Source organism: Lontra canadensis, unplaced genomic scaffold, assembly GCF_010015895.1.
Source record: "Lontra canadensis isolate GAN:19392208 unplaced genomic scaffold, GSC_riverotter_1.0 scaffold12, whole genome shotgun sequence".
Lineage (NCBI taxonomy): Eukaryota > Metazoa > Chordata > Mammalia > Carnivora > Mustelidae > Lontra > Lontra canadensis.
This window is the reverse complement of record NW_022631006.1, coordinates 16,120,024-16,191,714: the sequence shown is the minus strand read 5'-3', so window position 1 is coordinate 16,191,714 and position 71,691 is coordinate 16,120,024. Positions and strand designations below refer to the sequence as shown.

The following is a 71,691-nucleotide window of genomic DNA, read 5'->3' as shown; positions in this document are numbered from 1 at the left end:
GGAAGCAAGCCAAGTACCTCTAGACCTGTGCTGTCTAATATGTAGCCACCATCTATACCAGATGGAGGTATAGAGCACTTAAAAATGCGGCTAGTCTGGGTGCGCCGGGGTGGTTCAGTTAAAGCATCTGACTCTTGATGTCAGCTCAGGCAGCTTAGGTCATGATCTCAGGGTTGTGGGATCCAGTTCCACGTTGGATTCTTTGCTCAGTGTGGAGTCTGCTTGGGATTCTCTCTCCTCTCTGCCCATACCCCCACCCCTACTCGTGTGCACATGCTCTCTCTCTTAAACAAATAAATAAAATCTTAAAAAAAAAATGCAGCCAGTCTGAACTGAGATGTACGCATGTGTAAAAAATGCACCAGATTGTGAAGATAGGACAAAAAAAAATTAGTTTTCACATTGCTTGCATGTTAAAAATAATATTCTGGATATACTGGGTTAAATAAACTATATTATTAAAATTAATTTCACCCATGTCTTTTCACTTTTGTTGCATGACTACTGCACAAGTTTAAATTAGATATAGGGTTTGCATTATACTTCCACTGGACACCACTGTTCTAAAGGCTGTTCCTCAGGTTCAGAGAGCCTGGAAAATTTGGAAAACACCTGAAGGAAATGGATTCCGATACTGAATCAGGACCCAGGCTCAGTGGTATTTACCGGCCCTGACCTATATTCAAACTCCCAAGGACTTCCGTCATCATCACTTGAGTCTGGGCTGGGCAGAGTAGCCCACAGATAGGAAACCTGGTTCTGTCCCATCTGCATTTCCTTATGACTCAGGCCACGGGGATATATGTGACAGGGAGTTGGTTTGTTTTCTGTGTTTCTTTCAAGCAGCTTCCTTGAGGACACAAACAGCTCTTAAATAGCAAATGTAAGGGACAGATTTGGTAGCATCTTCTAATAACAACTAGGTTTTTGATCATTAATCAAGTTAGTATAATTTTTGCCTGGGAGGATATATAACAAATTGTTGATGGATCTTTAAGATGTTAAAAAAGATATGTATTACTAAGACAAAACCCTCAGGTGTGAGACTAACAAAGCTTCGGAGAAGGAGCTCCAGCTACTGGTAATGCAGTTAAATTGCCCATGTTGGGCATCTAGGTTCCCAACTATCCTTCTCGGCCCTACTGCCCTTGCCCTTTGTGAGAGATCACACCCCCTGACTATTGCTCTGAGACTGTGCCCAGCCACTGATATCTTTATGTTCTCTCAGCTCCAAGCCTTGACTCTTGATATTTCCTTTGCCAGTAATATTCTTCTGCCTCCATTATGCCTCACTGTTTCAAGATCCATTTAAAAAAATGAGACAGAACTATCACTTGGATTCTTTTTGTTTTAATTAAACTCTTTTGTGTAAAATAAGGATCCATTGACAAACTCAAGTAATAGGACTTCATTTTAAGATAGCATGTGGCAATAAGGAAGATCAGCAAACTGTAAAATCCACGATTAGGAGCTCTTCTGAATCGAAGATGGCACAAGTCATCTCCATGGCAGAAGTTAATGGGTCTTCACTCTTCTGTTCTGCCATTTTTGTGACTTGGCTGAGACTTTGCTTATTGGGGGAGTTCCCCACTTCTGCCTATCTTAGCATCCATCCTATCACTTTTATCTTGACCTCCCTACATTTGCATACTCATAGTTTCTTTTTCCTCAGTAACTGAGCCCTACTCAAGAATTATGATAGCCTTAAAAATAAAACTGCCATTATTTTACCAGCAAAAATGTGTTTATTTGGGAAGAGCAGAGAACTGCAATCCCAGAAGCAGGCTATAGCAAACCATAGGCAAATCCAGACAACAAAGAACCCTTTTTCACAGAGGAAAGGGGGAATTGGGAAGGGCCATTATAAATAAAAAGTCCACTGAAGTAAACTGGGAGCTCAAAGTATAGTGGCTTTTCATTGGTTGAAGTTGTGACAGTCTCACCAGCTAGGATGTTGCCAGGGAGGAGGAAAAACTTTCTCCCTCCTGCTGGGATAGTGAAGAAATACACACCTGCAAGGCCTGTCCCTACTTTTAGGGTCTGCAATTCACAAGGAGTAGCTGGGAGTGAGAGCTCCCTCTGCTGGCCTCTCCACGCCTTTTTAAACAAAGGTTTCCTTTCATTAATTTTATCAATTACAACTTGCTTTTGGCCCCACCTCTTCCTTCTCAACATCTTTTTAGCTTCAGTTCTTATCCCTAATTGCCTGTTTCCCTCTTTACTTTCCATTTCAGGTTCCAGAGAGCAACCTGAGGTTATCTTACTGTTTAGACAGAACTTTCTCCACTGAACTGCATCATTAGTATCTGATCCGCCTGTGGATCTGGCTGACATTGGGGTATCAGGCACCCACACGTGGTCTGACCAACTGTGGATGGCTGTCCAAGTTCTCTCCCAGCAAGGGCTGTGAGCATGCCAGTCATAACAATTGCAATGTCCAGGACACTTTCACTTGTATCATTTAGTACTTTCTAACAATCCTGCAAATAGATATCATTCTATTTTCTATAGATGAAGAAACTGGGGAACAGAGAGGTTACTCAAGGCAAAGCCAGCATGCAACCCTAAATTTGCCATCAGAAATCACCATGCAGGGGAGGAGTCAAGATGGCGGAGAAGTAGCAGGCTGAGACTACTTCAGGTAGCAGGAGATCAGCTAGATAGCTTATCTAAAGATTGCAAACACCTACAAATCCAACGGGAGATCGAGGAGAAGAAGAACAGCAATTCTAGAAACAGAAAATCAACCACTTTCTGAAAGGTAGGACTGGTGGAGAAGTGAATCCAAAGCGACGGGAAGATAGACCGCGGGGGGAGGGGCCGGCTCCCGGCAAGCGGCGGAGCAATGGAGCACAAAATCAGGACTTTTAAAAGTCTGTTCCGCTAAGGGACATCGCTCCAGAGGCTTAACCGGGGTGAAGCCCACGCGGGGTCAGCGTGGCCTCAGGTCCCGCAGGGTCACAGAAGGATCGGGGGTGTCTGAATGCCGCAGAGCTTACAAGGTATTAGAACGGGGAAGCCGGCTACAGAGACAGAGCCGAGGAGTGAGCTCTCAGCTCAGGGTTACCTTGAACTGGTCGCAGGCTCGGTCAGCTCGGAGCGCGGTCAGAGGCCAGGCAGACGGGAGTAATTGGGCGCTGTTCTCTGAGGGCGCACTGAGGAGTGGGGCCCTGGGCTCTCGGCTCCTCCGGGCTGGAGACTGGGAGGCCGCCATTTTCATTCCCGTCCTCCGGAACTCTACGGAAAGCGCTCAGGGAACAAAAGCTCCCGAAAGCAAACCCGAGCGGATTACTCAGCCCGGCCCCTGGTAAGGGCGGTGCAATTCCGCCTGGGGCAAAGACACTTGAGAATCACTACAACAGGCCCCTCCCCCAGAAGATCAACAAGAAATCCAGCCAGGACCAAGTTCACCTACCAAGGAGTGCAGTTTCAATAGCAAGGAGAGCAGCGGAATTCCAGAGGAGGAGAAAGCAAACCACGGAACTCATGGCTTTCTCCCCATGATTCTTTAGCCTTGCAGTTAACTTAATTTTTTTTTCCTTTTCAATTTTTTTTCTCTTCTTCTGCCAAATTTTTTTTAACTTTTACCCTTTTCTTTTTTAACGTTTTTTAACTAGTTTATCTAATATATATATATATTTTCATATATATATATTTTCATATATATATATATTTTCATATATATATATATATATATATATATATATATAGTCTTTCTGAACCTTTTTTTATCCCCTTTCTCCCCCCTCACGATTTGGGATCTCTTCTGATTTGGTTAAAACATATTTTCCTGGGGTTGTTGCCACCCTTTTAGTATTTTACTTGCTCCTTCATATACTCTTATCTGGACAAAATGACAAGGCTGAAAAATTCACCACAAAAAAAAAGAACAAGAGGCAGTACCAAAGGCTAGGGACCTATCAATACAGACATTGGTAATATGTCAGATCTAGAGTTCCTAATGACAATTTTCAAGGTTCTAGCCGGGCTCGAAAAAGGCATGGAAGATATTAGAGAAACCCTCTTGGGAGATATAAAAGCCCTTTCTGGAAAAATAAAAGAACTAAAATCTACCAAGTTGAAATCAAAAAAGCTATTAATGAGGTGCAATAAAAAATGGAGGCTCTCACTGCTAGGATAAATGAGGCAGAAGAAAGAATTAGCAATAGAGAAGACCAAATGACAGAGAATAAAGAAGTTGAGCAAAAGAGGGACAAACAGCTACTGGACCACGAGGGGAGAATTTGAGAGATAAGTGGCACCATAAGACGAAACAACATTAGAATAATTGGGATTCCAGAAGAAGAAGAAAGAGAGAGGGGAGCAGAAGGTATATTGGAGAGAATTATTGGAGAGAATTTCCCCAATATGGCAAAGGGAACAAGCATCAAAATCCAGGAGGTTCAGAGAACCCCCCTCAAAATCAATAAGAATAGGTCCACACCCTGTCACCTAATAGTCAAATTTACAAGTCTTAGTGACAAAGAGAAAATCCTGAAAGCAGCCCAGGAAAAGAAGTCTGTAACATACAATGGTAAAAAATTAGATTGGCAGCAGACTTATCTACAGAGACCTGGCAGGCCAGAAAGAGCTGGCATGATATATTCAGAGCACTAAATGAGAAAAACATGCAGCCAAGAATACTATATCCAGCTAGGCTATCATTGAAAATAGAAGGGGAGATTAAAAGCTTCCAGGACAAACAAAAACTGAAAGAATTTGCAAACACCAAACCAGCTCTACAGGAAATATTGAAAGGGGTCCTCTAAGCAAAGAGAGACCCCAAAAGTAGTAGATCAGAAAGGAACAGAGACAATATACAATAACAGTCACCTTACAGGCAATACAATGGCACTAAATTCATATCTCTCAATAGTGACCCTGACTGTTAATGGGCTAAATGCCCCAATCAAAAGACACAGGGTATCAGAATGGATAAAAAAACAAAACCCATCTATATGTTGCCTACAAGAAACTCATTTTAAACCCGAAGACACCTCCAGATTTAAAGTGAAGGGGTGGAAAAGAATTTACCATGCTAATGGACATCAGAAGAAAGCAGGAGTGGCAATCCTTATATCAGATCAATTAGATTTTAAGCCAAAGACTAGAATAAGAGATGAGGAAGGACACTATATCATACTCAAAGGATCTGTCCAACAAGAAGATCTAACAATTTTAAATATCTATGCCCCCAACATGGGAGCAGCCAACTATATAAACCAATTAATAACAAAATCAAAGAAACACATCAACAATAATACAATAATAGTAGGGGACTTTAACACTCCCCTCACTGAAATGGACAGATCATCCAAGCAAAAGATCAACAAGGAAATAAAGGCCTTAAATGACACAATGGACCAGATGGACATCACAGATATATTCAGAACATTTCATCCCAAAGCAACAGAATACACATTCTTCTCTAGTGCACATGGAACATTCTCCAGAATAGATCACATCCTCGGTCCTAAATCAGGTCTCAACCGGTATCAAAAGATTGGAATCATTCCCTGCATATTTTCAGACCACAATGCTCTGAAGCTAGAACTCAATCACAAGAGGAAATTTGGAAAGAACCCAAATACATGGAGACTAAACAGCATCCTTCTAAAGAATGAATGGGTCAACCAGGAAATTAAAGAAGAATTGAAAAAATTCATGGAAACAAATGATAATGAAAACACAACGGTTCAAAATCTGTGGGACACAACAAAGGCAGTCCTGAGAGGAAAATATATAGCGGTACAAGCCTTCCTCAAGAAACAAGAAAGGTCTCAGGTACACAACCTAACCCTACACCTAAAGGAGCTGCAGAAAGAACAAGAAAGAAACCCTAAACCCAGCAGGAGAAGAGAAATCATAAAGATCAGAGCAGAAATCAATGAAATAGAAACAAACAAACAAAAAAAACAATAGAACAAATCAACGAAACTAGGAGCTGGTTCTTTGAAAGAATTAATAAGATTGATAAACCCCTGGCCAGACTTATCAAAAAGAAAAGAGAAAGGACCCAAATAAATAAAATCATGAATGAAAGAGGAGAGATCACAACTAATACCAAAGAAATACAGACAATTATAAGAACATACTATGAGCAACTCTACGCCAACAAATTTGACAATCTGGAAGAAATGGATGCATTCCTAGAGACATATAAACTACCACAACTGAACCAGAAAGAAATAGAAAGCCTGAACAGACCCATAACCAGTAAGGAGATTGAAACAGTCATCAAAAATCTCCAAACAGGGCACCTGGGTGGCTCAGTGGGTTAAAGCCTCTGCCTTCGGCTCAGGTCTATGATCTCAGGGTCCTGGGATCAAGTCCCACATCAGGCTCTCTGCTCAGCAGGGAGTCTGCTTCCTCCTCTCTCTGCCTGCCTCTCTGCCTACTTGTGATCTGTCTCTGTCAAAGAAATAAAAAAAAAAAAAATCTCCAAACAAACAAAAGCCCAGGGCCAGACGGCTTCCCGGGAGAATTCTACCAAACATTTAAAGATGAAATAATTCCTATTCTCCTGAAACTGTTCCAAAAAAATAGAAATGGAAGGAAAACTTCCAAACTCATTTTATGAGGCCAGCATCACCTTGATCCCAAAACCAGACAAGGATCCCATCAAAAAAGAGAACTATAGACCAATATCCTTGATGAACACAGATGCAAAAATTCTCACCAAAATACTGGCCAATAGGATTCAACAGTACATTAAAAGGATTATTCACCACGACCAAGTGGGATTTATTCCAGGGCTGCAAGGTTGGTTCAACATCTGCAAATCAATCAATGTGATACAACACATTAATAAAAGAAAGAACAAGAACCATATGGTACTCTCAATAGATGCTGAAAAAAGCATTTGACAAAGTACAGCATCCCTTCCTGATCAAAACTCTTCAAAGTGTAGGGATAGAGGGCACATACCTCAATATTATCAAAGCCATCTATGAAAAACCCACTGCAAATATCATTCTCAATGGAGAAAAACTGAAAGCTTTTCCTCTAAGGTCAGGAACACGGCAGGGATGTCCGTTATCACCACTGCTATTCAACATAGTACTAGAAGCCCTAGCCTCAGCAATCAGACAACAAAAGGAAATTAAAGGCATCCAAATCGGCAAAGAAGAAGTCAAACCATCACTCTTCGCAGATGATATGATACTATATGTGGAAAACCCAAAAGACTCCACTCCAAAACTGCTAGAACTTGTACAGGAATTCAGTAAAGTGTCAGGATATAAAATCAATGCACAGAAATCAGTTGCATTTCTCTACACCAACAACAAGACAGAAGAAAGAGAAATTAAGGAGTCCATCCCATTTACAATTGCACCCAAAACTATAAGATACCTAGGAATAAACCTAACCAAAGAGACTAAGAATCTATACACAGAAAACTATAAAGTACTCATGAAAGAAATTGAGGAAGACACAAAGAAATGGAAAAATGTTCCATGCTCCTGGATTGGAAGAATAAATATTGTGAAAATGTCTATGCTACCTAAAGCAATCTACACATTTAATGTAATTCCTATCAAAATACCATCCATTTTTTTCAAGGAAATGGAACAAATAATCCTAAAATTTATATGGAACCAGAAAAGACCTCGAATAGCCAAAGGAATATTGAAAAAGAAAGCCAAAGTCGGTGGCATCACAATTCCGGACTTCAAGCTCTATTACAAAGCTGTCATCATCAAGACAGCGTGGTACTGGCACAAAAACAGACACATAGATCAATGGAACAGAATAGAGAGCCCAGAAATAGACCCTCAACTCTATGGTCAACTAATCTTCAACAAGGCAGGAAAGAATGTCCAATGGAAAAAAGACAGCCTCTTCAATAAATGGTGTTGGGAAAATTGGACAGCCACATGCAGAAAAATGAAATTGGATCATTTCCTTACACCACACACGAAAATAGACTCAAAATGGATGAAGGACCTCAATGTGAGAAAGGAATCCATCAAAATCCTTGAGGAGAACACAGGCAGCAACCTCTTCAACCTCAGCTGCAGCAACATCTTCCTAGGAACATCACCAAAGGCAAGGGAAGCAAGGGCAAAAATGAACTATTGGGATTTTATCAAGATCAAAAGCTTTTGCACAGCAAAGGAAACAGTTAACAAAACCAAAAGACAACTGACAGAATGGGAGAAGATAATTGCAAATGACATATTGGATAAAGGGCTAGTGTCCAAAATCTATAAAGAACTTAGCAAACTCAACACCCAAAGAACAAATAATCCAATCAAGAAATGGGCAGAAGACATGAACAGACATTTCTGCAAAGAAGACATCCAGATGGCCAACAGACACATGAAATAGTGCTCCATATCACTCGGCATCAGGGAAATACAAATCAAAACCACAATGAGATATCACCTCACACCAGTCAGAATGGCTAAAATTAACAAGTCAGGAAATGACAGATGCTGGCGAGGATGCGGAGAAAGGGGAACCCTCCTACACTGTTGGTGGGAATGCAAGCTGGTGCAACCGCTCTGGAAAACAGCATGGAGGTTCCTCAAAATGTTGAAAATAGAACTACCCTATGATCCAGCAATTGCACTACTGGGTATTTACCCTAAAGATACAAACGTAGTGATCCAAAGGGGCACATGCACCCGAATGTTTATAGCAGCAATGTCTACAATAGCCAAACTATGGAAAGAACCTAGATGTCCATCAACAGACGAATGGATAAAGAAGATGTGGTATATATGCACAATGGAATACTATGCAGCCATCAAAAGAAATGAAATCTTGCCATTTGCGACAATGTGGATGAAACTAGAGGGTATCATGCTTAGCGAAATAAGTCAATCAGAGAAAGACAACTATCATATGATCTCCCTGATATGAGGGAGAGGAGATGCAACATGGGGGGTTAAGGGGGTAGGAGAAGAGTAAATGAAGCAAGATGGGATCGGGAGGGAGATAAACCATAAGTGACTCGTAATCTCACAAAACAAACTGAGGGTTGCTGGGGGGAGGGGGGTTGGGAGAGGCGGGGTGGGGTTATGGACATCGGGGCGGGTATGTGCTATGGTGAGTGCTGTGAAGTGTGTAAATCTGGTGATTCACAGACCTGTACCCCTGGGGATATAAATATATGTTTATAAAAAATAAAATAAAATAAAATACAAAAAAAAACCCACTAAAAAAAAAATCACCAATCAATCAATCAATCAATCAATCAATAAAAATAAAGAAAGAAAGAAATCACCAAGTAGCAGCCTCAATGGAACATGTTAAGTGAATTCTCTAGAAACAAAATTACAAGGCAGAGAGATGTCAGAAGTAGGACATCAGTACTGCTGCTCTCTGTTCTTCTCACAACTGCATAAAGGGCAGGTTTTCCTAGAAGAACTCACATATGGTTTATGAATGTGCGTTGTGTGTGTATATGAGAGAGAGACTGTCCTGTGGATTCAAACCAAGGATATTACTTAGAATAAAGCCTGATGGGGTGCCTGGGTGGCTCAGTGGGTTAAAGCCTCTGCCTTCAGCTCGGTCATGATCTCCGGTCCTGGGATCAAGCCCCACATAGGGCTCTCTGCTCAGCGGGGAGCCTACTTCCCCCTCTCTCTCTGCCTGCCTCTCTGCCTACTTGTGGTCTCTGTCAAATAAATAAATAAAATCTTTAAAAAAAAAAAAAGAATAAAGCCTGATGGATGAAATCTAAGATGGGGACAGGGTGTGTGGTGGGGCCAACTGAGGATGGGGCCAACTTACTAACACATCTCTCTATGATTAATGAGGAGATGGGAAAAGGTGAGAGTTGGATGAAATAATATATAGAAAGCCTTTAGAATAATGCCCAGCTGTATTCATTTACTATGGCTGCTGTAATAAATTACCACAAACTCGGCAGCTTAAAACAACATACATTTGGGAGTGACATTACCAGGATGGCGGAGTAGGAAATCCCTCCATCTCTCCATAAAGATCAACAATTAGATAGTTACCCACAAATAAAAACAGCGCTGGAGAGCTCTGGAGTCCACTTGATAAACTTCAGCAGTGCAGTTAAACAAAAAGTTTGAGAACAACCACACAAAAAGGGAAGGAAGAACAGCTTTGTTTTGCTACATCAACCCACGGCCTCTCCAGCACTGCTTAGCACCAACAGGGAACTCCCAAGCTAGAAAGAGTTCCCCTTACCAGGAAGGAAAGAGCCGGGTGAGCAACAGGCACTTGATAAGGAGCATGCAGTTGATGGGACAGCCCCCAATGGCCTGAGCTGACAAGTCACCATGGTCGCCAGACTTGGTGCCACCAAAGGGTGTTCAGCATCAGTAGATTTGCCTTACCAGAAATGCTGAAAGAGTTCCTCAAGCTGAAACAAAAGGATGCTTACTAGTAACATGCAAACATGTGAAAATAAACAACACAGAAGCACCTGGGTGGCTCAGTCAGTTTAGTGTCTGCCTTCAGCTCAGGTCATGATCTTGGGGTCCTGGGATAGAGCCCCGTATTGCAGGGAGCCTGCTTCTCCCTCTCCTCACCTCTCATGCTCTCTCTTGTTAGCTCTGTCACTATCTCTCAAATAAATAAATAAAAACTTCAAAAAGAAAAAAAAAAGAAAAGAAACAACATACTGGTAAAGACAAGGATACAGTCAGATTGAGAATACTCTAATATTGTAATACAGTGGTGTGTTTACCACTTAACTAATATAAAGCTTGAGGAGCAAAAGTATTAAAAATAGCTATAGCTATAATAACTTATTAATGGATACACAATATACAAATATGTAAAATATGAAACATAAAAATGTGGTAGGGATGGGTTAAAAGGGTAGATTTTTTTTGTATACAGTTGAAGATGTTAGCAGTTCAAAATAAATAGACTATAATATCTACAAGATGTTTCAAGTGAGCCTTAGGGTAACCATAAAACAAAAACCTATAGGTGATACATACAAGACAAAAAGAAGGGAACAAAAGTATACCACTATGGAAAATCATCAATTCATGAAGGAAGACAGTAAGAGAGAAAATAAGGAACAAAGAAACTACAAAACAGCCAGAAAACAATGAACAAAATGGCAATACTAATTCCTTTCTTATCAATAATTACTTTAAATGTAAATGGATTAAATGTTCTAATCAAAAGGCACAGAGTGGCCACATAGATTAAAAAACATGACTCAATTACATCCTGCCTACAAGAGATTCATTTCAGCTTTAGAAACACATACAGACTCAAAATGAAGGGTGAAAAAGGGTATTTCATGCAAGTAGAAATGAAAAGACAGCAGAGGTAGCTATACTTACATCAGAAAAAATAGACTTTAAGTCAAAAACTGTAACAAGAGACAAAGAACATCATCATATAATCTTAAAAGGGCCAATTCATCAAGAGTATATAACAGTTGTGAATATATATGCACCCAACATTGGAACACCTAAATATATTAAACAAATGCTCAGATCTGAAGGGAGTAATAGACAACAATATAATAATAATAGGGGACTTCAATACCCCACTTTCAACAATGGATAGATGATCCAGACAGAAAATCAATAAGGAAACATTAGACTTGGCTATTCTTTAGACCAAGTGGACCTATCAGACATACACAGAACAATCCATCCAACAGCAGCAGAATACATATTCACCTCAAGCACACCTGGAACATTCTCCAGGATAGATCATGATGACTCTCAGCAAACTCATAAATATTGAAAGTGTGCCAAGTATCTTTTTTTTTTTTTAAGATTTTATTTATTTGACAGAGAGAGAGAGAGATCACAAGTAGGCAGAGAGGCAGGTGGTGGTGTGGGGGGGGGGGAGCAGGCTCCCTGCTGGGCAGAGAGACTGATGAAGGACTTGATCCCAGGACCCTGAGATCATGACCTGAGCCGAAGGCAGAGGCTGAGTGGGTTAACACTGAGCCACCCAGGCGCCCCCAAGTATCTTTTCTGATCACAATAGTATGAAATCAGAAATTACTAACAGGAGGAAAACTGGAAAGTTCACTAATTCATGTGGTAGCATGACCAATGGGTCAAAGATGAAGTCAAAAGGGAAGTAAAAAAAAAAATATTGAAAGAAATTAAAATGGAAACATAATGCATCAAAACTTACAGGATGGGGGCACCTGGGTGGCTCAGTGGGTTAAGCCTCTGCCTTCAGCTTGGGTCATGATCTCAGGGTCCTGGGATCAAGCCCCACATCAGGCTCTCTGTTCAGAGGGGAGCCTGCTTCTCCCTCTCTCTCTACCTGATGCTCTGCCTGCTTGTGATCTCTCTGTTAAATAAATAAACAAAATCTTAAAAAACAAACAAAAAACTTACAGGATGCAGCAAAAGCAATTCTAAGAGGGAAGTTTATAGCCATAAATGCCTACATTAAGAAAAAGAAAAGCTCTTAAATAAATAGCCTAACTTCACGTGTCAAGGAACTAGAAAAAGACAAATTAAACCCAAAGTTATCAGAAGGAAGGAGATAACAAAAATCAGAGCAGAAATAAATGAAATAGAGAATGGAAAAACAGTAGAAAAGATGAGCTGGTTTTGAAAAGATAAATAAAACCAGCACATCTTTGAGTAGATTAACCATGAAAAAGAGAGAAGACTCAAATAAATAAAAAAATAAATGAAAAAGGAGATATTATAGCTGATACCACAGAAATACAAAGAATAATAAGAGATAGCTATAAAGAGTTATGCAGTAACTAATTGGACAACCTAGTAGAAATGGATAAATTCTTAGAAACATACAACCTACTAAGTCTGAATCATGAAGAAACAGAAAATTGGAGTAGACCAATAACAAGTAAGAAGACTGACTCAGTAATCAAAAACCTTCCCACAAAGAAAAGCCCTTTGGAATGGATAGTTTCACTGGTGAATTCTACACAACATTTAAAGAATTGATGCCAAAAATTTTTAGAGGAAACACTCCCAAACCCATTTTATGAGGCCTGTATTATGCCGATTCTAAAGCTGGATAAGAACACTACACAAAATGAGAACGCACTTCTGTCAATGAACGCTGAGGAATATATGGAATGTACACCTGAAACTAACATAACACTGTATGTCAACTACACTGGAATTAAAATTTTAAATTAAAAAAGTTTTAAAAATCCTAAAAAAAAAAGAACATTACATGAAATGAAAACTATAGGCCAATATCCCCGGTGAATATATAGACACAAAATTTCTCAACAAAATACTAACAAACTGAATTCAAGAGCACATTAAAAGGATCATATACCATGATCAAGTGGAATTTATCCCTGGATACAAGAATGGTTCAACGCATGTAAATCAATAAATAAGACACACTGCCTTAACAGAACGAAAGACAATAATCATATGATTGTGTCAATAGGTGCAGAAAAAGAATTTGGCAAAATTTAACATCTTTTCATGATAAAACACTCAACAAATTGGAAATAGAAGGAACATAAGTTACTCAGACATGAGAAAGAAGAAAATTCTGCCATTTGTGACATCATTCATGTCAGAATGCTTAAGGGCATTCTGCTGAGTGAAATAAGTAAGAGAAAGAAAGACAAATTTTGTAGGACCTCATTTATATGTGGAATCTAAAAAACTGAACTCACAGAAACCGAGTAGAATGGGGGTTGCCAGAGGCTGTGGGGTGGGAGTGATGGGGGGATAGTGGTCAAAGGGTGCAACTTACAGTTATAAAATGAATATGTTCTGGGGATCTAATTAACGTACAGCATGGTGACTACAATTAACAATACAATTTGTGTACTTGAAAGTTGCTAAGAGAATAGAGTTTTACTATTCTCCCCACAATAATAACAAACTGGTAATTATGTGAGCTGAAGGATGGTATAACCCTATTGCAGTAAATATCTCCCAATATATCCATGTATCATATCATCATATTGTTCACTTTAAACTTACACAATGTTATATGTCAATTATATCTCCACAAAAGTAAAAAACAAAACCAAAAACAACAAAAAACATTACCACACATTTATTATCTTATAGTTCTGGAGGTCAGAAGTCTGAAGTCTGTTTCAGTGGGCCAAAATCAAGGTATCTCCAAGGCCACACACCATCTCAAGGCACAGTAAAAAAAAACCTGTTTCCTTGTTTTTTCCAGCATCGAGAGCTGGGTTCTTTGGTGACACCTTCCTCTTGAAAGCCAGCAGTGTAGCGTCTTGCTTTAGGCATCACATTGCCTTCTTCTGTACTAACATATTCCTTTGATCCTCTCTTATAAGGACACTTTTGGTTACATTTAGGATCCACCAAGTCCATCTAGGATAATTTCCCCATCTCAAGATCCTTAACTTAATTACACCAGTGAAGTCCCTCTTGCCACATAAGGTAACACACATACATACAGGTTCCAGGAATTAACACCTGGATATCTTTGGGGGCCATTATTTAGTCTGCCACACTGGCATAAAGAAAATGCTTAAGAAACATTAACTATTATTATTACTGGGCTAAGTACATCATCTGTACCACCTCGTTTAGTCCTCATTACAACCCTGTGAGGTGGAGACTATATCCCTATCTTACAGAAAAGAGGTATGAAAGCTTTAATAGTTGCCTAAAATCAGATGGCAAGTGGAATTCCAACTCAAGAGACGAAAACCCAGAGCCCATGCCCTTGGCCACGATCACAGTCTGGCTTTGGGGAGCACACCTAATATTCTCCCCTTACAGTAATGGTGAAGGGCCATCCTGCTTTTCTATTTCAGTCATTTGAATGGATATGTCTTGTCTTGTCTTTTCTTTTCTTTTCTTTTTCTTTTTTTTTCTTTTCTTTTCTTTTCTTTCCTTTCCTTTCCTTTCCTTTCTTTTCTTTTCTTTTTTAAGATTTTATTTATTTATTTGACCGAGAGAGAGAGGGAGAAAGCAGGCACAAGCAGGAGGGGCAGAGGGAGAGGGAGAAGCAGACTCCCCGCTGAGCAAGGAGCCCAATGTGGGGTTCAATCCCAGGATCGAGACCTGAGCTGCAGGCAGACACTTAACCAACTAAGCCACCCAGGTGCCCTGGATGCATGTTTTCTTGGAGAAGGGATGTCCTTCCCCACTGACTTTCAGAATAGGGAGTCTGTCATGCACTTTCCCTTGTGCCTGGTGCTCTGTACATACTGAAAATGAAATCAATGTTGTTAATTTAACTGTCAAAGCTAGAGACCATAAAGACAATTAAATGCAAACAATACTCATCAAACAGAAGAAAACCCACAACCTTATTTTGCCAACCCTTAGAGGCTGACATAGTGAGAAGGGTGAACTGAAACAGAAAAGTTAATTTTACCTTCTAAAGGTCAGCAAATCTATTGGTCTGGGACATGCAGAGATTAGAACTACTTTTTGGGAAAACATCTCATTTTGTTCCATAAAGAATAAATACGGTTTTGTTAATGCAGTATGTTCTAGTCATCCTGGCACATTGGGACTGTGGTTAAACTCAGCATACTCTGGGATGGGTAGGAAATGGGCAACATTCAACAGGAGAAAGTCAAATCAGCAAATAAACTATGAAAAAAGAGGTATCTACAAGGTCAAAGTGTTAAGCATTCTGGGTGACGGTGGAGAAAAGCAGTATGAAGGAAAAGTGATAAAAGTATGTGATGAAGGTGGGGGACCTGATGGCTCCATCAGTTGAGGATTGAGTGTTTGACTCTCAGTGTGGTGATACTGAGCCCCAGCCTCTCCCCCACGTTCAGGCTCTGAGGCCAGTGCTGAGTCTGCTTTTCCCTCTCCCTCACCCCCTGCTCCCCCATAAATAAATAAATAAAATATTTTTTTAAAAGGTTCATGATGAAGGCACATATTTCTGAAAGATAATAAAACATGATGAAAGAGAAGAAGAAAAGAAAGGCTTAGAATTAGGCAAGGAGAAGGGGAGGCAGTTTAAGATTGTCTCTAAAATATGAGAGAAAGGGGGCGCCTGGGTGGCTCAGTGGGTTAAAGCCTCTGCTTTTGGCTCAAGTCATGATCCCATGGTCCTGGGATTGAGTCCCACATCGGACTCTCTGCTCAGCTGGGAGGCTGCTTCCCTTCCTCTCTCTCTGTCTGCCTCTCTGCCTACTTGTGATCTCTGTCTGTCAAATAAATAAATAAAATTAAAAAAAAAAAGGAAGAAAATAACAGATAGAGGAAAAGAAGGAGCAATAGTGAAATATTAGGAAGAAATGAAATGTGAGCCAGAAGACCTCAGTAAGGTGGAATAAAACAAAATCATCCCTCACCCCCCCAAAAAATGAAAGCAAAACTGGAAGTATCACAAAGGAGTAGGCACTGCTAAAAACAGTGAAAGACACAGAGGACAGAATTGAGAAAAGTAAACAAAATGAAATGGAAAGGGACAAATTTAAAAGGAATAAAGAGAAAGTGACAGATATGGAAGAGAGGCAAAAGAGATCCAATATTTGCATAATGGATTTCCTGATGAAGATAGCCAAAATAATGGAATAGAAAATAATTTCAATATGTGATTTGAGAGAATTTTCCAAAAATAAAATAATAATGTGGGGAAAAAATATGTGCTAGCAGAAGGTGTTTTTGGTTTCCAGAACCATCCTGGAGAGATGGTTCTCTGACCTAAGGTTGTGAGGAGCCAGTCCCCACTAACAGCTGTGGAGGCATCCGGCCAAGGAAGCAGGGTGGCATCAGCAATTGTGAACATCCAGCACACCCCCTCTCCCATCCCATGGTTTCATGCTCACTGTGCAATCTTCCTAGTGACATTTTGATTTCCACCCAGATTTGCTCACAGGAAAGGGAGATGAACCAATTGCATATCCACTCAATCCCCTTAGTGCCGTATGAGTGGAAATCTAAAACTCCTTAGACGTTGGCCACCTTAATTCCCTGAGTTAGGGCCTTGGAGATGCTAGTAAGGATACTCTGTTACTTATTGTAGTTTCTATTTTTTTATTAACATGACATTCCATGTTAATACCATTTCCCTGTAAAGATGCTTTTCTCATTCTACTCAGGCTCTACACCTATGTTGCCCTCCCCCCACTCCTATTTTGCACCCCCTCCATCCCACCCTACCTCCATTGTGGAGATTGGATGCCCTCTTCACTTTAATGGCAAGCTTCTCTATCACAACTTTCATTTGCTCCCCAGCAATATTTTTCTGGTGAATGTTCTTTATTTCTTTCCCTCTACCTTTCTTCCTTTTTTCCTGTTTTGTTTCCTTTATTGTGTTTGTACAGTTCCTATTCTGGAACTTCACTGATAACTAATGAATTACATGAATTACTCCTGGACCAGTTATTTGTAGACATGACATTGTAGACATGACATGAAGAGAAGAGGACAAAGCAGAGTTCTAGGCTAACAGGAATTTCCTTTATAACCCAGGTTGTTTATAAGAGCTCTTTTAGGGACCACTGGGTGGTTCAGTTGGTTAAGTGTCTGAACTCTTTGATTTCAGCTCAGGTCATGATCTCAGTAAGATCGAGCTCCCTGCTGGGCTCCACGCTCTCTCCCTCCCTCCCCACCGCCCCACCCTTGCTCTCCCTCTCTCTCTCTTAAAAAAAATAAAAATAAAAATAAAAAAGAGCTCTTTTTAGCTCCTACTTCTCCCAGCCATGGCACAGACAGGCTGTTTGCAACAGAGTCTGCCAGCTGCTCCCTATTACCTCTTCCTAGTAAGACTTGTTAATGGCATTCCCTTTCCAATCCTATCTTCTCTGATTCTTAGAATCATACCAGTTCTGGGAGGTTCTATGCTCCCTGTCCTTGCTATAAAAATGGACTTTTTGTACCTCAGAGGGAACTCCTGACCTTGGAGAAGTGTGATTTTCCAAATTTCCCCCTAGATCTTCAGGTATTCCTGCCACATTTCTTCTTGTACTCCTGTATTTCAGTAATGTGAAACACTGGAAAACCTATGTACGTCCCTGGATTGGGTTCCCTTGTTCACCACGGCCCTACCACATGGCTAACTAAAGATTTATTTTACTTATTTTTTATAAAGAGAGAGAGAGTGCAAAAGCACATGGGTTAGCAGGGGGAAGGCAGATGGAGAGGGAGAGGATCTCAAGCCGTTCCCTGCTGTGAGCAGAGCCCCACCCAGGTACAATCGCACTACCCTGGAGATCAGGACCTGAGCCAAAACCAAGAGCTGGCTGCTCAGTGGCTGGGCTGCTAGGCTCCGCAACACACTGCTAACTTTTTTTTTTTTTTAGATTTCATTTATTTATTTGACAGACAGAGCTCACAAGTAGGCAGAGAGAGAGAGAGAGGAGGAAGCAGGCTCTCTGCTGAGCAGACAGCCCAATGTGGGGCCTGATCCCAGGACATTGGGATCATGACCCGAGCGGAAGGCAGAGGCTTTAACCCACTGAGCCACCCAGGCACCCCACCACACTTCTAACTTTTAATGCTAGTCTCTTTTGCCTCTAGGACTCCATGCTTGTGTTGCTGGAATACATACTCTCTCTTCTTCACCTCCCTGGTGTGACTGCTTAAGCCTTTCGATTACAGCTTTTGTATCACTTCCTGGGGACAATCTTCCCTTGCTTTCAAGCCGGACTGGGTTTTCCTGTTACACACTTTCATGGTATCCTTTCCTTTTTCCTCATAGCCCTTACCTTAATTATGGTAGAGTTAGACTTCTGTAGTCCTCTATTCAATGGCTTCCTCTTCTTGAATGGGATTGTTTCTGTCTCGCTCATTGTACCTCCAACATTTTATACCTGGCATGTCATGGATTACCTACTATGTATTTGCTAAATGGATATATGAATGATTCCAAATGAATATGGCTCCTGTTCCTATCTTCATACCAAAATTCTTTGCCATGATCACCCAGGACCTCCTTTTGGCTAAGTTCACTAGACACTTTTTGTTTCTATCTTGATCTCTCGTCAGTATTCAACAGTTGGCTGCGTCCTTCTTAAAACACTGCCTTTTGCCAATATGATCTCCCTCATTTTCAGGATTCTTTGTTGGTTCCTCTTTCCTTTTCCTGGTCCCTCAATGTTGGATGCTGGAAGTTCAGACCTGAAGTGGGTCTTTTTTCATTCTATAGGTTGCAGGATTTCTTTTCCTTTATTGTCCACAGCTCTTGGTCATGCCACTTCAAAGAATAAAGAAGTAGACCTGAAGAAGAATGATAGACAAAGCAAAGTTTACTGAGTGATGGTAAAGCAAAGTTTATTGGGCAATAGTACAAAGCTCCTGAAAAGGGAGGGGACCTGAGAGAGTTGCCAATTTGGCGTTTAAATCTAGGTGTTTTTAGGGATTCTTGGGTGTGGGCTGCTTTTAATCTGATTAACCCTCCACGTGTCTGTCACCCCATCAGGTTTTTGTTCAGGTGCTCATCTACCTATCAGGTAGTTGTTCACGTGGGAAAGGGTAGAGGGTTCCTTCCAGGGTGGTGTTTCATAGCCCAGGGGCCAAGAGGGCAGTGGCTGCCACTATCCTAAGGCATGCCAGGCAGCTACCAGTCACCAGATCAAGCTCTTTGTTTAAATATCCCACTGGCTGTTAAGCTGGCCCATTGGCCTGGGTTAGGATGCCCAGGGCCATTCCCTTCCTTTCTGTAAGACCCCTCCCTTCCTCCCAGTAGCAGACTTAAAGCTGGGGCACTGAATAAATACAGTCTAGATTAATAGAATGGGGGCTTTTTCCTTTTAAGGGTAGTTTTCCTCCTAGGACGGGGGCACTTGTCCCTGCCTACCGTTTATTACTATATACTCTCCCTATATTACCTCCCCCTCTCTTATTGCTTTAAATACAGTTTATATACCAATGATATCCAAATTTAGTCTAGATTTTCCAAACCAAGACTTTCTCAGACCCTCATATCCCTGGTTTATTTCTCTTGGATGTCTCACAGGCATCTCAGATGTGGCCTATCCAAAATTACCAGCCTGATTTTTCCCAAAATCTGTCCCTCCTCCCTCAGTACTGCCCATTATCAGATAATAGGACTCATCTATCCAGTAATCATGTCAGAAATCTGAGAGCCAACCTTCCAACTACCTTCTCCTCAACTCCTATAAACCAAAATAAATCGCAGGTCTACCTGCTTCACTCCATCTCCACCTCCAGCATTTATCCAAATCACCATCCTCAGCTAGCACGTAACAGTAACCTTTAACAGGTCCCCTTGCTTCCACTCGATTGTGCCAGCAGCACTGCCACCACTAGCAGCAAGCACCTCTCTCCTCTGGATAGTTCTAGACTAAAACACTTGCTTTCCTTATTCTTTTCCTAAAGTTTTTTTTTTTTGTTTTGTTTTTGTTTTTGTTTTTAACAGAGATAGATTCCTTCTTTCCTTCCTCCCTTTCTTCCTTTCCTTTTCTTTCTTTCTTTCATTCTTTCTTTCAGATTTTTTATTTATTTGAGAGAGAGCATAAGCAGGGGGAGCAGCAGGCAAAGGGAGAGAGAGAAGCAGACTCCCCACTGGGGCAGGGAGCCCGATGTGGGCTCAATCCCGGAACCCCGAGATCATGGCCTGAGCCCAAGGCAGACACTTAACCAACTGAGCCACCCAGGCAGCCGGAATCTGAAATAGACTGCACTGAGCGTGAAGCCTGATGCTGGGCTCATTCTCACCATCCTGAGATCACGACCTGAGCCAAACCCAAGAGTGGGGTGCTTAACCAACTAAGCCACCCAGACTCCCTATTCTTTTCCTAACCTTCCTTGAACTTTGTTAATGGAGGTATGTTATTAGATCCTTAGGGAGGCCCATTAATCTCATTCACTGCATATGGAATATATTATTTTAATTTTCATTGGTAATCTTATTTCCAAGGTTTACAAGATACACCATAGTTTCTTTTTTTTTTTCTTTCTGTTTTCTTTCTTTTGTTTTGTTTTGTTTTTCCTTTTTTGTTGTAAATAACCAGGCTGGAGTAACATGAACAGTTGATGACCAAATGGCGAAATCAGGATTTTACAACTCTACTGACCTTTAGAAAACTAAGGCCCCATGGCACACTTTACTTGTTAGTACACAGTGTTATCTACACCTTAAGTAACCCAGTGTTTATGATAGGATACTGCCTGGACTAAAGTCTCCCTTTCTCTTGATATGTGACCCCAGGAGATATGCACCTGTGATTTAATTTTTAAATTCCAATAGGAAATTTATCACCAACTTGTAGTTGTAGTTGTAGTTGTATTTACTCACCAACTTGGAGAGTGCCTCAAAGTGCTGTGCTATATGGGAAAGTTAGGCAGAGACCCAGAGAAACTGGGCTGAGCAGGACACCCACAAAGGCAAAGCCAGCATTTTATCCTCTATTCAGTAAAATGCCTAAAAAAAAATCTGTTCCTCGCCATCATGAATGCTGGCCTCTGTTAGGAAATTCTGTAGAAATGCCACACCAAATTGTTTAAATACTCTAATAACAACTTGCTTTTCTACTTTAAAAAATGTCAGTTTCTTGGGGCACCTGGGTGGTTCAGTGGGTTAAAGCCTCTGTCTTCAGCTCAGGTCATGATCCCAGGGTCCTGGGATCAAGCCCCGCATCTGGCTGTCTGCTCAGCAGGGAGCCTGCTTCCTCCTCTCTTTCTGCCTGCCTCTTTGCCTACTTGTGATCTGTCTGTCAAATAGATAAATTAAAAAAAAAAAAAAGTCAGTTTCTTAAGAATCCTTATCAACTCACCCTTTTATTTTTTCTTAAAAGGGCCTCAGTCATAAAATATATTTCTAAATTAGTCTCCTGCTTTTCCAAATCTCTTTACCCTTAGGCAACAACCCTCAAGACAATTTCAAAGTGTTATTACTCATGAGAGAACACATACCTATCCAGAGTGTGGCCATTCTGTCATATTTTAGTGTCAAACCTCTGCTTTGGTTCTGGTGTTCTGTTTATTCAACTGAAAAGTCAGTGAGTGTCTACTTCAAGTGCCCCCCCCCCGCCAGCTCTTAAGCCATTCCTAGGCCTTTCTCCATCATCAGCTTCACCCACTGGAAAGCCATGCTTGGAAGACTGTGAAGAACTCAACAAGGCAAGGAGGGAAAGCTGAGTTTTAAGTTCAAGTGTATGAGTGAAGCCAGGTAACTCCGAGTTAGTCCATCTCTCCAACCAAAGCCTGCTCAGAAGCTGAGTGCAGGAGGTGCTGGTGGGACCTGCCAAGTATAGTCTAGCCTTGTGGGATAGATCTCAAAGCAATGAACATGACAGACTCTACAAGTCCCCTACAAAAATCTATCCCATTGCTTTGTCACACCTTACCCCTGCCCTGACACATACTTTCATTTTTGCCATGACTGAGGTTCCAGAGCTTGATTCATGTTTATCATCAAATCTTGTTTGTTTTTGTTTTTTTTTTTGAGCTCCTTCATTGTCCAAAACACTTTACCAAATTCTGTTTCTAAAAATGAGGCCTTGGGGGGCATCTGAGTGGCTCAGTGGGTTAAGCCTCTGCCTTTGGCTCAGGTCATGATCTCAGGGTTGAGATCGAGCCCCACGTTGGGCTCTCTGCTTGGCAGGGAGCCTGCTTCCTCCATTCTCTCTCTCTGCCTGCCTCTCTGACTACTTGTGCTCTTTCTCTCTCTCTCTGTCAAATAAATAAATAAAATCTTAAAAAAAAAAAAAAGAAAGAAAGAAATGAGGCCTTGGGGAACCTGGGTAGCTCAATGGGTTGAGTCTCTGCCTTTGGCTCAGGTCATGATCTCCGGGTCCTGGGAGTAAGCCCCGCATCAGGCTCTCTGCTCGGCAGGGAGTCTGTTTCCCCTCTCTCTCTGCCTGCTTCTCTGCATGCTCGTGATCTCTCTCTCTCTGTCAAATAAATAAAATAAAATCTTTTAAAAAAATAAATAAAAATAAAAACGAGGCCTTGGCGAGGGTTCTAGAGAAAAAGAAAATTGGTGAGGATGTAGAGAAAAAAAGAACCTTCATGCACAGTTGATGGGAATACAAGCTGGTGAGGCCACTGAGGTAAACAGTATGGAGGTTCTGCAAAAAATTAAAAAGAGAATTATCATATGATCTAGAAATTCCACCACTGGGTATTTATCCAAAGGGAAAAAACAACCCACTAATTTGGAAAGATATATGCATCCCTATGTTTACTGCAGCATTATTTACAATAACTGTGATATGGAGCCAGCTCAAGTGTCCATCCATACATGATTGAAGAAGTGGTATATATTCACAATGGAATATTACACAGCCATGAAAAAGAGTAATTTTTTTTGCCATTTACAACAACATGGATGGACCTAGAAGGTGTAATGCTAAGTGGAAGAGGTCAGATAAAGACAAATACCATGATATTACTCATATGTGGAATTCAAGAAACAAAACAATGAAAAAAGATACAATAACAACAAAACACTTTTTAAAAAAAGATTTTATTTATTTATTATTTATTTATTTGACAGAGACAGAGATCACAAGTAGGCAGAGAGGCAGGCAGAGAGAGGAGGAAGCAGGCTCCCTGCTGAGTGGGGCTCGATCCCAGGACCCTGGGATCATGACCTGAGCTGAAGGCATAGGCTTTAACCCACTAAGCCACCCAAGGGCTCCAACAAAACACTCTTGAAGTCAGACACTTTACCGACTAAGCCACCCAGTCGCCCCAAAATATCTAAAATCTTTTAGAAACGGACTATATCAACAGTTGGTGAGGAAATGGAAAAACTGGAACTCTCAGCTCCAGCCACACAGTTGCTGGGAATGTAATATGGTACAATCACTTTGGAAAACAGTTTAGAAGTTCCTCCAATGGCTCAATGTAGAGTAACAATGACCCAACAATCCAGAAAAAAGGAAAGCCTACGTCCATATCAAAGCTTGCTCATGAATGTTCATAGCAACCATATTCGTAATAGTAAAAAACTACAAAAAACCCAAGTCTCCATCAACACGTATATGAAAAACACATTATAGTACATCCACACCAAGAAATGATACTCAGCAGTAAAAAAGAATGAACATATTAATATACTTATAAAAAGGAATGAACATATTGCTCTATGTAACAACTTGGATGATATCTCAAAACAACTGTGGTAAGTGAAAAGAAGCCAGACTAAAATAAATACCCACATTTTATACCATTTATATAAAATTCTAGAAAATGCAAACTAATCTGTAGAGAAGAAAGAAAAGCAATGGGTGCTTTGGATAGGGAGATGATTTTTTTTTTAAGATTTTATTTATTTGACAGAGACAGAGAGAGATCACAAGTAGGCAGAGAGACAGGCGGAGAGAGGGGGGAGCAGGCTCACTGCTGAGCAGAGAGCCCAATGTGGGGCTCGATCCCAGGACCCTGAGATCATGACCTGAGCCGAAGGCAGAGGCTTAACCCACTGAGCCACCCAGGCACCCCGGGGAGATGATTTTTGAGGGGTACAGATATGCTCATTGTCTTAAATATGATGATAGCTTCATGATGTACACACATATCAAAACTTATCATAGTGTGTACTTTAAATATTGGCTGTTTACTGTATGCCAATTATACTTCAATAAAGCTGTTTAAAAATGGAAAGTAAGACATTTATTAGATTAAGGAAAAAGAAGGAAAGAAAAAAAAAAAAGAAATGAGGTCTTGCCCTCAGTAGCCTTCCAGAGCATTTGGGGAAAGGATGGCTACAGGTGAAAGTACAGATGTGACCTACTTGTGGGTCATGCACTGAGTGCCACAGGGAGATATCTTCAAGGGCTGGGCACTGGGGCAAGTCTCCTGGAGGAGATAAAATGATCCAGCGGTATGTCTGGGCCTAGGGAGAGGCCGTAGGGAATGAAATCCTGAGCACTGTTCTCAAAGGAGGGAAAAGCATTTATGGACTTGGGCCTGTCCTGAGGGAAGCTCTCCCCTTGGAGTACAACTTCACTCCTGAGGAAAGAGAGGCTTGAAGGAAGAATGTAGGCAGAAATCCCACTTTCATTATAAGAAGCAGAGCCAGCTGCTCTGAGAGAAAGGGTTTACAGATTCCATTTCATAGCTTTTTTACTCTGATGCATCAATCCCCATGGGATGGTACTCCAATTCACTGACTCTTACTAGTACCAGGCGCTTGGCGGGATGCTGAGGACACTGGGAGAACGTGCGGGTTGTTTCTCCGTGTATAGACCGAGCCCTACCTGCAGCCTCAGCATTCCAATGCTACGACAAATACAGCCCCCCGCCCCCAGGCCTCACCCTAGGTAAGACCTAGACTTACCCTATCAGAATCTCAGTGCTGGTCCCGAGACTCTGCTCCCCTTTGCAGAACCCCCTCCGTAGGCAGCTCAAGTCTGAGGACATTGGTCTGGTGGCTGCGGCCTCTGCAGGCTACCTGCAGTGCAGCCATGTTCCCTTGGATTGGAGGCGGACAGAAACACCAGCGCCGGCAGATGGCTGCGGCGTCCGGGGTTCCCCCCTGCTCCCCAGGACCCTCCGCAGTCCTCTCCCAACCTTCCCCCAGCCCCCTCCCGAACCCCCTAAGGGCAAACGGCGGAGCGTCGCAGAGAGGCCCCGCCCCCCTCCCACAGGAGCCCGGCCCCGGTTGTCAGGGGCGAGGAAGCCCCGCCCCGCTCCCACACTAGCCCTGCCCTGGTTGTCAGGGGCGAGGAAGCCCCACCCCCCTCCCACACTAGCCCTGCCCTGGTTGTCAGGGGCAAGGAAGCCCCGCCCCGGGCCGGGCGTGCGCCTTTTCTGACAAGCGGGGCCTCCTGGCTCTAACCCTCAACCCTCGCGGGGCTGCCCTCAGAACCGTCACACGTCCCGGCCCGGCAGGGAGAAAACGACATGGCGGCGGCCACGCCCGACAACCTCTCTCTGGTGGTGCACGGACCCGGAGACCTGCGCCTGGTAAAACGGGAAGGGGGAAGGGAAACCTAGCCCGACCCTGCCCTGCTGGCCTCCGGACTCAGCCGCGGTCCCAGCTCGCCAGTTCCAGCCTGGCGATGGCCCTCACCTCCGTGTCCCGGCCACCCGCATCAGAGCTGGTTACCATGTTAGGGGGAGGGGGCTGTTGGGTGTAAGGTGCTAAGAGGAAGGTTCTTGTCGCGTGCCTCCCCGGAACCCAGCCCCGTGGCCGGCACGTGGCCAGAGCCCAGGAAGTTTGCAAACCGATTGAAGCCTTCTGCCTCCTCCTCCAGCTGCAGAGTCGTAGTCTAGCCCATTGTTATTGCACATCAAAGGAGATCCCAGGAGGCTCCTTGATATAGGACATGCCCTGAACTTCTCTGGGAAGACGGTGCAGGGAAGAAAGGAGGGCCACAGGGACATTTAAAAGCTGTGGGACTCGTGTTTAATCTGTCTTGCGTGGGGCTCATAACTCCTTTGCAGGATTTTTATGATCACAAGAGTACCCAGCACTTAACTAGGTACTCAGAAAGTGCCAATTGCTGCCTCTTTTCCTTCCAGTACCGGCCTGCATCTCCAGGACTCCTGTTGTTCCCTGTTCCTATGCCAGACTTCTGGATCTGGATAGTGTCCATGTCTCTAAAGCTTCTCTCCTTACCGCCCTTAGTCCACACTTGGTTCACTTTCGGCCATTTTCCTCTGATCTGGCTCCCTTGTTTCTTTAAGAGCATTGTGTATATGCCTCCGGGGCACCATACCTTTTCATCTGCTCTCTGGCTCACAGGGCCAAAGTCAGGGTGCTGCAGGATCAGCCCTGTGGTCGCGTCAGGGGTCCCTTGACAAAGTCCATCTCAGATGGGCCTGAGATGGCAGTGGGTGCGTGGGATGGGTGCCAGCCCTCTCTACTGCTCCCTGGTGCTTCCTTCCTCCTCAAAGAGAATATACACAAGGGTCTAGATAGGAGAGACTCAGGAGATTATCCAGACTAGCAGTTCTTGACTGTTTGAGAATCTGTGGTCTCTCTCCCCACAGAATCCAAATAGACTGAGTTTGGCAGCAGTTTCAGAGATTTTTGTGGACTTCCTTTAAGTCCCTCCATTAACTCTCTAGAGGTTTGTGGATCCCAGGTTACAAACTGCTTCCTTGAGCCACTCTCCCATCTTCCTCAGTTAAGAAGGTGCTGCCCAAGGGCGACAGGCTTGATTAGTTAACAGATCCCAGATGAGAGCTCGGGTCCAGTGTTCTCTCCACTCACTGTGGAACCTTACCCCAAGGTCCTGAATTAAAGAGACGCTATTAGTGTTTATTGCTCCCGACACCAGGTGGTATCGTAAGGAAGGCTAAGTAGTACAGCCAAGCGCAGCTTGCAGAGTGATCTCCAACTCAGTCCTTCATTCCACAAACATGTATTAGATGAGTGGGTGTCAGCCATATGCCAGGCACTAGGCCGAGGGCTAGCAGCCCCTACCCTCAAACTGCTCTAGGGAGATAGATGAGATGAACTTAACAATGAGAGTATGAGGGCTTTGATGGAGACTACACAGAGTAAAGCCCTCATAGGGAGGGACCCTTGGCCTAGGAAAGAGATGGATGCTCTAGACCCTTGGCCTAGAGGAGATGGATGCTCCTTGACCTGTATCTTGAAGGATGAGTGGGAGTCATTCAGGCAAATATAGGAATAAGTGCAAAGATACATGAAGTAACAAGATTATAAATCCTGTTTCCTGGATCTGCAAATAGTGGGATGTACTGAATGGAATTTGAACCTGGAGAGGTGGACAGGATCTGCTTCTCCTGCTGCTCAGCCCTGCTTTAAGTCATGGACCTAATATGTAGCAGAACTAAAATTGCAATCCCAGGATCTGCTTTGCCTTAACTCTTAAACTTATGCTCCCCCACTGCTCTGCCACATGACCTCTCTTTGTCATGGCTCTCTAGAGCAAAGCCTTGAAGATTGGAGGGGGTGGGAAGCTGACTTTAAAATTTATTTTATGAACAATAATAAACTTTTTTTAAAGATTGATTTTATCAGCTTTGCCTTAGAATCTGCTTTTTGTATTAGGGAGGAATTGGGGTGGGTGTGTCCTGAAGGCTCTGGAAAAAACAACTGGCTAGAGAATGTTGCCTGTGGTTGTGGGATTGGTACACTGAAAGGGTTCGGGGTGGGTTCCTGAGGGCCTCAGGTCTGTTTGAGAGTAGGAAGTGGTGGGATCGTTTACTAGACAAAAGAGTAGATTAGAATGATGAGATCAGGTTTGAGTTTAAGATGTCTCTGGGACGGGACAGCAAGGTATCTTTGAAAAATTACCTTGGTTCTAGGGATCTGGGATCTATGGATGATTTTTGGGCCAGAGATGTAAATTCAGGAGTCATCTGCTTCTTTACTGAGCAGTCCTGCACCCCCTCCCCATGAGGCATTTGGGAATATGTAAGGGGGGGGGTGGTTGTCACAATGACTGAGGGACAGACTTCATTTGGTTTACAACACTGTCTTCCCCTGACCAAAGTAGCACCCTAGTGGGAGTTCGTAGATGAATGAGGTTGCTAGGCTGAGTGGGACATGCAGAGTGAGAAGGCAGCAAGTGGTGGACATTACCCTGGAGAGAGCCCCACACTCAGGAGAAGGGGCAGAAAGTTGTCCACTGAGAAGAGTAACCAGGGATGCTTGTGCTGCCTCAGAGATGCCTGTGCCTCAACACAGACCCTCTTGGCCCCTCACCGCTCCCTCTAGAGAAGGACCCCCAGCACCTCCACAGAGTCCCCTGATTTCCATCGAGCATCTCTACCCTTCCACCCCCTCCTGTAAGGCAAATAGGTAAGTGGTTTGGGGTTGTTGGGGGTTGGTGGTACTATTAGTAAACAAGGAAGCAACAAGGAGGAACAGCCCTAGGGCAGTTTTGGGAGCGAACACCAGTTCTCCTTTCTGTGGGAGAACCAAAATGAAATCCAAGATTTCCTGGGCATAGCAGGCTGTGGCCACTTGGGCCACATCAGGGTCCACTGATAGAAATGGTTGTGCCTCGGGAGCTCGTGTGAAGGGAGTTGTCTGGGGACAAGCCATTTCTAAAATCTGAAGCAGGATTTAGAAGGGTTCTGAAGCAGTAAGCAAGGGCTCAACCCTTCCTGGTGCTGCCATCCCACTTCAGGCAAGCCCAGGGACCAGTCAGCATCCATGGCAGCGGTCTCTGGGGGACATTTGACCTGGGCCTCTTCAAACTTCCTGCCATCTTTACCTGCCAGGAAGGAAACTTAACGTCTAGCTTCTTCCTACCTATGGAGAAGGCAGGAAGGATTCCCTTTTCTTTCTTGATACTGGGTCTGCAGGGAAGGAAAAATTAAATTCCTTGCCTGCTATGTAGCTAGTGATCCCTTTGGCCACAGCAAGGGAAGGACCCTGGCAGCTCCAGAACTCCCTGGCCTGGGGATTCAGGTCTGCATGGTGCCTTGGCTCTGGGCATTTCTAAATTGGGTGGTAAATCAGAAAGTGTATGTGTGCACACACACACACTGGTTGGTGGTTTATCTTTTATAATGAGGAAAACACAAATATGAGGGGGGGGAGGACTTTTACTTTCCCCTCCCTATTTTAAATAGAGCAAGGGGGAGAGGCAGCCAGCCTGATGTGTCAAAGAGGCAAAAGCCTGTCAGCAAAAAGTGTCAACTCGAAGTACAGCTCACTGAGGTCCTCTTTAAAGGGAAACAATTATGAAGTCATGAGCCAGGTTGAGGCCCAGAGTGGGGTTTAGTGCCAGCTCTGATGTTTAATAGTTGTGTGACTCGCCAGACTACTTTCTGCTTCAATTTCCCATCTGTATAATGGGCATGACAAGAGTTCTCATCTCTGGGTTGAGGACTGAATGGTGTCAGAGAACAAGAATTCCTGACCCCTAAAAGGTTCTAGCTGGACCCCAGATCAAATTGACATAAGACAGACTAACAGGAGAAAGTCAAATTTAATAGTTTGTATATACAGAGAATCCACACATACAAGGAAATGCGAAAGACAGACAAAATGAGGTCTCTGTGTCATTCTGAACTAAGGGGAAAGAAGTTAGGGGCTTGAAACTTCAAAGGGAATGAATGCAATTCACAGGAAGATCAAAAAGAATAAATGTTTAGTAAATAAATATTTCCCTTCCCATATAGATGGATTACTCAGATAAAATTTATTCGTGGTCAAGACCCTCCAATTTAGATTCTTCTTTGTAGTTAAGGGAGGGACAAACGTTTCTCCTGAGCGTGTAGGACCTTGATTGCCTTCAACTCAAAATAATCCACACGCCAAAATGGCCCATTTGGGGGCAGCCTGCCTTCGGTCAGACCTTACCATGAGATGGTGCCTGTAGAAGGCCCAGCATATGGGAGACTAGGGCCTAGGAGAATCAGACATTTAAACCTTCTCAGCATAAGGGTTCTTGGCTGGCTCAGTCAGAAGAGTACAGGACTCTTGATCTCAGGGTCATGAGTTCAGACCCCACATTGGATGTACAGATTACTAAAAAATTTTAAAAAATCATCTCAGCATAGGAAGAGATAAAGACCAAGACCTTCAAATACATGGGTGATTTTTTTTTTTTTTTTTTTAAGTTTTGTTTGAGAGAGTACATGCATGAGCAGGGGAGGAGCAGAGAGAGGGAGAGGAGCAGACTGCTGAGCATGGAGCCCTGTGCAGAGCTCAATCCCACTGATGGGTGAGGTCGGGAACCAGGGGCCAAGAAAGAATTCTTGAGACGTCTTTGGTGCAAAAAGGATTTCACTAAAGCAACTAGGACAAGACCCTGGGGCAAAAAGAGGGGCTATACTGGAGTTGTGAGGAGTGGCTGATTATATACTTGGGGGTTGGGGTAAGGAAAAAGGGAGGTGTCTAAAATGACTTTCATATGCTAAAGAAGGCCCTCAGGATACTAGAGGGTTGGTTGGTTACGTGGCTATTGTTAAGCTAAGGTTGTTTTTCCCTTGGCAAAGAATTAACTTTAAGATAGTTGGAAGTAGGGTGCCTGGGTGGCACTATGGGTTAATCTCTGCCTTTAGCTCAGGTCAAGATCTCAGGGTCCTGGGACTGAGTCTTGCATTGGGCTCTCTGCTCAGCAGGGAGCCTGCTTCCCCACCCCACCCCCTCTCTGCCTGCCTACTTGTGATTTCTCTGTCAAATAAATAAATAAAATCTTTAAAAAAAAAAAAAAAGATAGTTGGAAGTTTCCTGGAAAAATGTCACGCATAATCCACCCAGAAGGGGTGTGTGTGTGTGTGTGTGTGTGTGTGTGTGTGTGTGTGTGTGTTGGGGGAGTGGTCGTGGGGTGTCATCTTGTGCTTCATCCTCAATTTCCCTTCTGTCCCCTCATCACCACCACCCTGAGATCATGACCTGAGCCGAAATACAGAGTCAAATGCTCAACCGACTGGGCCACACAGGTTCCCATGTATGGATAGTTTTGAACTAAATTATAATAAATGTGGGCCCAGGCAATAATCTTGTATTCATCTGTATTTACCAGTTTAATTACTTTGTGCCTCTTGGTCAGTTTTGAGAAATACAGAAATTCCTTTTGATTGGGAAATGAATTCTCTCTGAGTTACTAGTTCCTGAAGTTGGGATATAAAACAGTGAAATGAGATTTTATCCCCAGAAGCTGTTTTTGCTGGTAGGGGCTGGGGGTGGCTTTGGTTTTTTTAATGCTCTGGGTTTCACTTGACAGGTAAGGGAAACAGAGAGAGTGAACATGTTGAGTGTGTGCTCTGTTATGGGGCAGCTGCTGGGTCCTTTGATGTAGTGCTACACTAACGATCCCAGATGAAACACCAGTTCTATTTATATTTTCAGCCATGGACCAGTATGTTCGTATTGTCGTATTTTGATGTTGCAGCAATGTCAAAATGCGGTAAATACTTCCAAATGCTCCGTTTCTGGACATGTTGCATCACAGATCACTAGTAGGCCATCAACCACATTGAGCACGCTTTATTTGTCTTACTCCTTTTTTTTAAGATTTTATTTATTTATTAGAGAGAGAGAGAGATCATGAGCAGTGGGGAGGGATAGAGGAAGAAGCAGACTCCCCACTGAGCAGGGAGCCCAACGAGGGGCAGACACTTAACTGAGTCACCCAGGCACCCTATCTGCCTTACTCCTGACAGCTCGGCCACATTTCAAGCACCAGCATCTGGCCAGGGAAAAGAAAGGAACAACCCAGGCCCCATTTGCAGGGGACTGAACACTGGGTTTGGGTTGGGGGATAGTCAGATTTTTGTTTTGTTTTGTGATGTGCTTCTAGGTTCTTGGCTGAGACCCCTTGTAAATGGAAGATTAACAAGAGAAAAACAAGTTCAATAATGTGTAGTTTCTGTGCGTATGGGAGGCATGATGAAAACTGAGTCATTTCATGAAATGGCCCAAGGTACACCTTAAGTACTATTTCCAGCTAAAGACAAAAGATCTTCTTGAAGTAGGGGAAGCCAGTTATGGGAAGTTTTCAGGAAAAGCACAGTACACAAGGGTATGGTTGTTAGGCAGATTTAAATCTTTGCCTTCTTCTTTGGTAAGAGAGGTTTAGTTATCTTTTTCCTGATGGGGAGAGGGAGACACCCTTACAAAAGGAGAAGGTAACTTTTCAGTTTTCAGAGCTTTTCTCCTAAGTCTGCTGTCTGTTAAAAATAATCAGCCTAAAATAACTCTTTTGTCAAAGAGATCTATTTTGGAATGGCAAATTCTGCTCCACTTGAGGAATGACCAAATTAAAGGGAAAATCGTTCTTTTAGAATGATGGGTTGATGTTTAATTATAAAGCGCAGAGAAAACATGTTTGCGTCAAGCTTAAATATTAATCAGGCCCCACGAAGATATTTCTTGAGTTTTGGCCCTTTGAGGAAATGTATTATACCCTAGGTCAAAAGAATTGCTTTGAATATGTAATAATTGTTTTGTTTTAAGGTTTTATTTATTTGTCAGAGAGAGAACACAGGCAGGGGGAGCAGTAGGCAGAGAGAGAAGCAGACTCCTCACTGAGCAGGGAGCCCGAGTCGGGGCTCGATCGCCGGACTCTGGGATCATGATTGGTGCCGAAGGCAGACGCTTAACCAACTGAGCCTCCCAGGCCTCCCTATAATAATTGTTATAAAGTAAAATAATTCCATGTCTGTAATATAACACATTGAAAATATCTCCTCCTCACATATGTACTTTAGTGTTAAGATTTTTGGGGTAAGGAGGAGGGGATTATTTAATGGGGGGGGGGCGGTCATCGACACTGGCAGCTCAAGTAAGTGGTCCTGAGCATCACAGTCTCTTTCTTCCCTTGGTTATTTTTCCCACCAGCTGAGGGAAGGACCTAGCTGCATCTGTAGGATCAAATCAAAGGGCTGTGATAAATTTTAAGTAGCAGCTGGGAGATTACAGGCAAGAGTGAGGAGGAAATGCGCCTACTTAACCCTTTAACACCTGAACTAGATTTATCAGTCAGAGGCACTGAAAATAGAATATAAAACTCCTGGAAAAAAAAAAAAAAAGAAAAGAACTGGAAGAAATACCTCTTCCCTTTATCTTATGTTTCAGTAATAAAACAAGACCCAAACCAGATAAACAACAGGAAATTAAATCCTGCAAATCCTGCCATCTCTGCCAACTGCTCTGGAAGGACAGTTTGTCTGCAATAGGCCTAGAAAGCTCACTCCCCACCCCCCAAAAGTAGCGGCAGCAGTCAGCAGTACCACAAATAGAATCTTAACATTTTATGTAATAAATCCTAGTACTACTAAGAGGTGTAGTGAAAGTAGCCCTATTCTGAAGGGAAAAGCTAGACTATGGGTATGGGGGAAATTTCTCTTTTATTTTATTTTTTATTTTTTGGAAATTTCTCTTTTAAAATTGCATGGCAGAGGGATGCTTGGGTGGCTCAGTTGGTTAAGTGTCAGCCTTCAGCCCAGGTCATGATCCTGGGGTCAAGGGATTGAGCCCCACTTAGGCTGCCTGCTCTGTAGGGAGTCTGCTTCTCCCTCCCTCTGCCTGCAGCTCCCCCTGCTTGTGCCCACCCCTTTCCCTCTGTCAAATAAATAAATAAAATCTTTAAAATGTATCACAGAGAAATTAAGAAGGGGGAGAAATACGTACTTTCCACAGTATTGGCATCCACTCGGTAAGTCTTCTAGTGTGGCTGTTAAACTGGCAGTTCCCTCAAAATCGGATTTACACGAAGGAGGATATATATTCAGATTTTACGAAGTGATAGTCAGCTAGATAAATAATTTTTTAATGTAAATGTCCCATTTCCCAGACCTGAACGCAGCATTTAATCAATGTTACTAACACATTAGAACATCCAACAAAGATGAGAGACTTCATATATTTGCTTAAAGAACCATCAACAGGTGTAATCATACACAGTTACGTTTGTGCATTTTGAATTAGGGGGAAATTAATTTTTAAAAATTGACTTATTTATCACAGCTGAGAATGAAATAGTCTTTTAACCATCCTGTATGGATCCAGTCCTAGGTGCTTGGGAAGCTCAAAGGAGAGAAAGGGGCCACCTTCCCAGCCCCATGAGGACAGGGATGTCTTCTCACAGGAGGTAACAGTTTCAGTCTGCCCTTGTGTCTCACAGTCCTGAGTCTCTGTCCCTGACCCATGCCAGATGGATTGCCAGTCCCAGGAGTACAGCCACCTATTGGACAGCCCCCCCGCCACCAGGATGTCCCCAGGCACTGCAATTCCAACCCATCCAAACCTCCATCTCCCTGAGTTCCCACAAGCATTAGGAAGTCACCCCAGATATCTCCCTTCCTTTCACTTCCTGCCTCATGTGGAAACTTGAAGGTGGGGAAGTGGTCCCAGGAGGTGAGGGAGTGAGCCCCAGGGTGTACTGGGAATTGCAGGAGGCTTCCAGAGCCTGGGGGGTCCACCAGGGCCACTGGGCACTTTAAAGGGATTTGTATTTTAGAAATATTGTTAGCGGAAGGAGGCTGGTTGGAGCCCTGAGAGCATGGGCTGGAGTGTGGCTCAGTGGACTTTGGGAGAGGGTTCGACCCTTCTACTTTGACCCCAAGTTTGTCAGGGCTAATGCGGCTAGAACAAAGCCATTTATGACCAAATGGCCAATTAGGAAACCTTTGGATTTTCCTCCCATGCTCCAAACATGCTCAAGGGAGGAGGAAAATTGAGTTGGAAGGTTTAAGCAAAGTAAGGTCGCCTGGTCTGCTCATAAGTCTGGGGGGCAGCTGGTGGGCAGGTTGTCAGGAGGTCTAGCAGGTGGGAGGAGGTGGCGAATGCAAGCTTGGAGGCCCCCAGGTGAGGCCGGCCTCCAAGTTCTCACTCTAAGGCAGGGAGCTTGGCTTGACATACTTTAAAACACCTGGTAGAATGAGGCTAAAACACTGCCCGAATCCTATTTCCCTTTCTCCCAAATGCCATCCTTTTAAGGAGCAGTGTAGTTTTCTTAATATTGACGTGACAACAAGGGAAATAACTTGTCCCCAAAACAGTTTTTGAAAAAGCGCACTTTGCAAGAGGAAAAGGACAAGGAAGGCCGCCTAGAGCTGGTTCAATCATACTGTGAGTTAATGATAGGAAATAGGACTTCAGTTCTACTTCTTTTGTAATAAGAGCTAACTTACTTATTGTGAGTGGGGCACTGTGTCTGATGATTATCCTCTTTATGCAGAGAGGGAAATCAAAGGCACAAAGAGCTTGCGTAAGTGCCCTGAGGTCATGCAACTGGCGAGGGGAGCCAGGGTTTGCACATCGCTTAGTTCCAGAGTGTGAGTTCTTTACCCCCTGCTCCACTCGGGTCAGCTGCAGGAGGGAAAAGGCATTTTCCCTTGATCTCTCCTCATGTCAAGGCCATTACTACAACCCAGGCAAGAGGCACGGAGGGTGTGAACTTAGCCCTGCAGGTGGAAGTAGAGGATGGGGGCCCATGAAGATCTATTTAGGAAATAAACTTTCAGGCTAACTTAACAAAATATATTTAGGAAATCCAAGATAACAGGAAGCAAGAGGCACCTGGAATGATTCTAAGCTCTCACAGAGAGTTCTTCCTGAAGTATTTCCATGACTGATTGGGGGAGCTTGGGGGAGACCTGGAGGGATTGGAAGGGAGGATATGTATGTGATGTATTTCTGACTGGAAATGAAAAAGGCTGGAAGACTGACATAACTACAGGAAAGAACAGTTACCTCTACTCCCCTTTATCCCTTTGTTAACTGTCATTTAAGAAAGGTAAGAAATCCTGTTCAGAAAACCATGAATATGCCTGATAACAAAACTTTGGGGATGAAAGGGCTGCGGGGGTAACAGTGAAAGCTGGGGATCTCAGGGGAGCTAAGAAACTGGTAGATGAGGAGTAGGGTGAATGAAAGAATATCATCACTGAAATCTGAGACAGAAGAGGAGATTAAGCAAACAGAGGACTGTGGCGAGCGTCATTCCAAGGAACCACAAATGAAAAGCAAGTTGTTTTTGTTTTGTTTTGTTTTGCGGTGATAACTTTCTCAACCATGATCTCCACAGCCTTGCTTAGGATAACATTTACAAACTTAAGGGCTGATCTTAACACGGTCCTGTGCTTCCGTGGCATGTCTCCTGCAGAGAGGGGAGTCAGGAGCCCAGCCGAGTTGTAAGGGTGATTCGAGTCAGCAAGAAAGAACGGAAAGGAAACGCTGGTTTGCAAGGAGATAATACGCAATCAGCCACTAGGGAAAAGCCAGGCTATCTGCACAGCACCCTCTAGTGTCTAGGGAAGTCACTGCAGCTTTGGGGGGCTGGTAGGGCGAAGGTTGGTCTGCTCCGTCCCCTCCAACAAATGTTTACAGTAGTAATCACTAGCGACCCAGGGCCTACTTGGTGTGCCCAGCTGTTGCTTTGAGCTTGATTTTTTTTCCGGGTATTCAGGGTTGGCTTGGTTGGAGGCAGAGATAATGAAGGAGAAAAGCCATATTCCACCTTGGTGTGCAGTGGAATGTAGTGAGGCATGCTGAGGAGTCAGGTTTAATCCTGGTTTAGCCACTCTGTGGCGCTATGACTTTGACCAAGTTATTTCACTTCCAAGCCTTGGGTTTCTCTCCTGCACACTGTGGGCCTTGTGCCATGATGTATGTAAATGTTCTGTAAAGCCAGAACATTGCCTGGTGCATAGCTGGTTCAATGAACATCTCAGCTTCCTTGTCTTCTTGGCCACCTTCAAGGAATTCATAAAATGAATGCTTGGATTTGGCCACACGGTGTCCTTCCTTCTTGTCACCATGAATTTCCCAGCTCGTTTTAGTGGGAAGCAGAGTTGGTGAATAATCATAATAGCTATGAATGCCGAATAGCTCAGATTGCTTTTTGAACCTGGGGAGTGGCCGAGGTGCAGGTCCTATGTGTTCCCAAAGGGTCTCTAAAACTCCACATGGGAGGTTTCAGAAGAGAGGGCTGAGCGCTGGTCGGTGTGTGCGCATGTAAAGGGAAGAGCAGCAGCGTGGATTTTTTTCAGCCTGTCTAGAGGTCAGAGCCTTCACGTGCTACTACCAAATGCCTTCACCCTTCTCCCTATAAGAGTGTCCCAGACCAAACAAATCTCTATCTTAAGAATGTGGTTTTCGAGAAGGGAAGGATCTGATATGGATGGCAGTCCAAACATCCTTTCTCCCTAGAGGAACGTTTAGTACACTTTTTTATTAGTCTAGGGCAAATTGCACCATGGGGTGGGGTGAGGTCAGGAATTAGAGACAGCATGATTTAGGGGGCCCCCTCAGGCATCCACGCAGCTGCCCTATGGTCTGAACCTGTGTTCATTCGTAGAAAAAATATTTGAATGAAACTCTACATTGACTAAACAGTTGAAAATATTCATAAGGGAAAGTTATTATGCATGCTAAATGATTTTTCTCTTTTTATTTCCTTTAGGAGAACTATCCTATCCCTGAACCAGGCCCAAATGGTAGGTCCTTGGGATACTCGACTTACATTTTGTTGTTTGTTATTAACCTGAAGACACCAGTGCATTGTTCCTTACCCCTTTTTTCCTATTATTTATGACTTTGCCTCCAATTAAAAACTATCTTTTGGGGGTTCCTGGATGGCTCAGTCATTTAAGCACCTGCCTTGGGCTCAGGTCGTAATCTCAGGGTCCTGGGATCAAGCCCCTCAACAGGCTCTCTACTTAGCAGTGAGACTGCTTCTCCCTCTCCCTCTGCCTCTCCCCCCGCTCATTCTCTCTCTCTCTCAAATAAATAAATAAAATCTTAAAAAAAACAACAACTATCTTTTTGTTAGGCTGTCAACCTAGTCTGTCATCCACAGCATGACTAGATAGATTCAACTTGACTGCTACATAAAGTAAACAGTGATAGATTCAGAAGAGTTACCGTCTCAGATTGCTGACTTGTCCCAGAGTTTTTGACATAAAATATCTCTCTGGACCAAAGGCAGAGTTATTCCTCATTTGACCTAACCTAGAGTTGGGTTACTCTGTGTACTTTAAACTGCTATTCAAGTGGCCAAATCCTGTCCTAACCCTAACCAAAGTTTTGAAAATTAGTGAGTCTATAGAACTTAATCTCTTAATTAGAAAGAGAGTGTCACTTTAGGAAGACTAGGACCTTCAGTCCAGTGGGGATGGGAGGGGCTGCATGGAGTGCTGCCCCAGGGTCCTGATCAACTCTGGGGCAGGCTTCCTGCCACCTTTGTTCCAGTCCTCTGGCCTCTCACTGGGCGAGCCTGTAAGGCCCAGATGACAAGCACATTTCCTGGAGTGCTGTGTGTACCTGGGGAAGTCATGGCCCCTGTTCCCTGGGGCAGATAACCTGCTGACAGTTTTCCAATCCCTCCCAACCATGGAGTCCCACTTCAGAATCTGCAAGACTCTGAACTGAGGCTGAGAGTAAGGCGAAAAGTGTCTATAGATAACTCACCCCATACCCAACCACTCGGGTGTCCTCTGTGTCCTGGGTGAGTTGGGGATGTGTGAACATCAGACTGAAGGCATTGTTCCTGGAGCCTCCAGAGCTTTGCTATTCAAAGGTCAGCTGGCTTATTGATTTATAGTGATAAGCATACAGACAATAGCTGTTTCTATCAGTGTTCAGCACGTAATACATATTTAGGGCTGAAGCATTTTCACCAAGATACCTTGTTAGAGGAGTGAAAGAGGCCCCTCACCGTGTCCTGAGAAATCGGTATGGATTCTAGAAGTCGCCAAACAAGGGCTGTCTTGGACTCAAAGGACCTTGGTGCTGTTTCTCTCTCTGACCTAGCATTCTGCTCTCACTTGTCTCTTGCTGCCCTTGAATTAGAAGGGGAAACGATGGTAAATTTCAGCTAGCATTCTAGCAAGTCAGATTTAACCTCCTATTACAAGTTGGTAACTTTGAAGAGAGGAAACTCAGATAATTTCTTCTACCTTGATCTCCATCTGCACCCTGCCATTTCTTACTCTGTTACCAAGGCCAAGGACAGAGAAGGTTCTACGGAGCCACACCTGGGGTGGACTGCTGATGATCTGTGGCAAGGGCAGGGTGTGAGACACCTGAATGCACAGCAGAGCTTTAGGTCTCTTTGTCTTTCTAAGACAGAGCTTTTTCTCAGGGAGATACTTGCAATGTGGTCATCTGAGTCAGACCAGGCCAGTAATCCTTCAGCACTTACTTCAGCAAAGGGGCTCGGTGGCATCGTTATTTTTAACTTGGAAAACTGACAACAACAATACCAACAAATCTCACTTATTCAAACCCGTGAGGGGGAAATACCCTTTGAAACCTTTGGAATGGTTTAAATTAAACCTGCATTCTTAAACATAACGACAGGCATGAAGAACGTAGATGCTCACAAAGTGTTGCCAAGCCTAGATTTTGCCAGCCTTTCTGTCAAGATCGGTAAGAAGCAGGCATAGCATATTAATTGTGTGGCATCAGTTATCTCCTAGAAAACAGTTTTTCCCTTAGACGGTTGATACATTTTTTCCCCATTAATAATATCTTGTTTATACAGTATATTAGAGTTCTCTAGAGAGATGGAACCAAGAAAGAGAGGAGAAAGAGATTTATTACATAGATGTGTTTATATATAGGTTTATTATATATGTCTCTAGGGAGAGGGCAGAGATTTATTTTAAATAATTGGCTCATGTGATTGTGAGGACTGGCAAGTCTGAAATTTGTAGGGCTGACCAGCAAGCTGGAAATTCAGGTAAAAGTTGATGCTTCAGTCTTGGAGGATTCCTTCTTCAGGAAACCTGTCTTTTCTCCTAGGGCCTTCAACTGATGGGATGGGGCCCACCGATATTAGGCAGAGTACTCTGCTTTACTCAGGGTCTACTTATTTAAATGTTAATTACATCTAGAAAATGCCCTCACAGCACAACTACTGTTTTTCTTTGGGGTTTTTTGTTTGTTTGTTTGTTTTTGTTTTTTTGAAATATTTTTATTTATTGAGAGAGAGCTAATGAGAGAGAGCATGGATGGGGGAGGGGCAGAGGGAGAGGAAGGAGCAGGGACCGCAATGTGGGACTCCATCCCAGGATGCTGGGATCATGACCTGAGCCTAAGGCAGACGCTTAACTGACTGAGCCACCCAGGCACCCCAATAAGTAGAGTCCAGAGGGAAAGCATGTTTGGTGCCTCAGACGGCAGAGGCGTCATCGTTCCTTCCCTCACTTGTTTTCTCCTTCCTCTTCTCAGAAGTGCTGCTGAAGATGCATTCTGTTGGGATCTGTGGCTCAGACGTCCACTACTGGCAGCATGGTCGAATTGGTGATTTTATTGTGGAAAAGCCTATGGTGCTGGGTCATGAAGCTTCAGGGACAGTCGTAAAAGTGGGATCACTGGTCAAGCACCTAAAACCAGGTCAGCAAAACCCTTCAACTAAGTGATTTATTTATTCCTCAGCATAAATGAATATTTGTGTGTACTTTCTTGGGGCCGGGCCCTCTATGAAGCCAGGGAGTTACAGCAGTGAATAAGACAGTCTCCATTTCTACACGCATGGAATGTGACTTTTCACAGAGGAAGACAGGTCTGGAACACACATACAGCTGCTTAGTTACTGTTGTGTTGAGGGCCCGAGAAGAATAGCGGTTTGATCAGTGCCTTCTAACCAGATCTGGCTCTTCTGAAGGAGGAACAATTAACCCAACATCTGAAGGCAGCTAAGGGATAAGCTAGGTATAGGGGTGGGGGAAATATTCCAGCCATAGGAACTACAAACTGCCTCCACCTGCTGAGAAACAGGTGGATGTAGTCCACCTTGGATATAGTCTTTGATCTTCTTGGATGACTGGAAAACCATGAGTATTTTTCTAGATTTTAGTTCATTCTCTTGGAGGGAGGACTTCGCAGCTGTGGTAGCCTGTGATGTTCCCCAACACAGTGAATTACATCCCAGCTGTGTGACAAGGCCAGCTGTTGACTGTATCCTTCCTTTGCTGAGGAGGCCACTGTACAGCCTGGTGATGACAGCAGATGATTCGAGACAAGGAGAAGGATGGCAGGAGACGCCATTCTGTGTCAGTTATGAGACTGCCTCAGCACAACTACGCGGAGAGGAACTGTTAGGCCCTGAAGAAGCTGGACTTGGGTTTCATTTCATCCTGAATAGAAGTCGAGGCAGCCCCTGACGTTTTGTGGCGTTATCCCCAAGAGGAAGATTCATAGTTTCCAACAGCCACTGATTGATTCTTACCTGTGGGACAAGATCCCTTAATATCAGTCAAAACAGAGTGGGGTTCTTTAAATTTAAGTTATAAGAAGTGCTTGGTCAGCATCTACAATGGGTCTCACTTTCTGTCAGGTGCTTTGAGGGATACAGAAAATTGAGAAGAACCGATCCCTGGATACTTTGATCTAGTTGGGGAGATCAGACGTCAGGGCATACATAAATAGAAGTAATTAGAGAATAAGACCATAATGTGCAGGACACCTGGGTGGCTCAGTCGGTTAAGCCACCACCTTCAGCTCAGGTCATGATCACAGGGTCCTAGGATCGAGTCCCTTATCGGGCTCCTTGCTTAGCGGGGAGCCTGCTTCTCTCTCTGCCTCTGCCTGCCACTCTGCCTGCTTGTGCTCTCTTTCTCTCTCTAACCAATAAATAAATAAAATCTTTAAAAAAAATACAAAAAACCATAATGTGCTATTAGGTGTGAAAAAGAATAGGGCTCTCACAGTTCAAGGAAAGGGCATTTGTTGTAGGCAGAGGTGTTTAAAGAAGGTTCATGGAAGAGATAGGTCTTTGAGCTGGACGTTGAACAATAATAATTACAGGAAGAAGAGGGCAGCTAATATTCATTGATTTAACTATTTGTTAGCCTCCATGTTAAATATTTACATGTATAATTATATATTTCGTTGTTGAAACAACTCTGATGTAGGCATTATTTTCTTCCTTAACAAATGAAGAAAGCGAACCATGGTGATTGCCCGGGGTCCCACACCAGCGAATCCCAAGCTGGGGTCCCAGCCTTGGTCTTTCTGACACTGAAGCAAGTGCTCAGAACCACTGGGCTGTCCAGCAACTGGAGAACTGAGAACAGTTTTGTATTTGAGTTCGTGAAGAGGTCAGAAGCGAATATTCTGGTTAAGAGGAACAGAAAAATAAAATTATGGAGGCAAGTGTAACATATCTGGGTTGCTAATAATTCTGTGCTGTTCAGAGTAGAGGTTCTGTGTTGGGGAGTTAGTGGGGATGTTAAAAATTAATAATCTGTATAAAAATCCCTCTTTAAAAAGCACTATACAACTGTGAGTTATTATTCTGTTATTGTAACATAACCATTAGAAGACAAAACTGAGACATACAAAACCCCACCTGATGATGATGGATCTTGAATCCTAGCTTGAAGAACTCATTGTCAATGTTAGAACATAATTTGGAGCAAAGGCTGCAGAGAAAGCAGTGAGGGGTGCCTACAAGTGGAACAGCACATTTTGGTGGTTGCAGGGACTTTTGTGGATCCTTTTTTAGAGATTTTATTTATTTATTTGTCAGAATGAGAGAAAGCACAAGCAGGGGGAGCAACAGAGGAAGAAGCAGCCTCCTGCTGAGCAGGGAGCCTGATGTGGGGCTCATGTGGGACTCGATCCCAGGACCCTGGGATCCTGACCTCAGCAGAAGGCAGATGCTTAACCAGACTGAGCCACCCAGGCATCTGTAAAACACAAAAATTTTTATTGAAGTGTTTCCCTTGCTGATTTGGACTGAAAGTTCTAATCAACTAGTCTAGAAAGAAGAAAAGCACTCACTGAGTAGTTCTTTACGTTTGTTTCTAAAATTCTAACATAAATCTTAAAGAATAAATAAGGCATGGAAGAACTCCTAACTTATATACAATCTGGCTATCTATCTTAGAGTGTGAATTTCCTGTTCAATAACACCAGCTCAGATAGTTATAATAATGATAAATACAATAAAAATAGTTAATACTACTTATATTACTACCACTACTACTACTACTAGTATCATCACTGCCCCACTATTGTTAATGAACACTAGCTACATACCAGGACTCTGCACTCTTCTATAGGCACTTCCTACACAAAAGGACATAAAATTAACGTGTCTGTTTAGTAAAGGGCAAACCTCCCATGGGTGACTCGTGTCAGGCTAAGGAGGCCCCAGCTCACCTTGTGCAGCCCCTGGGGGTAGGGGGTGAGGAGTGACTGGGAAGGGACACGAAGGAAAGCATTTCCGAGGTAGTGGTAATGTTCTGTATTATGATGGGTGTTCATATTACACAGGTGAGTACATTTATCAGAATTTATGTAGTGATCCATGTAATCTGGCCCATTTTATCAATACCTAAATTTTACCTTAAAAAAGAACCAGAGACAAGTGGACAAGAGGAGAAGGACACTAGTTCACAAGCCTGAGTGTTATTCTCCACCAGAGTCTCAGACCTCCCTGGGTCATTTTCCTGAGCCAGCCTCCTAACCCAAGACTCTGTTAACTCCTAATTATATCTAAATACAACCAGACTGAACTTAAGACATGCCGTAATTTTGGCTCTTGCGTTTGGTATGAACTTGTCCCATATTTTCAAAGCATGTGAAGGGGGAAAAGCCTGCGAACTCCACACAGCAGCTTGAGCTGGGTCCTGGCTTACCTTAGAGAGGGAGCTGGTCTCTGTTTCCCAAGCTGGGAAGTGATTGTGGAGCTGGGGGTGGGGGGTTGGCTTGTTCCATGAGTGGGTGAAAGGGTAGGTCAGACCAGTCTGTGGAGAAGTGGGCTGGTCATTCTCTCCCAGAGTGTGAGTCTATCCTGCATCCCAAGTTTTCTGTGGCAGCTCTAGGATAGGACTTGTCTGGTATACCCTGGGTCCCAGGGAAGGGGGTGGCTCTCTGGGACAGAGTTCCCCACTGGCACCTGCCCAGGAGCATGGCCCCCTTCACAGAAGCACTGCCCTCGCATTTTCCTCTCCAGGAGATCGTGTTGCCATCGAGCCTGGTGCTCTGCGAGAAATGGATGAATTCTGCAAGATTGGCCGGTACAATCTGTCGCCATCCATCTTCTTCTGTGCCACACCCCCTGATGACGGGAACCTCTGCCGGTTTTATAAGCACAACGCTGACTTCTGCTACAAGTTAGTGCCTGAGACCTGGCCTGGCCACCTGGGACCTCTCCCCCTTTGGCTGGGGTTCTTTCTTCTAGTTTCCTGTGGTGATTTGTTCTTTTCAGCTCGTAATTCCAGACACGAAGCATCCCCTCGACAGGCCCTTCTTGGTGGCACTGAGGGAAGGTAGCTTGCCTAGGGCCGAGACTGACTGACACCACTTGGTTTAGTCTTGGCATTGAGCTCCCCTCACCTAGGGCAACAATAGAAGATTTTTGCCGAACTCACTCCCTTCCAGCTATCCTGCAGATAACCTGCTGTAGTTTGTTCTCCATTACTGGTTTCCAAGGCAGCTCCCAGGAAAGAGAACTTAGCACAGCAGTGACCCTGCTCACAACACCAGTAACAGCAGCCACTGGGGGTTTCTGGAGGAAGCATGGCCTGGAGCCAGCGCTGAGCTGGGACCCTGGATCCCCTTCCTCCTAGTGAGTGACTTTGGGGGAAATGACATCACCTTCCGCTGCTTTGGTCTCATTTAAGTCACCTGAAGACCCAATAAGGCAATGCATATGGAGTCACAGTTATTAGTACTCCATGCCTGGCCTTGTGGTCATCAATGCTTTGCACCGTTTATCTGAATTAACCTTCATAAGAACAGTGGTGAGGTGGGCAGTTTGGTGGAGGGGGTGCAGAGGCTAGAGGGAGGAGGCTTATTGGGCACACGGAAGAGCCAGGAGTCAAGCTTGGGTTCCTGTCCTGGGCTCACTACCCTATCCCAACTCTTGAAGTGGTTTTGGGGTGAGGACTTGTATCTGGCAGAGGCGAAGTATTGCCCCTTCCACATGGGTCCCAGCCCATGAAGCTGTGGGTGCTGATCCGCCACTTTCCTTCTGACCTTCTGGCAGGTATGTTTTCCTCCCTCCCGACATGGCCCCAGCTGTGACTTCATTGGCCAGGATGGGGCTTGCCTGAAGGAGGCTAGCTGCCAGTCACAGGGGCAGTTGGACAAATCTGAGTTTTCTAGTGCCCACTGCAAGCCTTGAGAGGGGTCACAGGCCAGACCTCGTGATGAGTTTAAGTCAACACCGAACTGCTCTAGAAGAAAGCAGTTTATGGGTGTAGAGTCCACCTGTCAGCAAGTGGTTCCTGAACCAGCCCACTTTGTCGGGGCCCTTTCCAAGTGGAGGTACCAAACAAGGTTTTCTTGAAAGGCAGAAAAGCAAATGGTAAAGTTTAAAACTGACCATGGGTCTCTGCTGTTTACCAACTGTGTGACCTTCAGCCTGTTAAACTTTGCATCCTTAAGGTCCTTGTCTGTAAAATAGAGATGGTAATAGCACCAATATGATGAAATGCATAGACTTACTGACAGAATTCAATGAGAAAAGCATGTCAAGTATTCAACATGAGGCCTGGCACATAGTAGGTGCTCGGTAAGTGGGGCCATGATGTATCCTAGCCATGGCCTTGTGTCTGGGGGATAGGTACAGATTAGGTCTGAAAGGAAGCCTTGTACTTGGGATAGGGGTGGTGGAGGAGGGTGTGTTGGTGATGTTAATGGGAGGGCAGAATAGGGGACAGGCAGCCCCCCATCTCTCCTTTCCTCCCAGCGTGCTTTCTGCTCACGTCCTCCTCTCTGGTTTCTGTATGAGGATTCCTGTACTGTCACAACCTCTTTATTTTCCTACCGACCTTATTTCCTTTCTTTTTATCTTCCTGCTTCCCCCTTGGCTTCTTGATCATCCTCTACCCTTTGGTTATTCCCTCAACCTTATTGTGAAAACCACCAAGTTGTCTTATTCTCTGGTATTTATAAAGTCATGATTGATTGGAGCTGAGAAGAAACTTAGGGTGCTCTCATCCTCCCTCTCCCTCAATCCCCACTGAACAAGGTCGGGGAAGGAGGTCCCAGAGAGAGTGTGGTTTGAAGGTTCCTTGGAAGAGTTTGGGAGTCTTCATTATTTCATTTCAAACTTTTGTCCCTTTTATAGAATCGGTGGGGTGGGTGGTGTGGGTACAAGGGGTGATGGAGGCAATCTAAGCAGGTGAGGATTGAAGTGGGGGGGATTATGGGAGAAAAGCAGAGGGACGGCATGGGGGGTTAAGGTGGGGCAGCCGGCCGGCAAACTTCAGGCCTCATTATTCTGTGATGCATCACGGGAATGAGCACTTTGGCTGCCATCTGTCTTTCCTTTCAAACTTGAGGGATTTTATGTTCTAGCATGTGGAGGTTTGGGGCACTGAATAAAACTACCGGCCAGCGAGGACCATGCAGAAATGAGATATTATCCACAGAGCCACTTGTACCAGGAGGCAGCTAGTAATGGGACAGGCAGGATGTGGAGCGGGGAGACCTGGCTTCAAGTCTTGCTTTCCCGCTCATTAGCCTTGTAACCTTGGGCAAGTCTCTGAATGTCATTGTGTTTCAGTTTCCTCTTCTGTAGAATAAAGGTAAAAATAAAGCCTGTCCTTCCTGCCTGACAAGGTCATGGTGAGGATCAAATGAGATAAATGGATGAAAAAGCCCTTAATCTGTAAAGCCTTATGCAAATGTTTACTGTCATCGTCAGTGGGGTAGGTAATAGGGTCAGGTGGACTCAAGTGAAAACCAAGAGCCCAGTGGAGAAGGTGACACAGCATTTAATCAGCTGCCCGGAAGACAGGCCCTTTCCCCATCATGACATGTCCAGGGACAGCCAGGCAGCTGCTGCCATCAGATGTGGTTCTTCTGGAACATACCATATGGGGACAACAGAGTGATGCCAGGTTCTAAATCACGGTTCTGCAAAGCTGCTCATAGTTGGGATTATTGTACATAAGTTTGAGAAGCAGATGAGATGCTGACATGTGGTTATATTAACCTCTTGTTAGATGAACTTCTCATTTTTTTGGTTTTATTTTTTTAAAAGATTTTATTTATTTATTTGACAGAGAGATACAACAAGAGAGGGAACACAAGCAGGGGGAGCTGGAGAGGGAGAAGCAGGCTCCCCACTAAGCAGGGAACCCGATGCGGGCCTCTATCCCAGGACCCTGGGATCATGAGCTGAGCTGAAGGCAGATGCTTAACCGACTGAGCCATCCAGGCGCCCTGAAATTATTTATTTATTAGTGACAGCCATACCATACCTTGTCTCTGATAACATGTTAAAGCAAACATAATGTGTTCATTTACCGAAGTGACTTGTCCAAAGAACAATTTTCAGAGCAGGGCAGTGTGGCCTGGGCTCTCAAATCAGGCGTATCTGGTTTCCATTTCAAACCCTTTGAGCCTGTCACTAGTTTTGAACCTTAGAAGCAAGTAATTGAATTCTCCAAGGTTTTGTTTCCTTGTCTGTAAAATGGGAGTATTACTACCTGCCCCAGAACTCTCCAAGGATTTACATGAGGGAATATATGTAAATTACTCAGCACATAAATAAATGCTCAGTAAATATTAGCTCTTGTTTTTATTAACCCAAAGGGACTAACTGAGTGTGTTGAATGACACCCCAGGCTTCCTGACAATGTCACCTTTGAAGAAGGGGCCCTGATTGAACCACTGTCTGTGGGGATCCATGCCTGCCGGCGAGCTGGAATCACCCTGGGGAACAAGGTCTTTGTGTGTGGAGCTGGTAAGAAACAGATGACCCCCTAGTTATGAGTTCCTTAAGGGGAATGTGGAGATCCCTCTGCCTATCTCATCTCCCCACCACCCCCACTGCAATGTCTGAAATTGGTCCTTAAATCTTTCTGGGGGTGGGGAGGATTATGGTGTCCCCTTCCCTCCATGACCAGAACTTTCTGCTAAATAAACCGTCTGCAGGCATAATAGTAACTCCGGTCATTTCCTAGGCAATATAACCCTTTCGGTCATTTAAAGAAAGCAATTTGCAATTATTTTTTAACTTGACAGGAAACCAGGGACATGTTTTTGGTAGTAGAGGGAAAGGCAACTTCCAGAACTTTCACATCATGCCAGAGAAGTGGTCTCCTGGTCCATCCAGGAATGAGGTGGGACCTTTTCATGACCAGTGGAAGGAATGGAGCCTGGTCCACCATGAGCCAGCACTCTGCTTGTTGGGGTTACAGATGGCTGCCTTCTTTCCACCCCTGCTTCCAGCCACCCAAACAAACCTGAACAAACAAAACCATTCAAGGTGTCTAATGCTAGTGACACAGATAGCACACTCATGCTCCCTGTGGTTGTGATCTGGTCGGTGTTTCTCATACAGCTTTTTCTTTTTGGTATAATTGACATATTACATTAGCTTCAGATGTACGATGTAATGATTTGATATTCGTATATATTGGAAAATGATCACCACCCAGAGTCTAATTGACATCTGTCACTATGCATAGTCACAAAGTTTTTCTTACAATGAGAACTTTTTAAGATCTACTCTCATAGCAACTGTCAGATATGCAATATGGTATTATTTATTATAATCACCACACTGTACATTATATCCCTGTGATGTATTTATCTCATAACTGGAAGATTATATCTTTTGACCTTCTTCCCCCTCTTTCACTCACCTCTCACCACCCTCACCCCAGCAACCAATCTGTACTCTGTATCTGTGAGCTTTGTTGTTCTTTGTTTGTTTAAATTCCACATGTAAGCGTTATCATATAGTATTTGTCTTTGTCTCATTCATTGCTCTTAGCGTAATGCCCTGAGTCCATCCGTGTCACAAATGGCAAGATTTCCTTTTACGACTATGAATAATATTTCACTGTGTACATACAGACCACATTTTCTTTGTGTCTTCATCTCCATGGGTGGACACTTAGGTTGTTTCCATATCTTGGCTATTGTAAGTAATGGGGCAGTGAACAAGGGGGTGCATATATCTTTTTGAGGTAGTGATTTTCATTTTTTTCAAATAAATACTCAAAAGTGGAATTATTGGATTACATGGTAGTTCTAGTTTTAATTTTGTGAGGAACCTCCATATTGTTTTCCACAGGGATTGGAAACTTACATTCCCACCAACAGTGCCTGAGGGTTCCCTTTTCTCCACATCATCAGCAACACCTGTTATTTCATGTCTTTTTAATAGTAGCTGTTCCAACAGGTGTGAGGTGATACCTCACTGTGGTTTTGATTTGTATTTCCCTGATGATTAATGATGTTGAGCACCTTTCCAAGTACCTGTTGACCATCTGTACGTCTTCTTTGGGAAAATGTCTGCTTGGGGGTGCCTGGCTGACTCAGTCAGTAGAGCATGCACATTGGAGATTACTTTAAAAAAAGAAAAAAAAGAAAAAGGAAAATGTCTATAGATCCTTGGCCCTTTTTAAAATTAGATTGCTTGGTTTTTTGCTATTGAGTTGTATGAGTTCTGTCTATAGTTTCTGGGTATTAACCTCTTACCGGATATGATTCGCAAATATTTTTTCTCCTTTGGCAGATTGCCTTCTTCATTTTGTTGATGGTTTTCTTGGCTGTGCAGAAGCCTTTTAGTTTGATGTGGCTCCCCATGTTTACTTCTGCTTTCATTCAATTGTGTCAAATTAAAAAAATCATGTCGAGGCTGATGTCAAGGAGCTTACGGCCTGTGTTTTCTTTTAGGAGTTTTAATGGTTTTAAGTCTTGATGTTCAAGTCTAATCCATTTTGAGTTAGTCCTCATACATTTTCAGGACTGATTTTGACAGGGCTAAGTGACTGTAGGACTAAGAGAGATGATGGGTGTAAAACAGACTTGCCTCAGTGAGCTCACAGAGTGTAGTATTCTGGTGACATCTCTGTTTTAAACCTGCATAAGTAATACCTTTTTGACATAGAAAAAGGAGTCATTCGTATCACACGTGTACATATATACAGAGAGGTTGACCCGTATCCCTGTCACCTATCAGCCGGAGAGAACCGCAGTAAATATTTTCATGTAGAATCTTTCAGGTTTTGTTTAAAATGAGACCATGCTAAACACACTTTATTTTACCTTCTTTAAAGAAAAAAAGTAGTATATGATGAACATCTTTCCATGACACTAGATGAAAAAGTTATGACACAATTTTTAAGAGCTGTATGATATCCCACTGTAGTTTGTTTAGCTAATCACCTCTTTTTTGGTCATTTATTTTCCAATGTTTTGATTTTGGAGGGAACTCAACAAAATTATTTTCAAAGGCATTGTGAAAAAGCCAATCCTCAAAGATAATCTGCATAGCTTCATTTTGTGGGTCTGGTTTTTTGTATTAAAGCTATGTCATCTAGCATGCAGATACTGTGGGGAGCAGGTGGTCTCTGGGCTGATTTTTAGGTACCCGAACGACTTAGAGACTCCTGAGCAGCTGGGTCAATCCAGGGGGCCAGTTCACTTAATGACATTGTCCAAGGTAGCCCTCAGAGGGGACCTGTAAAGGATGTATCTCTCCTTGGGGAGATGTGATGGGGTGTAAGAAGGTAGGGGTCAAAGAGAGAACAGGACAATGTATCCAGACCTTCTAAGACATCTTATTCTCTTAATAAATATATGTTTCCTTGAGCCTTCTGGTTCTTTGATATTATCCCCAAGCAGTATCCGAGAGTAAATGGCAAATTTCTAGCTCTGAGGTCTGAGAGAAATAAATAGAACTCAGCACTAGGAGCAAAATTTCATGTAGAGAACAATTCTTCATATATTTATTTACTTACGCATTCAAACAGTTGTTAAGGTCTCAGCATGTGTGAGGCACTGGGATAGATTCTAGAGGTGCACAAAAGATAGGGTTCCTAGCCTGGCCTGGACAAGGGGGAGAGCTGATGAGCTGATGTTTAACATTTCACAAACATCTCCCATTTCCTGCTTTTTTTAGGGCCGATTGGACTGGTCACTGTGATTGTGGCCAAGGCGATGGGTGCAGCTCAAGTGTTGGTGACTGGTAAGAAGGTTTTCTTTTTAAATCTCCTTGAAGGGGGGAGTGCCTGGGTGGCTCAGTCGGTTTGGCGCCTGCCAGGGTCCTGGACTCAAGATGTGCATCAGGCTCTCTGCTCAGCAGGTAATCTGCTCCTCCCTCTCCCTCTGCAGCTCCCCCTGCTTGTGCGATCTCTCTCAAAATAAGTAGTAAATTTTTTTAAATCTCCTTGAAGAGGAAACAGCTGGCCTATAGTTTGGGGCAAGGGCATAAGAACTCTTCTCTTCCTGGGGTCCTGGGTTTCTAAACAGGCTTCTCCTTTCTTCCCTTGGGTTCCAGCACTGAAAATCCCACCCAGGGATGACCATCTCAGGGCTCAGGAGGAGGCTCTTTTGAAGCTTCTGGGAGAGGGTAGATGCTGTGGAGAAGAGGGCCTGGATCTTTATGTGTGGACCTCAGATGCCCCTACTGCTCACTTGATTCTAAGAAGTGGCTTAGCCCTTGGCCCATTTAGCCAAACCCAGGAGGCACAGAAGGTGTGCTTGTGTGTGTGTGTGATGTAGAGTTAGTGGGATGTATATGTTTATTAGAGGGTGTTTGTGTGTGAGGTGTGTGGTATGGGTGGGAAATGTGTGTATGTGTGAGGAGAGCTTATCTGTGACAGCATGTGTGGGTCAGGGAAGTATGTATGGAAGCATGTAGGGTATAGAAGAGTGTGTGTGTGTGTGTGTGTGTGTGTGTGTGTGTGTAGAAGGCATCTGTGAGAAAGAATGTGGGTATGAGTAAGTATGTAGCATTGTGTAGAGTATGTGTAAAGGGGAGTAGGGTTATAAGCAAGTATGTTTTGTGTGCAAATAAGGTATCAGAGTGTGTGTAGAAGGTATCTACAAGTGTTATATGTGAGGAGCAGTTACCTGTCAGAGAGGGAGTGTGTATGCAGTGGTGTGGTGTGTATAGGGGTGTGTGGGGGTGCAGAACAGTGTGGGTATCTGAGAAGTGATCTGAGAGAGAGATGGGGGAGGGGGAAGGAGAGCTTGCACATGTGCAGCTGTGTGGTGTGTGTGTGGGAGCCTATGAAGGTGTAGAGAGTATGTGTGCTGGTCTCGTGGACACCACCCACTACATCTGAGCTTCACTACCATTAAAACCTGCACCTCTACCTTTTTCTCCCTAATCCGCCAGCCAGTTCTCAGTTGTAAAGAAGCTTTTTGTTCCCCTTTAGATCTGTCTGCCTCTCGGTTGTCTAAAGCCAAGGAGGTTGGGGCTGATAACGTCCTTCGGATTTCCAAGGAGAGCCCTAAGGAAATCGCCAGTAAAGTGGAAGGTCTGCTGGGGTGCAAGCCGGAAGTAACCATCGAGTGCACAGGGGCGGAGCCTGCCATCCAGGCAGGCATCTATGTGAGTCGGATGAGGGTGGCCAGAGCTGGTGGGCAGCTTTGGGGCATTGGCACATGGCAGGCAGCAGTAAGGGGTGCTGGCACCCGAGTGTCTCCACTACCCTCTCCTGTGACCACCCCCCACCCCCAGACAAAATGAGGTGATCTCGGTATCTCTGGTTTTTGTTTCATCTCACTTGCTTCACATCCTTCCTTATTGAGTCTTCAATGTGAGGCTTCAATGAGGTAACAGCTGTATATGGCCCTTGAAAGATGTTAAGAGACCCACCCCTTAAGTGATCATATCTGTGATCATAAAAGGACTCTTGGCAAAAAAAAAAAAAACAGGAGGAAGGGAGAGCCATGCCTTAGTTGTGTGTGGGAAATCCCTTTCTTCCTTTATTGAGGAAAACTGCAGTCTTTGAGTCATTGTTAAAAAGCAACAGCCATTAATGTAGTCACAAAGGTGGGGTGGTTTTTTAGAGTCACAGTTAGCTGCTACTCTTCTTTCCCAGACCTGGGAATGGATAAGCTACCAATGCCTGATTTGACCCTCAGGGATCCACCCATAATTTATGGGAAGTTGCCAGGAAAGGGGAGTGGCAGGGGGCACATAGACACACGAGGGTGGGAAGTGGTGTTGATGGATCCAAGTATGATGAAATGAGGGGAGAAAGAATACCTTCTAGGTTCCACCCCTACCATGCGCTGGGTCTTCTGCTGGGTGCTTTATAAATGTGCTGTCAGTGTGCACCAGATGAAGACTAGTTACCCTTTCCACATTTCACCACAAGAGGCCTGGTGACTTGACTTGAGCACACTGCCTCAATGCCTGAGCTTTTCTTACTCTGTCTGCTGCTTAGGAGAGAAGGGAAGGAGGGGACAAGGAGCCGGTGGGCAGCCATGCTAGGAGGGAGGGACAGGGCTGAGGACAGCAGTAGCAGCAGCCTGTCCCCTCTACCCTCCGGGCACTTCTGCCCTGCCTCCCACAATGCTGTCCCACAGCAGCACAGGCTTCCTCCTTCCTTCTGAGTCACAGCTGGGTCATCCAAAAGGGCACTTTGCCCCACTCAAGACTTGCTGGGGAATGCCGGCCTGGTACCCTGGCCGAGGTGCCTAGTCATTTGCCCACCAGGATGCCCCTGGCATTGGGGGTGAGAGGAAGAGGTGGGACGCGAGAGGAACAGCTGCCACTTTCGCTCTGTCCTAAGTTCCAGTCGGGGCCAGCTCACCCTCTGCTCCACTGTCAGAGATAATGGTTGCCTTGTGGGAAGGGGCAAAGAGAACCCAAAACTCAGAGGGTGATGGGTCTGTGTGATCAGTCAACAAGTGACCTGTCTTGGGCACCTGCAGTGCCCTGGCTTCGTGCTGGGGACCTTGGGGGCTTTGATGCATAAGGTGCATCCAGCCATCTTCAAGTTGTTGGCCACCTTGGCCAAGTTGTTGGCCAAGTCAGTAACCCCCATCCACAGAGAGGCAGGAAAAGACATGGCTTCACAATGCAAGACTTTCTTCCTCTTCTCCGCTGCCTGGAAAGCACTGGGAACACTTGGCATCTCTCTCTAGCTGTTGATGGTGGGGGCCCCATTGCCAGGCTCCCTGAGGTGGGTGCAGAGGTAAATGCCCAAGGGCCTCACCACGCCTGAAGCTGGTACTTCTCCCAAGTGAGGAATGGAGCCATTCTGCATGACAGACACTACAGAATGCTGCAGGCCACCCTGCCAATGGGCAGGTTAGGTGGAGGCACCTTATATAGACATACCCGAGAGTCACTTTCCTGCCAGATTCGTGACTAGAAAATCTTTGGGAGGAGACGTGGAAAATGCTTAGGGTAGAATTCATGTCATCTTGGTGCAGAGGTCACACCCACAAAACAATGGTCAGCTAGTCCAAGCGTTCCTTTGTCTGTGGTCAGCATCCTGGCACCTTGGGATGGCCATTTGGCAGTATTCGTCGTCGTCCTCCTCCTCACTAGGTGGAAAGGAAATTTGAATAGGGAAACAGTTTCCAAGAAAATTTCTCACAAGTTTTGTGTGGCTCAGTCACAACTTTGACTCTACACCCCACCCCACCTTTTCCAGTGGGGAGAGAGCCTCCCCCGTTACCAACAGTGTTCATAAGTCACAAGTGGTTTGTCAGGAACTCTGTGCTTCAGTTAAAAACAAAAAACATGCCAGACAGTGAGCCCAACCTAGTGCTGAGCACTAGGATTGTTAGGCCAACCGCTCTGTTTGGGAGGCGTCATCCTGATCCTACACACAAGGAAGCTGGTTGAGAGGGTCTCACAGATCCATCCAACATGTAAATTCCAGAGTCACCCCCATGCTACAGGCCTCTCTTCATGGTGTATCCTTCCCCTCAAAGATAGAGGCTGTGGTGCGGGCCTCTTTGCAGCTCCACTGGTTAAACTTAGAATGGTTCCAGTAAGTGCTTGCTGCTGGCAACTGTCATGAAAACTGAGGCAAGTGGACTATTCTTCTGTCTCTCACAGCACTGGCCACAGTGATCTCCAAAAATCTCTGGAGCAGGCACAGCCTTCTTGTGGAATCAGGTAGAGATTATCAGGAGAAATTTCCATGTCTGGCCCACGCCAAGTCAGAACTGATAAGGCAGATAAATGTTCAAGGAAGACAAAATCCATTGTGGCTGATGATACTATTGGGATTAATGTCTCTGGAACAAAAATATTTCCAAATGTCAGCCAGTGTGCTTAAATAAGGCAATGTTCAAGCCATAGAATTCTAATGGCTCTCCCCATCTGTATGTGCTTGGTAGTTTCCTCACCAAGAGGGTGGTTCCTTAGAGGTTTGACAAAGATCCTGTCTTTTGTGGAATTGACATTCTGGAGGAGGGGTGGGTGCTAAGATGAGGAGGTACCTCAGCCAGCACCTGGTATGGAATTAGTAAAGCTCTGAGAGATGCTCAGGAGCTGAAGGTTAAGCTTGTTTGTAGGGAAGATTCTCACTGGGGTCTGGAGATCCTGGGCTGTTGCCTAGGATCTTGTGGACAGTGGAAGGGGCTCCCACTGGGCCTGGTCCTCCACTGGTAAAGTGTATGATCTCAGGATCCTCCAAGAAGATAACTCCACTGCTCTGTTAGGTTTGGCTGACATTGAAGAGCTCAATGGTAGAGAAAGAATCGTATTCTCTGGAGTATTTGGATACTCACCTGATGCAAACAGATATTTATGTGACAAAAGTCCTTTTGAATGGAAAGACTGCATTTTCTGATCTTCTGGGTTTTCTTGTTCTCATCTCCTCTTCAGGCTACTCGTTCTGGTGGGACCTTGGTGCTCGTAGGGCTGGGCCCTGAGATGACCACTGTGCCCCTGGTGCATGCGGCCATCCGGGAGGTGGACATCAAGGGCGTGTTTCGATATTGCAACACGTGAGTATGTGGTGGGTAGGCTGGGGGCGGCGGGGACGATCAGCTGGCAAGACCCCTGCTCAGCCTCTGGGACCAAGAGTTGCCTCCGTTTATTCATGGGGAGCATTCCTGAGCCATACTGACACCCGCATGTCATGGTCAGAGTCCGAAGAGAGAGCATCACTCCTGGTAAAAAACAGGAGGGCAGAGATGGCAGAGGGAAGAAGGAAAGGTGGGGGATCTTGAAGGAAGCATGTCTCTTCATTTCCTCAAGTGGCCTGCTCTTCATTTTCCCCCTGAAAGAAGGAGAGAAAAGGGAACAACAGTAAGAACTCAAGTCCCTTGGTCTCCACCCCAGATCCCAGGGCCCACCCTGAGAAGTGAGAGGGTTTTAGTTCACCTACCTCATGCTCTGTGGCCCTAGGCTCTCCCCAATAGGGGAACTTTCCCAGGACCACCTTCCCCAGCAGTACCCCTACTCCCACCATTATAGTCTGACCATTCTGTCAGCAGAGTGCCATTTTCCAATAAACTCTGCCAAGCCAGAGGGATATGGATGGCTTATCATCGGCTGCTTCTCTGAGGATTTTCCGCCTTTTCACAGTGGCCTCTGTATGCCTTATGCCTTCATGCCAAAGGAATTCTAGACTTCGTGACAGACATTGCAGTGGGGTGGAGGCGTTGGGAATAAATAGACTGTACTCCCAGACTGTAAATCATAAGATCATTTCTACCATTGTTTGTCAAGTAGACCTTGTAGAACCACAGTGCTATATAAATAAATAGAGCCAAGCTGATCTTGTGCTTGGTGACTTTGGGGACCTGGTTCTTTCCTCTTGTAGGTTTCATGTGACATTTGTGATCTTTTACAGGTGGCCGATGGCAATTTCGATGCTTGCCTCCAAGTCTGTGAACATAAAGCCCTTAGTTACCCATAGGTTTCCTCTGGAAAAAGCTCTGGAGGCCTTTGAAACAGCCAGAAAGGGACTGGGGTTGAAAGTCATGCTCAAGTGTGACCCCAAGGACCAGAATCCCTAATAATGAATTGGGTTTTGCCCTCAACCCCCTACCCCCAGCCTGGTGCCAGTATCTTGGCAGGGCGGGGCTTGATGCAAAAGTTTCTTTTGAGTAGCAAAAATAATTAAAATAATTCATTACAAGCAGAGAGCCTTAAACAACAGAGGAACTGGTGTACCTTAAAAACACAAGTAGGGACAGTTTGGGGGAATTTGCAGGCAGAGTGACCTACCTGTTCATACAAAGCAAAGTTCAAGTAGAGCAGAGTTTGTTAGGCAGGTGCTGGGAACTCCCCTTCTTCCTGGAATGCCTCAGTTAAGTGAGGAAAGAAATCTGCCCATTGGGTTCCTGGTTCCACCGTGACTGGCCAGGTGGGGTTGGGAGCTAAGTTATGGAGAGACAACTTGATCAGACTTGACTGGCACAGAAACTGATTTTCATGAAAAATCTCAGTTCAGGGTCTGGGTTGAAGGGTTGTCAGCAATTCATAGACATAAGTGCTCTTTGGTTGGATGATAAAAGGAGACTTTAAGGAACTGACCTTCCTGGGTCTAGGATAATTTTTTTAAATCAATTTAAAAAAACCCAAAACTGAAATCCTGTGTGAGATCCAACCAGCTTACATTCTCCAAAAGTAGGAACAGTCAGGCAAGCTCTCAATACTGCTGGAAGATTGCCTCTTCTGCAACTCCTCAGAATTCTGTGTAACTTCAACAGCCTTCCCCACACTTCCCACCCCACCCTTCGTTCCTTCAGGGGCAGTCACTGTGGGCTCCTTTGTCACTAGTCAACCAGGAGGCTCCTTCCTTAGGGCAACAATCAAGGGGAGTCCTCCTGGGAGACTTGCCCAGGAGGGTTTGGCCAGTGCACCTGTCTTCCCGTCCCACAGGGTCAGCATTCCCTTCACTCTCATGATGATGGACAATTCCATTTAATCCTGATGATTATAAACAGAAATCCCTTCTCCTCCTCATAGACTGTTAACACTGTTGGTATCTTTCTGTTGGAATGATCACTCCCATCTTATTTTAATCGTAGGATTTTCCTGTGTAAGATTTGGGGTCCAAATCACTTGATGCCCATCTGGGACTTTGAGATAGGTAGTCAAGAATGAGGATATTGTAGCTGTGACATAACTTGGGCTGCAGCCTTTTAATCCTTCAGCTGGGAGTGGAGACTAAGTTTGAAGAGGCTGTGTCTTTCCTATAACTGGGGAGGGCCGTGACCAATGCTTGGAATCCCTCAACCTGCTTTGGGTAATAAATTATGGTTGTGGTGCCTCACCGTTGCTGCCCCTTTGTGTCCCTTTTTATGGGAGATGGGGTGGCTCTGGTTACTCATTTCATAAAGGGAAAGATCCAGGATTTCTGAAAGGGACACATTTTCTGCATCAAATATAATGTCATTGACTGCTGGAAATTTATGGTAATGATCTCTAATCCTCACAGCAAGTCTGAATGCATGGGATTATTTTATGCCTAAGGAAGTAGAGAAGCCAAGCAGTTTGCTCAAGGTCACCCACTGCCTTTCCTCTTTCATGTTATCTCTGGAGGAGGGCAGGGAGAATCTTGAGACTTTGGCACACTCAGCAGCCAGGCAGCCCGCTTGTGGAACTGTCCCACTTCCTTCTCAGAGTCCTCCTCAGCTCTAGGGGCACACTTGGCCAGCCGCCTCCTCTTGAAACCAATTCCAGCTCCATGGTCCCCAGAGTTCCTTGAATGTGGAATGGGAAGGCCTTCCCCTTCTAGACAAAGGCTTCCAACAGAAATGCCTCCCAAGGGAAGTGGATTCCCTGTTAAATTCACAGGCAGCACTTTTCCTTTGATTGTCATCTGTTGGAGGGAGGAGTCCACAGAACCTGAGGGGGGACCCTGGAACGGTGAGGCTACCAAGGGCAAAACAGGTGTCATTTATGTCACAATCGGTATTGGGCTGGATCTTCCAAGTTGGTGGCCTAAAGTCTCCATTTCCTGGTGTGTTGACCTGGCCCCGTGCTGCTGCCATGTGGACAGTCGCGAAGACCAGATAGCCTGATGGAAAACAACATCAGGGAATACCTCCCCTTTCCAGATCCTTCCACCACTCCCAAACCAAGCTGCACTATCACAGCTCCCAAGGTGGGGTGGGGGCGGGGGGGGTGGTTTGTGGGTGAGCGAGGGAGGGTTGGCTACCCAGAGAGTCCTCTGGGTGGTGGGAGGGCTGGAGCTGGTGTTGCTGAGCTCTGCCTGGCTCCCTGGCCTTTGCAGCCTTGTTGGATGTTTCCCCTGCTGCTGGGAAGGACATGCAGGAAGCCCAGGAATTGATTCCTCCCACCACCTCCACTGCCTGCTCAATAAATACTGATTAACTCAGTGAATCAGTCCCGGAACCCAGAATATGGCCCTGCTGGCCAGTGTGTGTGCTGTCACCAGTGCCTGGCACCTTGTGGGCTTTCCATCAACACCAAGGGCCCCACCCAGCCGGCACTCCCGGCATGAGGGTGGGGTGTACCAGTGGAGAGCTTCGAAGAAAGACCCTGAAGATAGGCTAGGTGGTAGAAGGGAGAGGCCAGCTCATGGATCCTAAAGGAGAAAAGGGGCCACATCTTCAGCAGCTCCCGCTTGCCGGCCACCTTCGGCTCCTGTGGCTGTGGATGTGAAGTCACTAATGGACTGCCTGTCCCTGGCTCTCAGGCCATCCCGGTCAGCCTCACTTCTGTGTACTCAGTCCGGCCTCTTCCTTCTGGGTTTTTTTTTACTACCTTTGGGAGAACAGTGGGGGCCTGTGGGCAAGTCGATTGGGCCAGAATTTAGGAGTGCAGGAGATAGGATTTAGTGAGTATTTGCCTTTTCCTGAACTGTCCTCTGCACACCATCTCAGCCTAGGCTTGGAATACAGAAGGTCAACAATGGGACCTGCATTCCTGAGCGGGAGGCAGATCTCTGCCACCTCTGCACACCCCCAGCACATGCACGCGTACACACACACAAGTCCCAGGAGGTTCAGGGAGGAGCAGGGTGAGGAGCGGGCAGCAGGGAAGTTGTGTGGCCAGGAGCTCCTCACAGAGCAGTCTGTGCCCCCCACTGACTGGATCCCCCACTCCCGATTCCCCCCTCCTCTTAAAACCCTACTGGAGTCGAATACTGAGCTCCTCCCTGGGTACCTGGAAGAGGGACAGGATGTACAGCTGGTGTTCCTGCCAAGAGAATGCTTGGCAGATCTTACCATCAGTGGGGTGGAGAAGTAGCCTCTATTCTCAGGTTCTATGACCCAGCACAGCAAGGAGAGACAAGGGTTTGATGCCAGGATTTAGGTTCTTTTTTTTTTTTTTAAGATTTTATTTATTTGAGAGAGCACAAGCTGGGGGAGCAGCAGAGGGAGAGGGAGAGAAGCAGACTCCCTGCTGAGCAGGGAGCTTGACATGGGGCTCAATCCCAGGACGCCGGGATCATGACCTGAGTGTAAGGCAGACACTTAACTGACTGAGCCAGCCAGGTGCACTAGGTTCTTTGGAATCCTAGACCCCTCACTGACTCACTGATTTGCCAGATCACTTCCCCACTCCAAGTCTCAGTATCCTCCCTTTTTAACAGGACAGGGCAAGATGATCTCAAGGTCTCTATCACCACTGTTCTTGTCACCAGCTAGACACTAAGACCTGATCTCCTGCCCATTTGCTTGTACTCACCGACCTTTGTTCCACTTTTCCCAGAAGCTCTTCTTTACAGCTTCTCTCTTAACTCGGGCAAAAGACTGAATGAGCATAACATCCCATGATGGAAACCAAAATTCAAGCAATAACGTCTGCCCTGATAAGATCCAGATGACCCAGGCCACTTAGCCAGAAATGCCCAACCCAAGTCACACAGATGAGCCATGGAGTGGCCGCCAGGATGACTGGCAATTACCTTTATCTCATTATAATGCTAAAATCTCCATCCAAGGAGGAGCACAAGCCTCCTTTACATAACATACAATGTATGTATGCACGGCCTATGCCCCCCTCTACATACCATGACAAGAATACCCTTTTTAAATGGTAATCCTAACCCAAAATAGGAGGAACTCATCCACCCTTGCTTGGAAGGGTGGGGGGCGGTCACAGCTTTGGAATTTATTTCCCATGATTGTACTTGCTGCAAATAAACTGTAGATTGTGCAACAACTTATCTGGTGTTGTTTCTACCTGCCACTCACCAAGGAGGGAACACACATGAGTTCAGATACAATATTATACAGGGTTCCCATCATGCTAAAGCCCTGGGAAGTGAGGACCACTTGCGGTGGCAGGGTTGAGGGGGAGGCCTTAGGCTGGAGGTGTGAGGGCCTTCTTGGGTTTCAGTTCTAGTCCTGTGTGTGTGTATATATATATGTGTGTGTGAGGAGGTCACCTGAAGGAGGGAGATGAGAGGAAGCGGCGGTGGGGTTGCTGCCTATGGAAACACCTGCCTCTTGGGCATCACCTTGTTCTGCTGCTTGGCCTTAGGCCCCCAGGTATGGTCCTGAGGAGGTCTGCACAACCCAGAGCTGGGCCCTAGGAGATCTGGCCCCATCCCTGCTGGGGTTACTGATTCACCTTTCTACACTCTCTGTAGGACTGGAGGCAGAAGCACAGCCTAGCAGGGGTGGGGGACCACAGCAATCCATCCATAATTAGGAGGGAGCTCTGGGAAGAAGGTGAGCCTGGGCCAAAAGTTGGCCCATTGTGGGCACAGCAGGGGTGCAGCTCCATTGGGACCAGCTCCAGCCTTCCAGAGGGTAGTGCTGAAGCCCCGTGCGTCCTGCCTACTCTCACAGGCTCTCTGTTCGCTGAACACCCCCCCCTCCCCGCTCCTTGATCCTGGAGCCTGTCCCACAGACCTGCCTCAGCTCTTCTTCCCTGTAGGAATGGCAAGAGGCTCAGCTATTTAGTTCTGTGCAGAGCCCTTGTCACCAGGAGATAACATTGTGTGTGCCTCCCTTTATCACATGTGTTCATACGTTGTGAAGAAAATAAAGCCAGATAAGTAAGAAGAAGAGAAAATCAGCCATAATCTGTCCTTTAAGGATGCTAATAAGTGGGAGACCTTCCTTCCAGCTTTTCCCTGTGTATCTCCATACATCTCTAAAGCATGTACTCATGTATTTATAATCAGGAATGGGAATATACTTTACCTTCTTTCCCTCCATTTTCACTCATAACAAATAACGACCTTTTTTTTGCTGTTTACTTAACAATCACAATTCCCATTAACAAAATTTAACAATAACTGCTTCACGCCATCTAACACCCTATCAATCCAAGTCCAACTTTCCCTAATTACCTAAAAAAAAAGTGACTTTCTCCACCTCATTTTCTTCTTCTTTTCTTTTTCTTTCTTTCTCTGCCTCCCTCCCTCCTTTTTCTCTTTTTTTTTTCCTTTTCAGCTCAACCTTTTAATATAAAAAAATTCACTGGTGTACAAAATATGAAAGCCTGAAAATGACAACATATGAAATCCTGTGATTGAGATTCCCCTCAAGTGTGCGATGTGGTGCCCAGCCCCTCCCCAATACATACCCCAGCGTGGAAACAGAAACTAATGCAAACCACTGCTAACAAGCTGTGCAGACAGGTGCATTCTCCACTCCACCAATCACAGACCACTGACTACTCCAAACATTCAGTAAGAAAAAGCAGGACATCTTCCAGAAGCAGAAGGCAAACTTCTTACGATGGACCAGCACAAATACACCCAGCTGAAAGGGTACTGCCTACTTACATTTAGGATAGTCATTCATGAGGATCATCACAAAAAGGAACAAACCCTTTGCTTTCCCCACATCTTTCCTCTGTAGCCAGTACTGTCCCTGTTTATAGAGGCCTCAGTCATCAACCACATTATTACCTCCTTTTGTCAAAATTTGGTATGTCTATTTTGCTTCTTTAAAAAAAAAAAGGTTTTATTTATTTATTTGTCAGAGAGAGAGAGTGCACAAGCAGGGGGAGAGGTAGGCAGAGGGAGAAGTAGGCTCTCCGCTGAGCAAGGAACCTGGCTTGGGACTCTATCCCAGAACCCTGGGATCATGACCTGAGCTGAAAGCAGACGTTCAGCCAAGGGAACCACCAAGGCTGTCCCTATTTTGCTTCTCATGAGTCTTCAAGAGTCCAAGGAGTCTCTCTTCCTTCTATCCTAGAAACAACCATTTTCTCCCAATCGAATGGTATCTTCAACTTGATTTGTTAAAAAAAGATCTCTATGAATGCAGGTTCTGTGCTGCCGCAAGCACTACTCCAATTGGACTTTCACTTCCAGTTATGAGCACTAACCCATTCCAGATCATTAGAGCCAAGGAGATGATCATTCCAAAATTTAGGACTTGATAATATAGTGGAGCCCCGCCCAGGCTCAGCTTCCTGCTCCTTGCGAAGGTGGCACGCTGGGTTAGCTGGGAGGTTGCCCTGCTCCAAGGCACTTTCTTGAATCAGGATCCAAACACATTGCCTGAGTGGTTAATATGTCTCTTAAGTTTCTTTTAATGTATTATAGTTTCCCTCCATTTTGTTTAAATGTCATTATTATGTTGAAGAAACTGGGTCATTTGTCCTCCATGTACTGTTTTCCATTTGTTCTCATTTAATAAATTGTTATATTCCTTTTTGTGTCAATATTTACATACATCATTACTTTTAATCACCATATTCCATTGTGTGGATGTACTGTCACCCATTAAGCAAATCACAGTATTTGGGATATTTGTATAGTCTACAGGGTTTGGGGCTTATAATAAGGTTGCAATTATTAATTTATACATATATTTTTGTACTTGCTTTCTAAAGTTATGTTTTTTAATTTTTAAATTTTATTTATTTTATTATAAACATATAATGTATTACTAGCCCCAGGGGTACAGGTCTGTGAATTGCCAGGTTTACACACTTCACAGCACTCACCATAGCACATACCCTCCCCAATGTCCATAACCCCACTACCCTCTCCCGAACCCCCTCCCCTAGGCAACCCTCAGTTTGTTTTGTGACATTAAGAGTCTCTTATGGTTTGTCTCCCTCCCGAGTCCATCTTGTTTCACTTATTCTTTTCCTACCCTCCAAAACCCCCACGTTGCATCTCCACTTCCTCATATCAGGGAGATCATATAATAGTTGTTTTTCTCCGATTGACTTATTTCGCTAAGCATAATACCCTCTAGTTTTACCCACGTTGTCGTAAATGGCAAGATTTCATTTCTTTTGATGGCTGCATAGTATTCCATTGTGTATATACACCACGTCTTCTTTATCCATTCATCTGTTGATGGACATCTAGGTTCTTTCCATAGTTAGGCTATTGTGGACATTGCTGCTATAAACATTCGGGTGCACGTGCCCCTTCAGATCACTACGTTTGTATCTTTAGGGTAAATACCCAGTAGTGCAATTGCTGGGTTGTAAGGCAGCTCTATTTTCAACTTTTTGAGGAACCTCCATGCTGTTTTCCAGAGTGGTTGCACCAGCTTGCATTCCCACCAACAGTGTAGGAGGGTTCCCCTTTCTCCACATCCTCGCCAGCATCTGTCATTTCCTGACTTGTTAATTTTAGCCATTCTGACTGGTGTGAGGTGGTATCTCATTGTGGTTTTGATTTGTATTTCCCTGATGCCCAGTGATATGGAGCACTTTTTCATTTGTCTGTTGGCCATCTGGATGTCATCTTTGCAGAAATGTCTGTTCATGTCCTCTGCCCATTTCTTGATTGGATTATTTGTTCTTTGGGTGTTGAGTTTGCTAAGCTCTTTATAGATTTTGGATACTAGCCGTTTATCGGATATGTTGTTTGTAAATATCTTGTCCCATTCTGATGGTTGTCTTTTGGTTTTGTTAACTGTTTCCTTTGCTGTGCAAAAGCTTTTGATCTTGATGAAGTCCCAATAGTTCATTTTTGTTCTTGCTTCCCTTGCCTTTGGCAACATTCCTAGGAAGAAGTTGCCGCGGCTAAGGTCGAAGAGGTTGCTGCCTGTGTTCTCCTCAAGGATTTTGATGGATTCCTTTCTCACATTGAGGTCTTTCATCCATTTTGAGTCTATTTTCATGTGTACATTCTATTTCGTGGTGTAAGGAAATGGTCCAATTTCATTTTTCTGCATGTGGCTGTCCAATTTTCCCAACACCATTTGTTGAAGAGGCTGTCTTTTTTCCATTGGACATTCTTTCCTGCTTTGTCGAAGATTAGTTGACCATAGAGTTGAGGGTCTACTTCTGGCCTCTCTATTCTGTTCCATTGATCTATGTGTCTGTTTTTGTGCCAGTACCATACCGTCTTGATGATGACAGCTTTGTAATAGAGCTTGAAGTCTGGAATTGTGATGCCACCAACTTTGGCTTTCTTTTTCAATAAATCCTTTGGCTATTCGAGGTCTTTTCTGGTTCCATATAAATTTTAGGATTATTTGTTCCATTTCTTCGGAAAAAATGGATGGGATTTTGATAGGGATTGCATTAAATGTGTAGATTGCTTTAGGTAGCATAGACATTTTCACAATATTTGTTCTTCCAATCCATGAGCATGGAACATTTTTCTATTTCTTTGTGTCTTCCTCAATTTCTTTCATGAGTACTTTATAGGTTTCTGAGTATAGATTCTTTGCCTCTTTGATTAGGTTTATTCCTAGGTATGTTATGGTTTTGGGTGCAATTGTAAATGGGACTGACTCCTTAATTTCTCTTTCTTCTGTCTTGTTGGTGTAAAGAAATAAATTTATGTTTTAATATGAAAAGCAGCCAGAGGCACCTGGGTGGCCTAGTAGGTTAAGCAACTGCCTTTGGCTCAGATCATGATCCCATGTTCCAAGAACACTAAAGTGAATTATCTCCCTTGTTCCCCACTTTGTGGGGTGGGATGGGATGGTATTGCCATCATTGCTATTATCACGGATTGAATTCTAATGAACTTCTGAGAAACTGTTTGTGATAAGCAGAAAGAGGACAACGCATGACCAGGGAGAGAGTGAATGAGGAAAAAGCTGAGAGGCCAAGGAATTAGTAATCTAGGGCAGGGTGAAGAGTGTGACTCAGCTGTGGCCTTTGGAGACTGGGGCTGCTGGTTCTGAGGAGCAGCTGGGGTGTCTGTACAGCACAGGGGCAGACAGGCTCCAACCAGAACTTCCCTGAGCCAACCCAGCTTGGCTTCTCCTGGTACCACATGTAAGAGTCCCATATCTTGCTGCACACCCAACAAAACTAGAACCTGAAGAACACCGTTGCCCCATTCACTGGTTCCCCAAAACCATGCTGCTGTCTCTTAGAATGGGGTTCCAGAGGGAGTGAGGCTTCCAAGGGGAAAACAGACATTGTTGGGGTGGTTGTCTGGGGAGGTGTTTCTGTCACCCAAAATATGTCTCATATTTTACCTCTCTCAGTATCATGGACCTGCCTGGAGGAAAAGCTCCCATGCATTTGGAAGAGTTGGTAAAGAAAGAGACTAGCAGGGTGACTAGATCTCATGACCTCCCTACAGTAAGAAAGGGGTAGGTACATGTTAGCCTATCCCATTTCCTTATGACTGAGCAAATCACTTCAATTCTTTAAGCCTCAAGCTTCTTCATCCTTTAAGTAAGAAAAATAATACCTAGCTCAGGGTTGTCATTAAAACAGAAAGAAGTGATTTTGAAGTCTTTTTCTTTTTTAAAGGGTAGAATCAATATTTTATTGTCACTTATAATCAAATGGCAGTTGAAAGACACCTGGGTGGCTCAGTTGGTTAAGCGTCTGCCTTCTGCTCAGGTCATGATCCCAGCGTCCTGGGATGGAGTCCCACGTCGGGCTCCTTGCTCCACGGGGAGCCTGCTTCTCCCTCTGCCTCTGCCTGCCCCTCTGCCTGCCTGTGCTCTCTCTCTCTCTCTCTCTCTCTATAAAAAATAAATAAATAAAATCTTAAAAAAAAAAAAAAGGCAGTTGAGTGTATAGCCTTCACACTCGATCTTTCCTTTCTGTATATAAAAAAGAATTACAAGTTTTAAACAGCCAAAGCCTGGTTATGTTTTCAGAAAACATAATTAGATTAGTTTGTTCTTGGTGGCTTCAAGTTCTTCCTTACTGGTTTCCGAAAATTCTCCTCAGGAGTCCCGGTGCGACCTTCGGCTCTTCCGCCTCCCTCCGCCCCTGTCATGGCGGCCTCCCTTCCGCTGCGGCAAGGATGGTTCCGGGGGCGCTGAAGCCTATGTTCCTGGAAGCCCGAGAGTTTCCAGGACTTGCTTCCACGGTTTCTCTCTCTGCAGAATGAGAGAAGAGCGAAAGGGGGCTGCCATCGAATTCCAAAAGGCAAAGTCCACCAAAAAAGCCCGCTCAAGCCGCCAGCCCCGCCGAGCCGTGAGGCAACACCACGTACAGGAACCTCCAGCACCATGACTACACCCCGCACGCCTTCCAAGACCTCAGCCTGGGCCTGTCCAAGTTCAGGATGCCCCAGCCCTCTGCGGGACCGGAGTCACTCCGTCACCTAGCGAGCCCTCCCCGGAGAGAGGAAACCTTCTGGTGTCTGGGCTGCAGAAAGAAAATCCGCTCGGGACATGAGGCCTGACATGTAAAAAAGAAGGAAAGAAAAGAAAGAGAGAGATAGAGAGCAAAAGAAAAGAAAATTCACTCACCTTTTGTCCCTTTTTAAAAAATTGGAAGGTTGGCATGTATCTGGCTTCACACTGTGAAGCAATGACCCGACTGTCATCCACGTCTACTTCAAGGAACACCAGGTCGTTGGAAGACTTCTCTGAGAGGGAATGAAAGGCTTGCTCATTTTGCAAGGCCCACACCACTTGACCGAGAAGTCAACAACTACAGGTTTATCTCCTATGTTTCCTGAAAAGCATACTCGCTCTCCATCTGTTTCACCACTTTGCTGGCTGGGGTCTGACACCTGACTGTAAGGGCTGATGCAAGTATATCTGAAACCTCAGACAGAGCTTAGACTTGAAGTCTTCAGCTTGGTGAATGGCGCTATGATTGTTTTTACTAAATGCATGTGCCCCCACCTCTCCCTCACCAAAACTTATCTCCTCATCTGGTAAATGAGCAGGGGAGCTGATCCCCAAGACTTTTCCAGCTCTGTGCCTGGAGTCTGGAAAGACAATTGGAAGTATATGAGAAGTTCCCAGAGTGGCAGGAAAGCCCTCAGCCCATTACGACCCAGCACCCTCAACCCTTCCACAGACCTGTCAGGGTGAGGACATAAGAAGTAGACCTGGGGCGCAGACAGAGAGGAGGATTAGGAGCCAGGTAACTGTACTCGGGAGCTGCCTCTTACCTGCCTGCCCTATGCTACCCCTGAGACCTCCCCCCGTCAGAGGAAGCCCTGTGCCCAGGAGCCCTGAGCAGTTGGCCCCAGTGGGACAGAGACTCCTGGAGGCATGGAGGTATCCCCCCTGGTTAGCACAGTGCCTGGAACACACAGAAGGAGCTCTAGAAATATCTGTAACCTCATAAGCAGGCAGACCTCCCTCTCAGTTCCAAGCCATTGCCATCCTGCCCATCAGCTGGAGCTGACCCCAGAGTGGCCAGGAGACCTCAGCAGGACTCATTGTGTAAAAGGGGAAGTCAAGCCCCAAGGACCCAGGAGGGGCATGTTGGGAGACTGCAGCAAGAGGAAGGCTCATTTGAGCTGCAAGTCCCCAGCCCTGGGAGACCCAGGAGACAGCCTGGAGTCCTAATAAGATGGGGACCAGCTGCCCATTCCAGACCTTTTGGTTTTAAGAGGGATTGTGGGGGACCCTGTGGTATGGTAAGAACAATACTGTATCAGGAGTCCTCGGTTCTGGGGCCAACAGAACCCCCCAACCCCAGCTAATTTTAGGAGAGCAAGTTAACTTGTGTGTGTTCTCAGGCATCTGTAGTGGGATCAGTAACACCTGTCTCAGTATCATTATCATTTATACATTAGAATACTAAGCTGCTGTGAAAAGAATGAGGGAGTCATCAGAACATCTAAATGCCCAAGTGCTCACTAGCATACAGGCCAGACACTTCTAAGAATACTTGATGTCTTAACTCACATCGCCTTCAGATAACCCTGTGGATTAATATCATTCCTCCTATCTTAAAGCTGAGAAAACTGAGGTACAGGGGTTAAATAATTTGCCCCACTCCCCACTCCACCCACATATTTGCAAATGTTTGAATATGTGCAGGGGGGAAAAAATTCCTATGAGAATAGACACCAAACTGTTAATGACAGTTAACTCTGGAAGAAAAGATTTTGAAGTTTAGTATTGTTTGAAGGGAGGGGAACAGAAGGAATTTCTTTTTAAAAATCATATACATTTCTTTATTGATTGAAAAAAAAATTTTTTTAACCAGTATCATGTTTCACTTTTGGAATTTAAGAAAATGAACAAGGAGGGGTGCCTAGGTGACTCAGTGGGTTAAGTATCTGACTCTTGATTTCAGCTCAGATCATGATCTTGGGGTTTAGCCCCAAGTTGGGCTCCTTGCTCAGTGGGGAGTCTGCTTGAGATTCTTTCTCCCTCTCCCTTTGCTCCCCCCCACCCCCTCTCTCTCTTTCTCTCTCTAAAGTAAATAAATAAAATCTTTTTAAAAAGAAAGAAAGAAAATGAATAAGGGAATCACAGTTCACTGGCTTTCAGACCTAACCACAGAAGAGTATAAGCAGCAGCACGGGTCCCCAAGGCAGGGGACACCCTCCATTCCCAAAAAGCCTTTGGCTGCAGACATTTCCCAGAATCAGTGAGACAGAGGGAGCTACCCTCCCTCAAGCAATTAGAACCCTGCCCCAAGACCCAGCAGACCCCTGGGCAGTCTGGGCAGGGTGATTTGTTCCATCATGTGCCTAAGGGTCAATCATGTGACCTCAAGGACTTTGGGATAGATCCGCTAGTTCTGGGAAGCCAGCTGCCTGCGTGCTTCAGCCATGAGACTGCACTGTTCATCTTTTTAATTAATCATCTTCTGTATCTGATGACTGGCAGAGTGACCTCCAACAGCAGGTCAGTCTTTGGTGTCTCCTGTGAGTCCCCAGATGTCTGCATCTTTTGCTCTTAGCCATGTTTATTGGGCTTCATTGCACTGAGTTTTGTTTTTTAATCACTGATGACCCTTCCACTGTCGGAGGAATTCAGCTGGTAGTCACTATAGCCGTGACAATGGTGTGTGTGGCTTCCTCTTCCCTTGGACCTGCCCTGGTTTCTCCTTCTGCTTCCTTTCCCTGTGTGTGATTTCTGTAGAGGACTTTGTATTTTCTGGATCCTTGAAAGGGAGGTCAGATGAGAACACTACCTCACATTTCTCGTTTTTTAAACTGTTTTTTTTTTACCGTAAGAATCTTTAACAGAGTATTTTTATCCTTTCTACTCCTGATTTCATATTTTAATCTTGCTTTAGAGAAACATGGGTTTAAGTTTCCACCCCAGCCTTACTAGCCCTTTGATATCATTCAGTTGTATAGAAAACCCTGCGAACCTCACTGTTCACTTGCCTGGTAGTTCTCAGGATATCAAAGCTGTTACACCATTTAATTAGACCTCACACCATTAGACATGACCTCAGTCTCTCAAATCACTCCTGTGTTCATGTCCCCGCTATTACTATGAATGACTTCTGTAGCCCATGACCTCTGTTGGTGAAGTCTTTCAAGTTTTCCATTTCTTGAAATATGCTCCTGGGGTAGAAAAGTCTCCTTGGGGTCCTTATCTTACATTGCTAGTTCCTTATCCTTGGTGTTGTGGGTCTTTTCTTTCAAGCTCTTCTCTTTCCCCACGCTTGAGACAGGAGGCTCAAAATAATTTTTATTCTAAAAAAAATTTTTTTTTTATTCTAGCTTTCTTAAAACATCTCTTACCAGCAGCCCCACCAACCACTCACCAGGTGATGTACCCCCATTTGTATGATCCTATTTGATCTCATCTCAGAATTTACAGACTTGGCAAATAGTTGTACAAGGAAATATGGAGGATTGGGTCGCACTGTGCACTTTACAAACATTATCTCATCTTGCCCTCACATTAAGGGTCAGTGCTGTGATGGAACTTGAATGGGGATGACTGGCTCATGGGGGTTTGAGCTCAAATGACGGCTCTCTCAACCACAGTGATGCTGCATTTTCTTTGTGATATTCTTGATTGCATTGTGGCCCTTGGACCTTGGTGTTCTCTCTGTTCAGCTGCTAGGTACGTGGTGGGGCCAGGGTGGTTTGCATTATAATCAACTCGTTGTTTAATTTGGCTCTATTTAGGCTTTCTAGGCTAGTATTCTTGGCATTGCTAATTATTTGCTCTCCTGTAAAATGGAGATTCAACTCAGCTGAGAAATAAAATATCCCTACCTTACCTCAATCGCCATTTTTGTAGAACCCTACAGTTAATAATTTGGAGAATGTCCTTGCAGATACCCACAAATGTTATATGTACACTATGTCCATGTATCTATGTCATACATATACAGATTTAATTCTACAAAAATGGGATCATGTCCCCATTACATATATTTATATAATAGTCCATGTAGACCGTATTCATTCTTTTTAATGCTAAAATTATTCTATTGACTGGATATACCATATACCATCATATACCTTTTCCAATATGTTGCCGTTATAAATACAACGAATTTTATTGTACATATATCTTTCCACGTAAATACATAAAATATTTCTGTAGGATTGTTAGAAGTAGGATTTCTATGCTGAAGATTTTTTCTTTTCTTTCCTTTTTTTTTGGAGAGAGAGAAAGAGAGCATGAGCCAGGGGAGGGGCATCAAGGAAAGAGAGACAGAATCCTTAAGCAGACTCCCTGCTGAGCGCAGAGTCTAATATGGAGGGTTCCACTGCATGACTCTGAGATCACGACCTGAGCCAAAATCAAAAGTTGGCCACTTAATGGACTTAGCCACCCAGGTGCCCCTGTGCTGAAGGATAT

The 71,691-nt window shown here is 44.5% G+C and overlaps 1 protein-coding gene and 2 pseudogenes across 2 annotated transcripts; 1 reads left to right on the top strand and 2 right to left on the bottom strand.

Annotated features, from left to right (window-relative positions):
- Nucleotides 1-25,560: 25,560 nt before the first annotated feature.
- Nucleotides 25,561-57,021, top strand: SORD (sorbitol dehydrogenase). 2 transcript variants are annotated; one of them, XM_032856609.1, is made up of 9 exons: nucleotides 25,561-25,742; nucleotides 37,619-37,652; nucleotides 40,390-40,554; nucleotides 44,123-44,282; nucleotides 47,748-47,866; nucleotides 51,038-51,103; nucleotides 52,299-52,474; nucleotides 55,718-55,839; nucleotides 56,691-57,021. In XM_032856609.1, exons 1-9 carry the CDS (start codon nucleotides 25,680-25,682, stop codon nucleotides 56,854-56,856), a joined length of 1,071 nt encoding a protein of 356 aa, XP_032712500.1. In that variant the 5' UTR covers nucleotides 25,561-25,679; the 3' UTR covers nucleotides 56,857-57,021. The 2 variants fall into 2 exon arrangements, with proteins under 2 accessions (XP_032712500.1, XP_032712501.1); XM_032856610.1 differs by lacking the exon at nucleotides 25,561-25,742 and adding an exon at nucleotides 28,535-28,554.
- A 4,658-nt stretch (nucleotides 57,022-61,679) lies between these two features.
- On the bottom strand, nucleotides 61,680-63,159 carry LOC116867400 (annotated as a pseudogene).
- A 3,666-nt stretch (nucleotides 63,160-66,825) lies between these two features.
- On the bottom strand, nucleotides 66,826-71,116 carry LOC116867399 (annotated as a pseudogene).
- Between the last annotated feature and the right edge of the window lie 575 nt (nucleotides 71,117-71,691).

Coding starts and splice junctions, on each gene's coding strand:
- SORD (XM_032856609.1), top strand. CDS start 25,680: ATGGCGGCGGCCACGCCCGACAACCTCTCTCTGGTGGTGCACGGACCC. Junction 40,555..44,122: donor GGTCAAGCACCTAAAACCAG/GTCAGCAAAACC, acceptor TTTCCTCTCCAG/GAGATCGTGTTGCCATCGAG. Junction 55,840..56,690: donor GTGTTTCGATATTGCAACAC/GTGAGTATGTGG, acceptor GATCTTTTACAG/GTGGCCGATGGCAATTTCGA.